Below are 69,502 nucleotides of genomic sequence, written 5' to 3' on the forward strand. Positions count from 1 at the left end.
CATTGCCCGGCCCAGACGAGCTGTCACCCAGAAATGCTGCAGGTGAATCATTCCCAGCCCCTTTCCCCTCCCAGGCCGGCTGAGCGCTCTGCCCTGGACGGAGATGGCCTTGGTGCTGGTCCCTGCCTTTTGCCTCCTGAGCGGTGAGTAATTCACACAGACGGTGAGTAATTCACACAGACGCCACGTGCTGCCAGCCAGGGGACCGGTGGGGACCGTTTCCCCAGCCGCTCTCATCCCCCAGGTTACCGTTTTCCCTGCACCAGGTCCTGTCTCCGGGCTTCAGCTCCAGCTCGGCTGGCCCCTGCCTGCGTCCACACCCGGCTCCTTGTGCATGGGCAGTGCCTGACCCCTCCCCGGTGGGGCTCCTCCTGCAGTCAGAGGCTCCGGCCTGTGGGCCAGACACCCAGCTGGGGCGGGGCGGGGCGGTGAGGGGAGAGCTGAAATGAGAGGGGATTTGGTGGGCTGATTTGTGGGGGATGGGAGGTGAACTGTCAGGGCAATGGGCAGCTGAATTAAGGGGACATATGGGGGGCCTGAACTGAGAGGGGTTAAACTGAGGAGGGCTGAGGGGGCTGAACTGAGGGGGCTGGAGGAATGGGGCTGAATTGAGGGGGGCTGGACTGAAGGGGGTGGCCAGGGGAGCTGAGCTGAGTTTATCTGGAGGGCTGAACTGGGGGGGTGGTGAATTAATAGGATGCTGAGGATGGACTGAACTGAGGGGGCCTAGACAGATGCGTGGGAGGGGTTTGGTCTGGTCTAATGGGAGAACTCGGGAGGACAGGAGTGATTTGGGGGCTGGGGTGATTAATTGCTGGGCAGGGGACGGGCTGATGTTGGATGGGGAGAAGCTCTCCAAAATCCCAACTCACTGGGGCTGGGGGCTGGTCTGATCCCCGATTCCTGTCCCCAGCAGGTGCCTACGCCCAGGAGAAGGGCATTACATTCGCATCAGGGTCCTTTGCTGGAGGGGCCGGCTCCTGCGTGACCATCCCCTACTCCTTCACCTACCCTGCAGGGCGGACGGTCAGTGCCGTGATCTGGACACGGTACGAGGAGCAAACCGTCTATCGCTCGGAGGAGGCTCGTGTCCACGCGGACTTCAAGGGGCGCGCCCGCTATCTGGGGGACCTGCAGCACGACTGCTCCCTGCGGGTGGCGGGGCTGCGGCCCAGCGATCAGGGCACCTACCGCTTCTGGTTCGAAGTAGTGCGCCCTGGCAGCAGTGACAGATGGACGATGAGAGCAGAACAGTGTCTCCAGTAACCAGCCTCCGTCCAGTACCCCCAGTTCAATGGAGGGACCTTGGATGACCCCAGACACCCACCCACCCACCCACACACACACACCCCATTTCTGCCTTACTCTCGAATCCAAGTGGTTAGAGCTCGGATCCAGGACACCTGGGATCTCTCCCCAGCTCTGGGAGGGCAGGGGGCTCGGAGCCAAGAAACCTGGGTTCTCTCCCCAGCTCTAAGAAAGTTGGGGGGAGTGGTTAGAGTGGGGGGAACTTGTGGGTCTGACTCCGAGACTGTGTTGTCAGACCCGCGTCCCTGTCACTCTGTCTAACCCTTGGCCTGTGCGTACGTTGCCTTTAAAGGCAGGGAACACACGATCTCTGTTCCCTTTCCTCCCCTGAGCCACCAGCCACTCACAGCGCCTGGGGCTATTGCCATAGATGTAGATGAAGATGATTCCTCTTTACCTGCCCCCAACCTCCCTGCTCTCCCATTAGTGTCAGCGGTGGGATCAGACCGGAGACCCAGCCACTAACCCAGGTCCAGAGCCCAGGTAGGAGACGCTTTTCCTTGTTTGGGGGCAAAAAGCCAGAGTTGGGGAGAATGATTCTTCGCATCTCTAAATGCCTAAAAGGAGATTAAATGGTGAGAGTTTCTTATGGGAGGGGCCGCAGCTGAGATCGGGGCCTGGTGAGGCAGGTGCTGCCCAGACACAGCCAGAGACAGTCCCTGCCCCAAACAAATTACAATTAAAATAGACAATAGCTGAGAGAGAAAACTGAGGCACAGCGAGGAGCAGTGACTGGCTGGCTATTCTATGGTGGGTCCATGACAGATCTAGGAGAAGAACCCGGGGCTCTGTGTCCCACTGGTGTACTCCAGCCACTGGGCCACACTGTCACTGGGGGTGGCATTGAAAATACACTGGGGGCTTCCCAAGCACAGCGTGAGAGCCAGTTTCCGCCCGACGCGCTCACGGTGTAAGATATGGGGACTGAACACGGCTCGGCAACATTACCCGGCGCTGTTAAACACCTGTCGTGCCCTACCCCAGAGCAGGCTGCATTTCACTGTTCGTGAAGGTGTCACTGAAGGTGTTTGAGATCTTTTGGGGGAGACCATGCTAGACCGATAAACTTTTCAGAGAGGGAGCATCATGTTTGGGACAGAACTGGGGCCTGGAAACCAGGACTCCTGGGTTCTATCTCAGCTCTGGGAGCAGGGTGGGGGCTAGTGGGTTAAAGGAGGGGAAGCTGGGAGCCAGGACTCCTGGGTTCTAGTTCCAGCTCTGAAAAGGGAAATTTATTTTCAGACGCACCCAGGCCCTCAGACCCTTGCTGGCCAGTTGCACCATGACCCAGAGCTAACTTTCTCGGAGAGGTTGAGTAACATCAGATAGTGGCTCTACCCAGGCTGTGGTCACAGATACACACACAGACGGGCCCCGATAAACAATCCAACTATCGGAGACGAAGCAGCAAAGAAAGCGCTAGGGGGTGCGGAGCTGCAGGACAGGCTGGGGGTCTGTGTAGGGGGCTCTCCCCTCGCAGTCAGAACTGATCTCTGTATCTGGGGCTTTGCTGTTCCCCGCTGAAACACTGAACCCCGACCCTGCCCCCTTGTGCCTGTGATACCCTTTCCCAACATGGCTCTATCCCAAGGGGTCAGAATGTCCCCCTGGGGTCCCTGCCACATCCCAAAGTGCTTTGTTCCCTTCCACCTCCCTGACTCTCCCTGCACACGTCAGCTCCACTTAGGAACCGTCCTCCAGTCCTGCCCTAAAAATGCCCTCTGCATTGCTGTGAGCTGCCGAAGAGCCACTCGCCCCTCCCCAGAGGTGGCTGCATTTCACCCCTGAGGCCGTAAGCCCAGCACACATGGCTCGCAAGGCACACAGGGATAGAAATGCAACCAGTCCTTGCTCCTCCAGGCCAATCTCTGGGCTTTACTCCCTTCTGGCTAGGAAGTTCTTTTACAAAGGGCTCTGGGTGTAAAATACCTGGTGAGGCAGCCGATCCCGTGGTTGGATACCATCGCCCGGCGCAGACGAGCTGTCACCCAGAAATGCTGCAGGTGAATCATTCCCAGCCCCTTTCCCCTCCCAGGCCGGCTGAGCGCTCTGCCCTGGACGGAGATGGCCTTGGTGCTGGTCCCTGCCCTTTGCCTCCTGAGCAGTGAGTAATTCACACAGATGCCACGCGCTGCCAGCCAGGCGACCGATGGGGACCGTTTCCCCAGCCCTGGGAGTGCGTCTACACTGCCGGGAGGGTGCTTGGAACCGGGTTCCATCTCAGGGAAGTCCCACCAACTTGCACCAGCGGCTCCAGTTCAAGCCTAGGGGGCGTCTGGCCTTGAACCTGACCCCGAGTGGCTGGGTCCTCGCTGCTTGTTTCGCCCCGGTGGAGAACACGCCGGGCTCTCATGGCAGAGTCAGCCTGGTCTAGCCCCAGCCATGCTGGGCTGAGCAGCCAGGGCCTCAGCCGCTCTCGTGCCCCAGGCTGCCATTTTCATAGAATCATAGAATCTCAGGGTTGGAAGGGACCTCAGGAGGTCATCTAGTCCAACCCCCTGCTCAAAAGCAGGACCCATCCCCAATTAAATCATCCCAGCCAGGGCTTTTTCAAGCCGGACCTTAAAAACTTCTAAGGAAGGAGATTCCACCACCTCCCTAGGCAACGCATTCCAGTGTTTCACCACCCTCGTAGTGAAAAAGTTTTTCCTAATATCCAACCTAAACCTCCCCCACTGCAACTTGAGACCATTACTCCTTGTCCTGTCCTCTTCCACCACTGAGAATAGTCTAGAACCATCCTCTTTGGAACCCCCTTTCAGGTAGTTGAAAGCAGCTATCAAATCCCCCCTCATTCTTCTCTTCCACAGACTAAACAATCCCAGTTCCCTCAGCCTCTCCTCATAAGTCATGTGTTCCAGACCCCTAATCATTTTTGTTGCCCTTTGCTGGACTCTCTCCAATTTATCCACATCCTTCTTGTAGTGTGGGGCCCAAAACTGGACACAGTACTCCAGATGAGGCCTCAGCAATGTCGAATAGAGGGGGACGATCACGTCCCTTGATCTGCTCGCTATGCCCCTACTTATACATCCCAAAATGCCATTGGCCTTCTTGGCAACAAGGGCACACTGCTGACTCATATCCAGCTTCTCGTCCACTGTCACCCCTGGGTCCTTTTCCGCAGAACTGCTGCCTAGCCATTCGGTCCCTAGTCTGTAGCGGTGCATTGGGTTCTTCCGTCCTAAGTGCAGGACCCTGCACTTATCCTTATTGAACCTCATCAGATTTCTTTTGTCCCAATCCTCCAATTTGTCTAGGTCCCTCTGTATCCTATCCCTGCCCTCCAGCGTATCTACCACTCCTCCCAGTTTAGTATCATCCGCAAATTTGCTGAGAGTGCAATCCACACCATCCTCCAGATCATTTATGAAGATATTGAAGAAAACCGGCCTCAGGACCAACCCCTGGGGCACTCCACTTGACACCGGCTGCCAACTAGACATGGAGCCATTGATCACTACCCGTTGAGCCCGACAATCTAGCCAACTTTCTACCCACCTTATAGTGCATTCATCCAGCCCATACTTCTTTAACTTGCGCCACGTCCTGCCTCCGGGCTTCTGGCTGCCGCAGCGAGTCAGGGTGTCTCCTGGGTCGGGCTGGGGAGCTCTGCTCCCTGCCCTGCCCATCCGCCCAGCTCCGGCCCAGCTGCCCCTGCCCGCGTCCACCCCCCGCTCCTTGAACAAGGGAAGTGCCTGATCTAAAGTTGCCAACCCTCCAGGATTTTACTGGAGTGTTGAGGAATTAAAGATTAATCTTCAATTAAAGACTGTCATGTGATGAAACCTGCAGGAATTTCGCCAACAAAGTTGGCAACCCTAACCTGACCCCTCACCAGTGGGGCTCCTCCTGCAGTCAGGGCCTCTGGCCGAAGGGCCAGACACCAGCTATCGGCGGGGGGGCGGGGGGACTGAACTGAGAGGGGATGAGGGGTGCACTGAGGGGCGATATGGGGACCTGAGTTGAGGGGGGATGGGGAGGTGAACTGAGGGTGGCTGGACTGAAGGGGGTGGAAGGTTAACTGAGCAGGGTTTTTGGGGGACTGAACTGAGAGGGGGTGAACTAATGGGATGCAGAGGACGGACTAGACGGAAGGGGGGCTGGGCAAATGCGGGGAGGGGGTCAGCCTGGACTCATGGGAGAACTCGGGGGGGCAGGCGTGATTTGGGGGCCTGGTGTGATTAATTGCTGGGCAGGGGATGGGCTGATGTTGGGCGGGGGAGCACCTCCAAACTCTCCTTCCCCAATTCACAGGGGAGAGCTGGTTGGGCTCTCTTTCCCCCCCCCAAATCCTCCCCAAACCCTACCCCCCCTTTCCTGGGGAAGGCTTGATAAAGATCCTCACCAATTTGCATAGGTGAACACAGACCCAAACCCTTGGATCTTAAGAACAATGAAAAAGCAATCAGGTTCTTAAAAGAAGGATTTTAATTGACGAAAAAGTAAAAGCATCACCTCTGTAAAATCAGGCTGGTTAATACCGTACAGGGCGATCAGATTCAAAACAGAGAGAATCCCTCGCCGCAAAACCTGAAGTTATAAAAAGACACAAAAACAGGAATCTCCATTCCATTCAGCACAGCTTATTTTACCAGCCATTTAAAGAAATCAGAATCGAACGCGTCTCGAGCTAGATTACTGACTAAGTTCTCAGACTCCATTCCTGTTCTGTCCCTGGCAAAAGCATCCCACAGACAGAGAGAGAGGCTTTGTTTCTCCCCCCTCCAGCTTTGAAAGTATCTTGTCTCCTCATTGGTCATTTTGGGCAGGGGCCAGCGAGGTTACCCTAGCTTCTTAACCCTTTACAGGTGAAAGGATTTTTCCTCTGGCCAGGAGGGATTTTAAAGGCGTTTACCCTTCCCTTTGTATTTATGACAGCGGCCCGAGGAGCACGTGCAATGGCAGTGGTGCGAGGTGAATGTGGGGCAGGGGAGAAGTGGGGGGCCCCTCCCCCGGAGCTCACTGCTGCCTGTGGGGAGAGGGCTGGGGGGAGTCCTCCTCTCTGGCCCTTGCCCCGGGGCATCCTGTCCTCATCCCCAGCCCTGTCCCACCCCAAAGTCCTCACCCCCTGCACCCCAACCCCCTGCCCTAGCCCGGAGCCCCCCCAAACCCCTCATCCCCAGCCCCACACCAGAGCCCCCACCCCCTTCACCCCAACCTTCTGCCCTAGCCCTGAGCCCTCCCACACCCCAAACCCCTAATCCCAGCCCCACCCCAGAGCCCTCGCCCCCTGCACCTCAACCCCCTGCCCTAGCCCGGAGCCCCCCCAAACCCCTCATCCCCAGCCCTACCCCAGGGCCCCCACCCCCTTCACCCCAACCTTCTGCCCTAGCCCTGAGCCCACCCACACCCCAAACCCCTCATCCCCAGCCCCATCCCAGAGCCTTCACATTTTTACATTATTTTAAAAAATGTCCAGTAACTCCTCGCTTAACGTGGTCATTCTGTTCCTGAAAAATGCGACTTTAAGTGAAACGATGTTAAGCGAATCCAATTTCCCCATAAGAATTACTGTAAATGGCGGGTTAGATTCCAGGGACGTTTTTTTTTTGCCAGACAAAAGACTCTATCTATCTACACATACACACAGAGTATAAGTTTTAAACGAACACTTTAATACTGCACACAGCGATGATGATTGTGAAGCTCGGTTGAGGCGGTGGAGTCAGAGGGTGGGGTGGTTCCCAGGCAATGCCTTACTGCCGAATGATGAACTCGCACTCGGCTCAGCCCCCAAGGGTCAACACCTCGCTGTTAATGCAGCCTCACTCTACAAGGCAGCAGGAATGGAGGGGGGAGAGGGGAAGACAGCAGGGCAGAGAGAGACACGGAGACACACACCCTGTGTGTGAGGGAGAGACTTTGAGACAGCAGCTGCTGCCAGCAAGCCCCCTCCATTCTGAGCCCTGCTGTGTCCCGTCCCCCTCGTCCTCTGTGGAGATGGGGGGGCAGGAACGGGGGAGGGGGACACCCTGACTCAACTCCCCTCTTCCCCCTCCCCACCTGCACATAGTGTGACCAGACAGGAACTGTGAAAAATCAGGACGGGGGTGGGGTGTTATAGGAGCCTATCTATGGAAAAGACCCAAAGATCAGGACCGTCCCTAGAAAAACGGGACATCTGGTCACCTGCCCTGCAGAGCGAGCAGGAGGCTCCCGGAGCAGCTCCCCGGCAGAGGGCAGGGGCAGCACAGGGCTGTGTGGGCAGGGACGGCTGAACTGCCGGCAGTTGGGAGCCTGATGGGCGGCTGCTGTTCAGGGAACTTAGGGGAGCTGATGGGGGGGCTGTCTGCCCACCCTGGCCCCACCAGCTCGCTCCAAGGGGCTGCTCTTTCTGCAGGCAGTGGACAAAGCAGGCGGCTGCCAAACAACCCGACAAGGGAGCATTGGGCAACTTTAAACAAGCATGTTCTCTAATTCGGAGCTTCTCAAACTGTTGTCTGTGGACCACCAGTGGTCCGCAAGCTCCATTCAGGTGGTCCGCGGCTAGTTCCCTCTCAGGTGCACTCCTGGGTGACTGCACAGGAGAGAACGAGGGGCCACCCCCTAATTAGTGGAACTGCGCAGGCCTGGTTCCTCTAATTAGCTGCGTGGACCCTGGACAAGATGCACATGTAAGGGGAGGTGGTGGCCTTGGGGGTAGGTAGGAGGGGGCAGTGGTGTGAGAAGAGGGGGTGGGTGGGCCCCTCACCCCCTGACCTGGAACCCTTCCCCCCTCTGGGCCAGGTCGCCCCACTCTGTCTCTCTCCGTTCACGCCCCATGTCTCCGTCTCTCCCCCGAGACGCCCCCACAGGTGTACATGTTACGGCAGCGCCGGGCACCAGCCTGCAGGCAGGGGAATCGGTGACGCTAACGTGCAGTTACACCAGCAGCCTCCCTGCCCCCAACTCCTACACCTGGTACCGGGGTGACCGGCAGCTGGAGGGATCCCGGCAGGAAATGGTGTTGAAGAACATCACGGCGGAGCAGGCTGGGGAGTATCGCTGCCAGGCCAACAATGGGATCGGCCAGTCCCCGTCCCCCCCCATCAACATCACTGTCCGGTGTAAGTGCCGGGGACGTGAGAAAAGAGACCTCCGGAGTGGGGGAGGGGCTGGGGTTGTGCCTTTGTGCCGTGGGCCCAGTGGGGGAGGGTCATTGTGGCGATCGCGGATCACGAGCTCACCAGGAGCTCCCAGCGCCACGGTAGCCAGCAGGGCTAGAGCCATCCCGGGGTGCAGGGACAGGGCAATCTGGAATCGAGCAGAGAGGGGATTTTACCTCTGGATCTCGCCCTGGTGCAACCACGTCTGGGATCCTGTGCCCAGTTCTGGGGCCCGCACTCCCAGGAGTTGGTGGTCAGCTGGGGAGGGGTCAGAGAAGAGCCATCAGAAGGAGTCAGGGGTTGGAAAACCTGCCCTAGGGTGAGAGACTCCAGGAGCTCCGTCTGTTTAGCTGAACCAAGGGAAGGGAAAGGGGTGACGTGAGCCCCGTCTGGAAGATCCTACGTGGAGAAGAGAACATTGATAATGGGCCTGGCGGCCGAGCAGACAGAGATCCAGGGGCTGGAAGCTGAAGCTAGACAAATTCAGACTGGCATTAAGGTACAAACGTTGAACAGAGAGGAGAATTTGCCATTAAAAGAATGATCTCCGGACGTGGTGGATTCTCCATCCTGGGGAATGTTTAAAAAACTCTGGGATGTTTTGCTAAAGGATCAGCTCTCGTTCAAACGGGAATGAATTCAGGGGAGTCCTGTCGTTCAAACGGGAATGAATTCAGGGGAGTCCTGAGGCCTGTGTCACCCAACTGGTCCTTCTGCCCTTAGATTCTATGGATCATCCTTCCCTTGGCCCATCGCTACCTTTGCCCGAGGTCTTGGGGAGGCTGGCTGTGATTCCGCCAGCCCTTTAATCAAACAGGCAGGGGCTGGGCTACACCTCCCATGATGCATCACAGCCACGAATTCCAATGAAGCGCCCCTCCCCGCACCAAGAGGGGACCAGGTGGTGCATTGTAGGAGATGTAGTTCAGCCGGACAGCCCAGCCGACAGAGGAGACTGAGAACGTGAGGCACAGGAACTGCAAGTCCCATGATGCACCACACCGAAGGACTCCTATGACACACATGGAATGATGGGATTTTGTGAGATCTTGGTTTTCATTTAAAAAAAACAAAATTTCTAGTAAAGCTGTCCAGGAAATGGGTTTTTTTTTCCCAAGTGGGAAAGCTCCACTTTTCATAGAAATGTCAAAAAACGAAATATTTCAATTGAAAATGGCCTGATGGGAGTTGTAGTTTGAGTGTCTTGTGCTTCCATTCCCTTCTGTGGGCCAGGATCTGTAGCCGGACTATATCTCCCATAATGCACCTTAGTGTAGGATTCCTATGATGCACGCCCTTCCCTCACCAAGAGAGGAGCTGGTGGGGCATCATGAGAGATGTAGTCCAGACAGACACTTTGGCCTATAGTGGAGAATGAGGATACAAGGCTCTGAAACTACATCTCCCAGGATGCACCCTGACTATGGATTCTTATGAGGCACCCTCCCCATCACCAAGAGGGGAGATAGTGGTGCATCATGGGAAATGTCATCCAGCTGGGCAGCACAGCCTACAGAGGAGGCTGAGGGCGCTGGGACAGGAGGGCTTCGCATCTGAGCATCAGGTCTGCTGACTCCAAAGCCACCACGTTTAATGATCCAGCCCCATGCAGCCTCACTGTGGGCTTGTTACCTGGCTGCCGTCCCTCAGCAAATGGGGTTCAAAAATTTGCTGCAGGGTTGATCCAATAACCCTCCTTTCCCCTTTCCAGCCACCCCCCGTGTTTGGGCTCCCGCCTACATCCTGGGACCTGCAGTTGCGCTCATCCTGCTGCTGCTGGTGGGGCTGGTCGGCGTCATAGCATGGAGGTATTTGCGCTTGCTTTGCAAACCGGTGATATCCGCGTCTCGGGTCGTCTAGCCATCCCCAGCTCCTCCCGCCTGGCCTTTGCCGGAGAACCCCGCGCAATCCGGGAGTGGGAATTGCAGAGCCAGTTCGGCTGCACGGAAACCCAGTCGGGGGGAGGTGATTGAACGGTGGTGGTTGGGTCCCACACAGATACCTGACACCCGCAGGGGCCTGGGAAGGGCTGGGTGGCCTCCTGCTTACACGGCTGGGCTGGTGGTCAGGAGAGCAGGGGTCAAGCCCAGGCAGGAGGTTCTATTTTGTGGGAGCCTTTGTCCTGTTCCTTCCCCTCCTGAACTGAAGCAGATGTCGTTTTGCCTCTGAGCTGTTGGTCTCCTTTATTTGTAGGAAGAGGCGGAGCAAACGCCAGGGACTGAGCAGCGATCCGGTAAGTGCATCTATGGGGCTGGGAGCCAGGACGCCTGGGTTCTATCCCCAGCTCTGCTGCTGACTCACTGCATGACTTTAGACGAGCTCTGTCCCTCACTTTCCGCCTCCATAAAACAGGATTATAAAATCCACCCCCGAGCAGGACAGAAGCTCTTTCCAATCTCACTTCTGCCTGCCTTTGCATACAAGCTCCCGAGGTAACAGCAGGGCCTGGCTCTGGTCCAGGGCCGCCCAGAGGCTTCAGGGGGCCTGGGGCAAAGCCATTGCGGGGGCCCTTTAAATATTTAAGCGCCTTTTTAATCTTTACTCCCCCGGCGGTGCCCAGAAAACCCAGAGCGCCGCCCCCGTCCGTAAAAGCGCCGCGGCGGGTGGCCCTCCCTTACCCATGATGGGATCTGTCCAAGTCGGGGTTGGGGCCGGGGCTGGGACTGGGGCCAGAGCTGTGGCTGCCGTGGAGCGGGGCTGGGTGGCGCTCCCTCCCTGCCCGCCATGGGGGCTGGCTCTAGCCCTGCCGTGCCACCCTGAAAGTTCCTCCATGCCCTCCTAGGGTGGTGTGCCCCACAGTTTGGGGACCACTGCTCTAGAAGGGAAAGGCCGTGTGCACCCTTCCTGCCCCCACCACCCTGAGGCAGCTCGTCCTCCGCTGTGGGGCTGGATTGGAGCCAGTGCCCCCTAGAGAGGAAAGGCCCCATTCCCCAAGTCCATGATTCATGTCAGGTCTGGGTGCTTTAGCCCAGGGGTCCATCCCCAGCCACTGACCCACAGGGGTTGTACGCTGTTGACCGATGCAGCCTGACCAATCCCCAGCCACGGCGCTGCAGCCGACCCAATGCTAGCGACCCAAATGCCCTCGCGCCATCCCCAGCCCCCGTAACGTTCTCTCTTTCTGTGGCAGCGTGCCCACCAAGGTGTTCCCAGGGTCTCCGGATGGCACCGGGCAATCCCACATCTACAGCCAGCCCATGAACATGGGGAAAGTACTGCAGGTGAGTGACTCATTCCTCTGTTATACGAGGCCCAGGACTCCTGGGTTCGATCCCTGGCTCCGTGAGGGGAGGGGAGTGGAGTCTAGTGGTTGGGGGGGGGCAGGAGCCAGGATTCCTGGGTTCTCTCCCCAGCTCTGGGACGGAAGTGGGGGTCTCATGGCTAGAGCAGGGACTACAAGTTTTTAGTCTGTTCCTTCAAGGAAGCCCAGAACTTTCCCTCTTACCCATCACGTTCACACTGATAACAGTCATCCACTTCTCCTCCTGCTTCTTCCTGGGGTTCGAGGCGATCAGTCTCAGCCCGTAGGAGCCGTTCTCGCTGGCCTGCAGGTCACACCGCTGCAGGCTGCAATCTCTCTCCAGGTCCCCCAGGAACCTCACGCGCCCTGCAAAGGCCGGGCTGATGGAGGCGTTGTGTTTATAGAGGACGGTGTCACTGAAATCTTTCTTCTCAGGGTCATACCCAGGGTTCAGGTACCAGGCCAGGGAGTTGATGGTTGGGTTGTTTGGCCTTCTGGGGTTCAGGAGGCAGGATTTATAGCAGCACGGGATGGACAGACAGGCCCCTGTCCAAGCGATCAGGGATGCGGGCACCTCGGCGGGTTGGTCTCAGTGACACAGGAAGCCTGGAAGCAGCAGAGTGACTGAGATGGCAGCGAGGCGCACGCTGGCCGGGCGCTTCCGGTACTGAACTGGGACTCGGGAGACTGGGGTTTGATTCCAAGCACTAAACTACCTGTTCAGCTCCTGGTGTGCCTCTGTGCCTCAGTTTCCCCATCTGCACAATGAAGAGAACCCAGGAATCCTGAATCCCGACACAACCTTCCCAACCCCCTATCACTGGATCCCATCACTCTGATGCAAGTGGAGTAAACCTCATAGAGGAAAACCTTCCTCTGAGCTTGTGACCCCCGCAGCCAGGTCTCCCCTCCCTTCTCCCCTGCCCCTAGGGCTCTATGGGTCAGAAGGAGCCAGACCTTCAGGGCGAGGCAAAGGGGCCTTACCCGGGAGGAACAGCAGCCAGAGGAGACACCTCATGGTGACCCTGGGCAGCCATGGCGTTGGGGAGCAGAGGAAAGAGCAAAGGGCTGGTTGGTTCCTGTGATGACCCAGAGCAACATCAACCACCCGCAGTGGAGAGAGACCAGCTAGAGGGGGGACTGCAGGGAACCCCCCACCTGCTCTAACCACTAGACCCCCCTCCCCTCCCAGGGTTGGGAGAGAACCCAGGTGTCCTGGCTGCCGGCCCCCTGCTCTAACTCACTAGCTGCCAGATGGGTTTGTCACGCATGGCGCGATGCAAGGGGCGTCACATTAAATAGGGGAGGCAGCTGAACGCAGGACAACTGTTGCCCACCCCGCTGGGTAGGAGGTTACTACAGGTCTTACTGCTCAGAGCGGGGACATTGAGCTTCCTCTGGGAAAACTCCAGCGGGAACCATCCCCCTCCTGACCATCGATCCACGGGGGACCCAGCAGCCCCTCGCCCTGTGTGGGAGGCTGCGAGTACGTGCGTAGCTCTCACTGGTACATGGATCGCTCTCGGAGTTGGATACGCGGGGACAGTCGTCACTTAGCTGGTGACTTTAATCCAGTTGAGAAGAGACAGGGGACCTTGTTCCCACGACTGTCTGTGTTACTGGCATTCACTTCAAATAAAAATAAAGGCTACAGGGGTGGGGGTCTGGTGGTTTGGGGGGCTCATGAGACACTTGTGGGGATCCAGGAGCTGGTGATTTGGGGTGGCTGGTGGGAGACACTAGGGCGATATTCAGGGGGCTGGTGGTGTGGGGGGCTCGTCGGAGACATTTGGGGGGAGTCAAGGGGTGGGAGGCCGGTGGTTTAGGGGGGCTAAAGTGGGAGACACTTGGGGGATTCAGGAGGCTGGAGATTTTGGGGACCCAGATCTAACAACAGAAACTATTTTCCCTTTCCCAGGAGGTGCTGAGCTTTCCCGCAGGCCAGAGACGGAGTCACCCTATGAGGTGAGCGCAGGGTCTGTTACCCTCCCCCCCAACCTCCTGGGCCCCTCTGCCCCCTGCTGGCTGGAGTGTGTCTGCGCTGCAGCCTCCCCACCCCCCGCACTGCGAATCCCTGCCCCCTGCTGGGTGGAACCGGCGCTGCCTAAGTGTGTGTGTCAGACCCCGTCCTGCTACCGGCTCAGGGGAGATTCCCCCAGCCACAGAGTGTCCGGTCTTGGCAGCACCCACCCCGCTGGCCCTGGGGCCCACTGAGCAGGGATCTCACTGGCTCTCTGTTTGGGCCTACAGGAACTCCAAGGACGGACCCAGGATATTTACAGCGAGTTGGTCTATCCCCAAGCTGGTTCCCACTGAGCTCTGCCAAAATTCTGACCAGCCTGGGACCCCTCTGCACGGCCGGGACCTTAAACACAAAGAGAAGCCATCGCTCAATGGGGGCAGATCCCAGCGGGGTCCACAAGCGCCGGCTTTCCATTGTGCTGGGGGGTGCTCAAGCCCTGGCTCGTCCCCAGGCCCCATCCCCACTCCACCCCTTCCCTCAAGGCCACACCCCTGCCCTGCTCCCACCCCACCTCTTCCCACCCCCCGAGCGTGCTGCGTCCTCGCTCCTCTCCCCTGTGCCCCGGTGGGCAGGAGGAGCGGGGAGGGAGGGGGAAGCACTGATGGGGGGCTGCCGGTGGGTGCTCGACGCCTATGCTGGGGTCATGCGGCCGTAGCTCCATTGGAATGAATGGGGCCAGACCCCCAGCTGGGGTGATGTGGCCATCACTCTACTGGAGAACTCAACTGGGAATAAAAAGCTCCACAATGCAGGGATTGGGTAATTCTTTTTCGAGACCAACTTTAGAAAGAATAGTGGAAATCCCGAGACAAAAAACAGCGGTTAACCTGGGGTTAAAGGTGAGACGTGCTGAGCAATTCCCAGGAGCAAAGGAGAGGGGAACAAGGGAGATTTCAAATCCCAAAAGAAGACAGGCAGGAAATTCCAGGCTCAAGTCAAAGTTAAGAGAACCCGGCAGCAGGGGGACGAGCAGTGGGCGTGAGCTTGGTTCAGAGGGTTTTCCCGGCTCCTCGAGGAGGGTGAACACAGGCCAGGGCGTTGACGGTGGAGTCTCATGGGGTTCAGGGTCCTGGCAGCGCAGAGGGGACCACGGCTCGCAGGGACCTCGGCCCGGCTCAGTTACAATAGTCCCCAGGCTGTTCAAACAGTCTCCAGGATTGTCCGAGGGGCTGGCAGTATCCCCGGAGCGCAGGATTTCCTGCTGGGGACGCAGAAAGACACACAGTGGGAAAGAGGGTCTGAAGACCAGTGATCACACCCCCAGCTTGAGGTGTGTGTGTGTCTGCCCCTATGGGCAGTCGGGCGACGAGCGGTTGGATCAGCGGACTGGCAGCAGGGACTCCTGGCTTCTGTCCCCAGCTCTGGGGTGGGAGAGGGGTCCAGTGGGTTAGAGCATGGGGGTTGGGAGCCAGGACTCCTGGGTTCTGTCCGTGGCTGGGGGAGGGACAAGAGTCAGGCCTCCTGGGTGATGTGAGGGGAGTCTAGGGGTTAGTGCAGGGTACTTTGTTCTGATCCCATTGCTCCGCTCTCCAGTCCCCGGGCTGTAGGCAGGGCTGTCTGGCGTGTCGTGCTAGAAACGCTTCTCATCCAGGTTTCCGGCATTGCTGCTCCCGAGCATGCTCAGGGGATCTGTGGCTGGTCCAGGACATCTGCTGATGGAGGCGGGAAGGGCTGGGCCGGGAGAGGGGCCAAGAGACAGAACTAGAGACGGTGTTTTTCTTTCTGGCCACATTTCAGCCAGCAGTTTCCCAGGGCCGGGAAAGGGGGACAGGCCCGCCAGGGCGAAACCCAAACCCTAGGGGTCAGCACTGTCCTGGAACCAGACCGCAGCCCGGCAGTACTAAGGAACCGACAGCCCAGGCCAGGCAGACCCTCGCTGTAATTCTGTCTGTGCCCACGTCGGGGGGGACGTGGACGTGGGGCCAGAGAAGGACCCCTCTGAATGGAACGGGGCTGAGGTTACAGGTAAGATGGTATATTCCACCCCACCCCTGGTTCCAGGCCACGATCGCCCCCCTATTGTCTGGGCCCCAGGCTGATTGGGGGTCTGGGCTGAGCTATCCTGAGCAATTAGTGACCTTTCTATTCCCCTGAGGCACAGCGCCCCCTAGTGCCATGCTGGGGCATTGGGGCCAGTCCTGACTGCCAGGGCAGAGCCCACCCCCCCGCTCCCTGCCCATCTCCCATTCGTGCCCGGATCGTGCCCGCCCCTGCTTAGCCAGAGAGAGGAAAGTGAAAGGACTCGGATGTTGCTAAACAATCCCCTGCACCTGCAGTGAAAGGGGGACGTTTAGAGCTGCCCTTCAAGGTGTTCTGGGGCCTGCCCCCCAGCTCACCCCCCAAGGGGACCCACAGAAATCTCACCCCTCCTCACCCCATCAGATGCCACTTCCCCATTCGTCCTCCAAAGCCCTGGACTGATTGCTCAGCTCCCCCCAGCCAGATCGGCTGCCAGAGCCAGGACTGCAGGACGCGCTATAAGGTAATTGCACCTTCCCCTGCTGATGGGAGTTGGGGCTAGTGGTTAGAGGGGAGGCTTGAAGCTAGGACTCCTGGGTTCTTCGAGGGTTGAGGCTAGAAGGCAACAATGGTACCCCCAGCCGATTCTCAGATCTACCGTCAATTTCAGAGTCAGCTGGAGCTGTGGGTGCTCTGACCAGATGTGAGGAGCTCTGTGTGTCCCCCATCTTCCCACGTCTGGTTGGTCAATTGCCCCCCACCCCGCCAATCTATAGGTCTCTGCTTCCGGGGGCCGTGAACTTTCCCTGGCACTTTGGGGCGCTGTGCTGCAGGGGAGGGGCTCTCCTCTGGCAGTCAGTGCTTTAGGGGGTGGGGTGGGGGCTCGCCCCTGGCAGTCAGGGCTGGACCCAAAGCCCCAGACAGGCGCTAGGGGGCGCTGTGCTGCAGGGTGGGGGCTCTCCCTGGCAGTCAGGGCTGGGGTTAAGATCTCCAGGCGGGAGACGCGACAGGTGTCAGATCCGGAGTTCAAGGGACTGACTGAACCGTGTCCCAGGAAGAAGCCGTGGGCAGCGGGTTTCCTTGGGATCCCCAGGGGGGCGGGAGGACAATTTCCCCATCTCTGCTCCTGCAGGAACCCGGCCCTTGGAAGCGACACCCTGCAGAGGGGGGCCCGGTCGGCTGATTACCTCCCCCTGGAGATGGAGAGCAAAGGTCTGAGACCGTTACCTGCTGCTCATCTCGGGGGCAAACCCCAGGGCTGGGGCGTGCAGGACGGACCCCTCCCGCAGCCTGAGGGGCAGCTGGAGGGGGGATCTCTGGGGAGCTTTGGAGCACACAGGGTGGTTCTCGGGTTGCTTCAGGGGTGTTTCCCCTGTAACGCTCGCACCGTGAGGCTCACGCTGCTTGCGAAGAAGAGCTGGGGGGCAGCTTACCTGCGGCCGTTCCGCGGGCGGGGGGAGGCCGTCCGGCTGGCTGGGGGTGTCCCAGAGTCGGCAGGCAGCTGCGCAGCCGGGAGTAATCCCGGGGAGGAGGGAGAGAGACACAGATCTTGGCCCAAGATGGCTGGGAAGTGGGTGTCGCACAGGGACCATGGAGGCGGATACAGGGGCAGGGCCCTGCCTTTGTCATCGCGGTCTCCCCTGGCCGTCAGGGCTGGCCCAATGCCCCAGGCAGCGCTCGGGTGTACTGGGCTGCAGGGGTCGGGGTGGAGGCGCTAGGGGGCGCTGTGCTGCAGGGGAGCAGGGTGGGGGCGCTCGGGGGTGCTGTGATGCGGGGAAGCAGGGTGGGGGCACTAGGGAGCGCTATTCTGTGGGGGGCAGGATGGGGGCGTTTGGGGGCGCTGTGCTGCAGGGGGTGGGGTGGAGGCATTAGGGGCGCTGTGGTGTGGGGCAGGGTGGGGGCGTTTGGGGGCACTGTGCTTCAGGGGGCAGGGTGGGGGCGTTAGGGGGTGCTGTGGTGGGGGGGCAGGGTGGGAGTGTTAGGGGGTACGGTGTTGGGGAGCAGGGTGGGGGTACTAGGGGGCGCTGTGCTGCAGGGGACGGTGTGGAGGGTCTAGGGGGTGCTGGGGTGGGGAGGCAGGGTGCAGGCACTAGGGGGCGCTGTGCTGCAGGGGCAGGGTGGAGGCCGTAGGGGGCACTGTGCTGTGGGGGAGCAGGCTGGGGGCCCTAGGGGGGCTGTTCTGCAGGGGTGGGGTGGAGGCGCTAGGGGGCGCTGTGGGGGGGCAGGGTGGGGGTGCGAGGGGGCGCTGTGGTGCAGGGGGCCGGGTGGAGGATCTGGGGGCACTGTGCTGTAGGGGGCAGGGTGGGGGCACGAGGGGGCGCTGTGCGGCAGGGACAGGGCAGGGGTGGTCAATGCCGGTTCTCACACCGCGGCTGCTCCCCCAGGTCCTCCCCCGACCTTGGTCTGCTCAAAGCCCAGAGGAAGGGGCAGCGTCTCTGTGACAAAACTACCCAGTGACCCTTGATGCGGGACAAACAGCTGCTCTGGCGCCCTGCGCTGCTCAGCAGTGGGGGAGGGGCGTTCTCAGGGCTCTTCGTCCCCCGTCCCCCAAGTGGGAAATCAAATGCAAGGAGCAGCCGGGGCCTTTGACTCTGGACTGCGCCATGCCCGGCCTGCGACGATGCACACAGCCTAACAGCAGGCGTGCCTCTGGGTTCCCGCTGTGCAGCTGGGAAACTGAGGCACGGGGGTGAATCAGAGACCCTCATACACAAGTGGGCTCAGAGCTCTGGGCTCTTCTGCTACGCTAACCACTAGACTCCACTCCCCACCCAGAGCCACGGATAGAACCCAGGAGTCCTGGCTCCCAGCCCCTACACCCTCATTGAATAGAGGCATCCGGTCTTAGCTCCCGGATGGGGTTGGGGTTGGGGTTGGGGTGTGAGTCTTCCTCTAGCGACCTTCTGTGTGTGTACGTGAAAGTGTCACCCCCCTTTTCCCTTCGGGGTCTGTGTCCCCTGGAGACTTAAGGCCCCCGGTTTCTACAGGCCGTGTCTAGTTCTCTTTGTTCTCGTTAGCACGGACAAACGACCCGTAGCCGGGGCTGCAGACACACGCTGGAGCCAGATGTGCCGCTGCGGCGTTTCTGCGATTTAACGTTCATCCTCCGGCTGATGGTTTGTAACTTTGCCCCTTGGCGCCTCTTTGCCCAGCATCTCAGGGCCTCGGGGTTTTCCTCGCTCACTTCCTTCTGTCAGCGTCTCTTCGCTCCGAGGCCCAAAATAGCGAAGCTAAAACCTTGCAGGCCTCGGCCCACAGGCCTTGCGTTTCAGCCTTCCTGCCTGAGCTCTCGAACACGGGCTTATTCCTTCGAACTCCTCATTGGCTGGAGACCTCCATAATCCAGCCCCTTAACTCGACTGAACAGACAGTGATTGTACGGGACATGACATGTTAATGAATCACAACCTCACAATCAGCTAAACTCACCAGCTACACCCCGGTATTCCCCTAGGTGTCTCCCACCAGCCCCCCAAATCACCATCCCCCTGCACCATCCCCATCCCTGTTCCCATCCGCCCAGCCCGGCTCTTACCCTCCGCAGCCCGCTCCTGCCGCCAGCCTCTCCCGAGCAGGTAACGAGCCCCCACATTAATGAGGACGATGAGGAGCAGGTTGGCAGCCACGAGGCCGGGGCTCAGACGGCTGCCTTCTCAACATGTAAATCCCGCCCGGCTTCTGGCAACCACATGTCCCCGGTGATGGGCCGCAGGGCAGCAGCCTGGCGGTGGAGGGTAAAACCATCACCTTCCCTTAGTGCTGCCTTCCCTGCCAGCCAAGAAACCTTGATCCTGGGCACGTTGGGGGCGACTGAGGGCGAGAGTGGGGTTAGACAGTGACAGGGACTCAGGTCCGTCAACACAGCCTAGGAGTCCCCCCGCTCTAACCACTCCCAGCCCTTCCCCTAGAGCTGGGGAGAGAACCCAGGTGTCCTGACTCCCAGCTCTAACCACCTGGATTTCAGAGCAAGGCAGAAATGGGGTGTATGCGTGTCTGTGTGTCCCTGCATTTACTCGGGGGGTGCTGGATGGAACCTGGTTACCAGAGACACCGAGATGTTGTACCAGGTCACTCGTCCAGCTGTCCGTCCTGCCATCGCCCGCTGCATGGAACCGGAAGCGGTAGGTGCCCTGATCGCTGGGGCGCAGCCCTGACACCTGCAGGGAGCAGTGGTGCTGCAGGTCCCCCAGATAGCGGGCGCGCCCCTTAAAGGCAGCATGGAAACGATCTTCATCCGAGTGATAGTCGGTTTGATCCCTGTCCTGTGTCCAGGTCACGGCCCTGACCGTCCACCCTGCGGGGTAGGTGAAGGAGCAGGGGATGGTCACACACGAGCCGGCCCATCCAGCAAGCGGCCCTGGTGCGAATGTCACGTTCCACTTCTGGGCGTAGGCTCCTGCCGGGGACAGGAATCAGGGATCAGACCGGCGCCCGGCCCCTGAGAGTTGGGGAACTCGCCCCAGCGAGGACCCAGCTGCTCAGGGTCAGGTTCAAGGCCAGACGCCCCCTAGGCTTGAACTGGAGCCTCTGGCACGAGTGGCTGGGATTTCCCTGCGATGGAACCCGGTTCCGAGCGCCCTCCCGGCAGTGTAGACGCACTCCCAGGGCTGGGGAAACGGTCCCCACCGGTCCCCTGACTGGCAGCACATGGCGTCTGTGTGAATTACTCACCGCTCAGGAGGCAAAAGGCAGGGACCAGCACCAAGGCCATCTCCGTCCAGGGCAGAGCGCTCAGGCGGCCTGGCAGGGAAAGGGGCCGGGAACGATTCACCTGCAGCATTTCTGGGTGACAGCTCGTCTGCGCCAGGCGATGGCGTCCAACCGCGGGATCAGCTGAGTGATCAGATATTTTAGACCTAGGGCCCTTTGTAAAAGAATTTCCTAACCAGAAGGGAGTAAGGCTTGGAGACTGGCCCGATGGAGCCGTTTCATTTCCATTCCTCTCTGCTTTGCGGGCCGTGTATGCAAGGCTCACCCCTTGGAGGTGCAATGCAGCCACCTCTGGGGAGGGGCACATGGCTTTTTGGCAGCTCACAGCAACGCGGAGGATGGTTTCAGGGCAAGACCGGAGGAAGGTTCCTGTGTGGAGCTGACACATGCAGGGAGATTCAGGGAGGGGGAAGGGAACAAACCGCATTGGGGTGCAGCAGGGGGACGTCCTGACCCCTTGGGATAGAGCCATGTCAGGGAAGGGTGCCCAGCTGTTAAGTATTTCAACCAGCAGTGACATGCAGCCTGCTCTGGGGTGGGACACGGCAGCCCTGTAACAATGCAGGATGATGTTGCTCCACCATGTTCGGTCCCTGTATCTTACACCACGAGCTCGTCAGACAGGGACTGGCTCTCATGCCCTGTTTGGGAAGGACCCTGTATATTGACAGGGCTAGCACAAGCTGCTGTGGGCTAGTGGCTAGAACAGACTGGGACCCAGCACTGTGGGTTCTCCTCCGATATGTGCCATGGCCCTGCTGTACGATGATGAGCCACTCACTTCCCTGGTCTATGCTTCAGTTTTTCCTCCCATCTATTGTCTATTTTAATTGCCAGTTCTTTGGGGCAGGGACTGTCTCTGGCTGTGTGTCTGGGCAGCGCCTGGCACAACGGGGCCCTGATCTTAGCTGGGGCAGGGACTGTCTCTGGCTGTGTCTGGGCAGCGCCTGCATCACCAGGCCCCGATCTCAGCTGCGGCCCCTCCCATAAGAAACTTCTCACCTTTTAATCTCCTTTCAGTGATTTAGACATTTGAAGATTCATTCTCCCCAAATCTGGCTTTTTGCCCCAAAAACAAGGAACAGCCGCTCCTACCTGGGCCCTGGGCCTGGGTTAGCCGCTGGGAAACTGGTCTCATCCCACCACTGACACTAATGGGAGAGCAGAGAGCTTGGGGCAGGTAACTCGTAATCATGTTCATCTACATCTGTGGCAATAGCCCCAGGCGCCGTGAGTGGCTGGTGGCTCAGGGGAGGAAAGGGAACCGTGACAGCGTCTTCATGCCTGTGACGGAGATCCTAGTAGGGAGCCAGCTGTGGTCACTCTGTAGGGCTAAATTTTAAAATGGTACTATCAGAATTGCTGTAAACCTTGATTTCATTCTGCCAGGCAACCTTTTGGAATAACAGAAAGGAATGACTGTCTGAGACTGGGATCCTGTTTCCCATATGCATTACAATTAGGACCTGTTATAAAGTTTAGTTAGTAAAAGAGGATTTTGTATTGTGTCTCTGGTAAATAGTATAGAGAAATGTTGAGGGCCTGAAGCCCCAATGTGAATTGTTTTAGTTCTAAGATTTAGCAAGGCTTAATTTACAATGTATTCTGTATACCTTGGAAGGTTTCTGTGAGACTGTTTGTGGGAATGAGGAATGCATGCATCAGGAAAAGAGAAGGTGTGAAAGCCACCGCAAATGTCCAGATGGTCAAGAAAAAGTGAGAGACCTGGAAACAGCAGGAGACAATCAGAAAATATCCATTGTCTCCATGCTAAACACGTCAGCAGCATTGACAACCTCAGAGGGGAGGCAGGCACCCCCGAAGGAGAGACAACAAATAAATGATAACAGCAGAAAACCCCAAGATTAACACCACTTAAGGACTAATGATTACAGGAGGACATTGCAAAATGCATGGACTCAAATGGGACTTTACAACTATAAAGATGGGGTGTTTTGCCGTGGAACTCTGGGTTCATCCTGCAGAGCCTCGGAGCATCGGGACGCGTCCGACAGAGCCCTGCTCCTCACTCGTGCTCAATCTAACTGGCCAGTACATTGACTTGAGCTTCAAACAGACTGTAACTATAAAGATAACTATAAAGACCATCTGCAGGACTTCTGTGTGTGTGTGTGTATGTCGTGTGACTGAAAGTATACACTAAGTGTCGTATTTACAATAAACGTGGCATTTTTCCTTATCCCTCTTGTAAGATCCTATTGGTATTATTTTTTTAGTACTCAATTAGGGTGAACTGCAAAGAATGGGGCAGACAATCCCCATAAAGCTGGTGGATATTCCAACACTTAGATTTACCAAAACAGCATAAAACAGCTTCTTTATTACCTCACGGGTTACTCAGCCGTCCAAACAACACAGTTCCCTTGAAGTGACCCAGCCTCAGACCTCCATCCAGGTACCCACGTCAAATATGACAAACATTTCTGTAAATCGCATTTCATCGTATAAAAGAACAGGTTCTACCAACCTCCAAAGGATCGGACGCATCACCTCCCAGGTTAAGGAATGTTTCAGATCTTACCCAAATACACGCTCCCGCCAATTCTCATGAACTAAACTAAAATTTATTAAAAAACAAGAGAGAGAGTCTGGTTAAAAGATCCATATACAGACAGACCTGAGTTCAATTCCTTTGGGTGCAGATTCAGAGCAGAGATGCTGAGCTTTGTAGCCGCAAAGTGTTTTTTCAGAAATAGTTCATAGTCCAATGTGCAAATCTCACATTCAGGGCGCACCAGCATAACTGGGACCTCAATCTTGCGACTCAAACTTCCCCTGAAGAAGCTTAAGCAGCTCTGACATGACGGAATCAGGACCCAAGGACCTTTTATACAATTTCATGTCCTCTTTGACAAGTTGTCCAGCCCTGGTATGGGGCCATATCCCCAGGGCTTCCTCCCTGGAGACACTATCTTCCTGTAGCCCTCCCCAGACTCAGTCCTTACTCAGCATCACAGTGTGAGAGGGAGCCCAGGTTGGTAAGCGAGAGAGCTCAGCGGTACCCCAGTTCCATGTTGCACCCCAGGGAACCCCTCACAGTGGCTGGGAGTCAGGACTCCTGGGTTCTATTCTTGGTGCCCCTTTGCCCATGGGGGATGGGGACCCTCCTCTCGCGCCAAGGGCTGAGCGGCTCCTCAGATGCTTTGAGATCCCAGCTGGCCAGCGCTAGAACAGGACCGAGCCTCATCCCTTCACCAGGGTCTCTCCGAGCACGGGTGTCGTGGTCCTTCGAACTCTGACCCAGCGGGCCCGTTTGGCCTGTGGCTGGGGAGTCTCTGGGGCTGGACGGGGTTAAAAGGAACAGGCAACACCACACACCCCCCCGTTGTCACCAGCGCTGGGGCTGAGCTTTCGCAATTTCCAGAGAAAGGGGAAGTTTCTCTGCGGCAGCCAGACAAAGTGAAAGGCTCCCACGGGAAAAATGGTGCTTGGAGCCAGAACCCCCGAGTCCCTACTCTCAGCCCCCTGCTCTAACCACTAGACCCCACGCCCCTCCCCCAGCTGGGGATAAAAACCAGAAGTCCTGAGTCTCAGCCACTGTAACCACTGGACCTTATTGCTACCAAACCAGCAAGTACATTGCCTTTAAAGGCAGGGAACACACAATCACAGTTCCCTTTCCTCCCCTGAGCCACCAGCCACTCATGTTGCCTGGGGCTATTGCCACACATGTAGATGAAGATAATTCCTTTTTACCTGCCCCCAACCTCCCTGCTCTCCCGCTAGTGTCAGCGGTGGGATCAGACTGGAGACCCAGCCACTAACCCAGGCCCAGAGCCCAGGTAGGAGACGCTTTTCCTTGTTTTGGGGCAAAAAGCCAGAGTTGGGGAGAATGTTTCTTCGAATCTCTAAATGCCTAAAAGGAGATTAAATAGTGAGAGTTTCTTATGGGAGGGGCCGCAGCTGAGATCGGGGCCTGGTGAGGCAGCAAGAGACAGTCCCTGCCCCAAAGAAATTACAATTAAAATAGACAATAGGTGAGAGAGAAAACTGAGGCACAGGGAGGAGCAGTGACTGGCCCGCTATTGTATGGTGGGTCCATGACAGATCTAGGAGAAGAACCCGGGGCTCTGTGTCCCACTGGTGTGCTCCAGCCACTGGGCCACACTGTCACTGGGGGTGGCATTGAAAAAACACTGGGGGCTTCCCAAGCACAGCGTGAGAGCCAGTCTCCGCCCGACGCGCTCACGGTGTAAGATATGGGGACTGAACACGACTGGGCAACATTACCCGGCGCTGTTAAACACCTGCCGTGCCCTACCCCAGAGCAGGCTGCATTTCACTGTTCGTGAACATGTCACTGAAGGTGTTTGAGATCTTTTGGGGGAGCCCATGCTAGACTGATCAACTGTTCAGAGAGGGAGCATCATGTTTGGGACAGAACTGGGGCCTGGCAACCAGGACTCCTGGGTTCTATCTCAGCTCTGGGAGCAGGGTGGGGGGCTAGTGGGTTAAAGGAGGGGAAGCGGGGAGCCAGGACTCCTGGGTTCTAGTTCCAACTCTGAAAAGGGAAATTTATTTTCAGACACACCCGGGCCCTCAGACCCTTGCTGGCCAGTTGCACCATGACCCAGAGCGAACGTTCTCGGAGCGGTTGGGTAACATCAGACACTGGCTCTGCCCAGGCTGGGGTCACAGATACACACAGACGGGCCCCGATAAACAATCCAGCTATCGGAGGCAAAGCAGCAAAGAAAGCGCTAGGAGTTGTGGAGCTGCAGGACGGGCCGGGGGGCTGTGTAGGGGGCTCTCCCCTCGCAGTCAGGGCTGATCTCGGCATCTGGGGCTTTGCTGTTCCCTACTGAAACACTGAACCCCGACCGTGCCCCTTGTGCCTGTGATACCCTTCCCCACATGGCTCTCTCCAAAGGGTTCAGAATGTCCCCCTGGGGTCCCTGCCACACCCCAAAGTGCTTTGTTCCCTTCCACCTCTCTGACTCTCCCTGCACATGTCGGCTCCATTTAGGAACCGTCCTCCAGTCCTGCCCTAAAAATGCCCTCTGCGTTGCTGTGAGCTGCCAAACAGCCACTCGCCCCTCCCCAGAGGTGGCTGCATTTCACCCCTGAGGCCATAAGCCCAGTACACATGGCCCGCTAGGCACATAGGGAGAGAAATGTAACCAGTCCTTGCTCCGCCGGGCCAATCTCTGGGCTTTATTCCCTTCTGGTTAGGATGTTCTTTTACAAAGGGCTCTAGGTGTAAAATACCTGGTGAGGCAGCCGATCCCGCGGCCGGACGCCATTGCCCGGTGCAGACGAGCTGTCACCCAGAAATGCTGCAGGTGAATCATTCCCGGCCCCTTTCCCTTCCCAGGCCGGCTGAGCGCTCTGCCCTGGACGGAGATGGCCTTGGTGCTGGTCCCTGCCTTTTGCCTCCTGACCGGTGAGTAATTCACACAGACGCCACGCGCTGCCAGCCAGGGGACCGGTGGGGACCGTTTCCCCAGCCCTGGGATTGCGTCTACACTGACGGGAGGGTGCTCAGAACCGGGTTCCATCGCAGGGAAGTCCCAGCCACTCGCACCAGGGGCTCCAGTTCAAGCCTAGGGGGCGTCTGGCCTTGAATCAAAGTTGGCAACCCTAAGCTGACCCCTCACCAGTGGGGCTTGTCCTGCCCTCAGGGCCTCTTGCCCAAGGGCCAGACACCAGGTATGGGCGGTTGGGGGTGGGGGTGGGGGGCCGAACTGAGCGGGGATGAGGGGAGCACTGAGGGGCAATATGGGGACCTGAATTGAGGGGGGAAGGGGAGGTGAACTGAGGGTGGCTGGGGAGGTGAACTGAGGGTGGCTGGACTGAAGGGGGTGGCCAGGGAAAGTGAACTGAGGAGGGTTTTAGGGGGACTGAACTGAGCAGGGGTGAACTAATGGGATGCAGAGGACGGACTAGACAGAAGGGGGGCTGGGCAGATGCGGGGGAGGGGGTCAGCCTGGACTGATGGGAGAACTCGGGGGGACAGGCGTGATTTGGGGGCCTGGTGTGATTAATTGCTGGGCAGGGGATGGGCTGATGTTGGGCAGGGGGGCACCTCCAAACTCTCCTTCCCCAATTCACAGGGGAGCGCAGGCCGGGCTCTCTGTCACCCCCAAGCCAGGAGAGGGCGGGGGGCTCAGGCAGCCCCACAACACAACATCCCCGATTGTGTTTTACAGCCCCTGGTCTGGGGGATGAGCTGATGCTGGGTTCTCCCGGCGGGATCCGTGCGGGCGGGTTCCCCAACTCTCAGGGGCCGGGCGCCGGCCTGATCCCCAATTCCTGTCCCCGGCAGGCGCCTACGCCCAGCAGTGGGGCGTGAGACTCGCACCAGAGCCCCTGGTTAGAGGGACCGGCTCCTGCGTGACCATCCCCTGCTCCTTCACCTACCCCGCGGGGTGGAGGGTCTGGACCGTGATCTGGACACGGGACAAGGATCAAACCGTCTATCGCTCGGACGAGGCCCGTGTCCACACGGACTTCAAGGGGCGCGCCCGCTATCTGGGGGACCTGCAGCGCGACTGCTCCCTGCGGGTGTCGGGGCTGCGCCCCAGCGATCAGGGCACCTACCGCTTCCGCTTCCATGCAGCAGGCGATGGCAGGACGGACACGTGGAGGAGTGAGCCAGGACGGCGGCTCCGTGTCTCCGGTAACCAGGTTCCGTCCAGCACCCCCGGGTCCAGGCAGGGCCCGAGGAGAACCGCAGAGAGGGGGCCCCACACGCCAGCGCGGACACCCCGAGCAGGGCTCGTCCCCTCCAGCAGGGGGCAGCACCGGGACACGGACACACGGACAGGCGCGAGCCCGGGGGCCCGGCTCCAGCAATGTGCGGGGCCGGGTCTCTCCCCCGGCCCCACCTGCCGCCCCCCCGAGTGTCCCCCGGCCTCCCCTGCAGCTCCTGCCTCGGGGTCCTAGCGCCCCCCCCCCGGCTCCCAGCCCCGCTTGCCGGGACAGGCGGACCCTGAGCCTGCCCTTCCCCCGCAGACACTTTCATTTTCCAGCGGGACCCTCCGCTAGCACAGGGGGCCCCGCCCGCAGTCACCGCTCCTGCCCCACGCCGGACAGGGGGCAGCCCCACCCCCCACCCCCAGTGAAGCTGCAGTGAGGGGCAGCAGCAGGGGGGGAGGGGCACATGTGATGGCAGCCCCCCCACGGCCCCCACCGCAGGGGAGGCGAGGGGGCTTCCTGTACCTGAGAGGGGCCCGAGGAGCACGTGCAAGGGCAGTGGTGCGAGGTGAGTGTGGGGCAGGGGAGAAGTGGGGGGCCCCTCCCCCGGAGCTCACTGCTGCCTGTGGGGAGAGGGCTGGGGGGAAGTCCTCCTCTCTGGCCCTTGCCCCGGGCAGCCTGTCCTCATCCCCAGGCCTGTCCCACCCCTGAGCCCTCACCCCCTGCACCCCAACCCTCTGCCCCAGCCCTGAGCCCCCCTCAAACCCCTCATCCCCAGCCCCACCCCCAATCCCTCACCCCCTGCACCCCAACCCTCTGCCCTCGCCCTGAGCCCCCCCCCACCCCAAAACCCTAATCCCAGCCCCACCCCAGAGCCCTCACATTTTTACATTATTTTAAAAAGTGTCCAGTAACTCCTCCCTTAACGTGGTCATTTTCCTCCTGAAAAATGCGACTTTAAGTGAAACGATGTTAAGCGAATCCAATTTCCCCATAAGAATGAGTGTAAACGGCGGGTTAGGTTCCAGGGACTTTTTTTTTTGCTGGACAAAAGACTCTATCTATCTATCTATCTACACACACACACATACACACAGAGTATAAGTTTTAAACGAACACTTTAATACTGCACACAGTGATGATGATTGTGAAGCTCGGTTGAGGCGGTGGAGTCAGAGGGTGGGGTGGTTCCCAGGCAATGCCTTACTGCCGAATGATGAACTCGCACTCGGCTCAGCCCCCAAGGGTCAACACCTCGCTGTTAATGCAGCCTCACTCTACAAGGCAGCAGGAATGGAGGGGGGAGAGGGGAAGACAGCAGGGCAGAGAGAGACACAGAGACACACACACCCTGTGTGTGAGGGAGAGACTTTGAGACAGCAGCTGCTGCCAGCAAACCCCCTCCATTCTGAGCCCTGCTGTGTCCCCCGTCCCCCTCGTCCTCTGTGGAGATGGGGGGGCAGGAACGGGGGAGGGGGACACCCTGACTCAACTCCCCTCTTCCCCCTCCCCACCTGCACATACGGTGCCAGACAGCAAGTGTGAAAAATCAGGATGGGGGTGGGGTGTTATAGGAGCCTATCTATGGAAAAGACCCAAAAATCGGGACCGTCCCTATGAAATCGGGACATCTGGTCACCCGCCCTGCAGAGCGAGCGGGAGGCTCCCGGAGCAGCTCCCCGGCAGAGGGCAGAGGCAGCACAGGGCTGTGTGGGCAGGGACGGCTGAACTGCCGGCAGTTGGGAGCCTGACGGCGGCTGGTGCACAGGGAACTTAGGGGAGCTGATGGGGGGGCTGTCGGCCCACCCTGGCCCCACCAGCTCGCTCCAAGGGGCTGCTCTTTCTGCAGGCAGTGGGCAAAGAAAGCGGCTGCCAAACAACCCGACAAGGGAGCATTGGGCAACTTTAAACGAGCATGTTCTCGAATTCGGAGCTTCTCAAACTGTGGTCCGTGGAGCACCAGTGGTCCGCAAGCTCCATTCAGGTGGTCCGCGGCTAGTTCCCTCTCAGGTGCACTCCTGGGTGACCGCACAGGAGAGAATGAAGGGCCACCCCCTCATTAGTGGAGCTGCGCAGGCCTGGCTCTTCTAATTAGGTGCGTGGACCCCGAACAAGATGCACATGTAAGGGGAGGTGGTGGCCTTGGGGGGAATAGGGGGTTGGTAGGAGGGGGCAGTGGTGTGAGAAGAGGGGGTGGGGGGAATTTGGGACGTGCAGGGCTACGGTGGCCAGAGAAAGAGGCTCCAGGGCTGCGGCTGCTGCAGAGAGACCCCCTTCCTTCCCAGCTTCAGCTCTCTGGCTGCTGTGGCAGGGGAGAGACCCCCCCCCCTTTCGAGCCAGAGCTCAGGGGCTGCTGCAGTGAGTGGGGGAGAGAGGGAGAGACCCCCCTTCTTCCCAGTCTCAGCTTGGGTGCTGCTGCAGTGGGGGAGAGAGGAAGAGACCCCCACTCCACTCCTTCCAGTCCCAGCTTGGGGGCTGCTGCGGTGGGGGAGAGAGGGAGAGCAGCTGCTGCCAGCAAGCCCCCTCCATTCTGAGCCCTGCTGTGTCCCCCCCCCGTGGAGATGGGGGGGCAGGAACGGGGGAGGGGGACACCCTGACTCCACTCCTTCCCAGTCCCAGCTTGGGGGCTGCTGCGGTGGGGGAGAGAGGGAGAGACCCCCCCTCCACTCCGTCCCAGCCCCAGCTTGGGGGCTGCTGCGGTGGGGGAGAGAGGGCACATCCATCCCATTAGAAAGGTTAAGACGACTGATATTAAAATATGAGTTGTGTGCTTTTATGTGTAGAAGAAAAAAAGTTCATTATTATTTAGGGTTTTTTTAATATAGCACTTTTACCCAAAGTGCTTTACAATGGTTCGTTAACGATACAAACAACATTTGAAAAGATCATTAAGTGGTCCACCGAGACCCTCAGGAATTCTCAAGTGGTCCATGGAAAAACAAGTTGGAGACCCCTGCTCTGACTGATCAGCAAGGAAACAACAAAACAAGGTTAACCAGGACGACTTTAAGTGACGACTTACTGTAGATTGGCTTACAAGGGGGGAGGGGCGGTGGGGAGGGCTTGGACCTGTTCTGGGCACCACCCACCCACCCACACACCATTTCTGCCTTGCTCTGAAATGCAAGTGCTTAGAGCTGGGAGCCAGGACTCCTGGGTTCTCTCCAAACCTGGGGAAATGCACCCGCCCAAGTCAGGTCAGACCCGTTCTGGGATAACAGGAGTTGAAGTGTGTTTCTACCTGGTTGAAGCAAGATTTGTTTTCTTCTTTCAGTAGTAAAAATTGTCTCTGAATCCAGATCGTCACCCACCGGTTTCTGTCGGGTGGTTGGTTGGTTTAGCAGCATGGGGGAATCTGTCTCTCTTGTTGGATTTGTGGGATTTAAGGTTTTTGTGGCTGGGAGGGGGATGCAAATGCAAAAACCAAAGCAGGGCACTCGAATAACAGGAACGGGACAGAATTAAAAACAATCCCGCTTGGGGCTCCAGTCTGAGGCCCGACGTGTGGTGCCCCCCGCTGGCGGCTGCGCCCCTCCGGGCAGACCCAGCACTCCCCGTGTCTCAGGTGAACTTTTGCTGCTCTCCCTCCTGGCCATGAGCCCTCATTGCCGGGGCCAGCCGAGCTCCCAGGCTGGGCCATGCCCACACCCTGGGAGCTGCTCCCCGCTCTGCAGCCAGGCCGCGGCCCCTGGGAGCGCTGCCAGGCCCAGGGCCCCAGCAGGGTTCAATGGCTCCTGACCCCTCCTCTCCTCACAGACTATCTGTGCCAGCCCTCCCTGGGGCGCCGAACACAACCGGGACCCTCCCTCACCTGCTCCGTGGGGGCAACCTGCCCCCATCCCCCCTCGTGGTACAACCGAGATGGCACACGGTGGAGCCCAGGACAAACCCCGGGCGGGGCTGGGGCGTCCGAGCTGCGAATATCCCCGTCCCAGCTGGACCCCGGTGCGGCGCTGAGATGCCAGGTGGATGGATACAGGGATGAGTGTGACTCTGACCAAACACAGCCCCTGGGGACAGGTGAGGTCTGCTTCTACAGATGGCATGGTTAGAGCAGGGGGGGCGGGAGCCAGGACACCTGGGTTCTATCCCTGACATGCGGGGAGGAGGGACTACTGGTTGGAGTCGGGAACCAGGATTCCTGGCTTCTATCACCAGTTCGGGGAGGGGGGTGGTCTAGTGTGCTAAAGTGGGGGAGACTCGGTGCCAGGACTCCTGGGTTCTTTCCCCAGCTCAAAAACTCTCACCTGGCTTTACCAAATATTCTTGCCTGTGGCACTGGACAGGGAAGGACATGCCCCTTTCTTCAGTCCCGGGGCCCCGCTGACAAACTCTCTCCCAACTTTCGCCCTCAGTTACCCCCAACGTGCCCAGGGTCGAGGTTTCGTGGCCGGCACAGAAGGCAGCACTAAGGGAAGGTGACGGTTTTATCCTGTGCTGCCAGGCTGCTGCCCTGCGGCCCATCGCCAGGTACGTCTGGTCCCGCGGGGGCGTGTGGCTGCCAGAAACCAGGCAGGATTTACGTGTTGAGAAGGCAGCTGTCTCCGACAGAGGGAGCTACGCGTGCGGGGTCTGGGTGTCCGGCCCCGGCTGGGGGTATCTGAGCCTCTCTGCGAGGGAATCGGTCGAAGTTCAGCGTAAGCAGCGAGGAGGGCTGACGAGAGCCTCCTCCCTTGCACCCCCGATACTCCCCACACGGCCTCCTGGAGCAGCCTCGCGTGACCTCATCTCATCCCCCCTGCTTTGCCCGTGCCTCATATTCCGCCCCGCCTCCTAATAACCGGGTTTGCTCAACCCAGTGCTGCTGGCTCTGGGCTGGGCCTCCTGCTCCTCTGCATCGCTCATGTGGCTGGGCCCAGCAGAGACAAATTCAGTTTGTGTCCCCCCTGCCCACCTGTCCCTGGGCCCCAGCCCCCTTTGGGCCACTGCCCATCCCCCCACCTGTCCCGGAGCCCCATTCCACACTGAGCTCGGCCCTGTCCCCTCCCACCGTCCCGGGTGTCCAGCCGCCTCTGTGCCAGGCCCTGCCCCTCCATCTGCCTTGTGTCCCCGGACCCCTCTGGGACAGTCTCTGCCCCCCTCCGCCCCCAGCTGCCCCTGACCCCCAGCCCCATATGGACCACGCCCTGTACCACCCCTCACCTTCTCCAGGCGCCCAGCTTGCTTTGGGCCAGACCCTCTCCCCCGCAACTGCCCTGTGCTCCCAGACCTTTCTGGGGGACTCCTCCCCCATATCCCCATGCCACCCTGCCTGTTCTCGCCCCCCTGGAGCCACATGGGCCAGGCCCTGCCCCTCACCCCCTGCCCTGGATCCCTTCCCCCCTCTGGGCCAGGTCCCCCCACTCTGTCTTTCTCCGTTCACGCCCCGTGTCTCCGTCTCTCCCCCCAGACTCCCCCACAGGTGTCCATGTTACGGCAGCGCCGGGCACCAGCCCGCAGGCAGGGGAATCGGTGACGCTAACGTGCAATTACACCAGCAGCCTCCCCGCCCCCAACTCCTACACCTGGTACCGGGGCGGTCGGCAGCTGGGGGGATCCCGGCAGGAAATGGTGTTGAAGAACATCACGGCGGAGCAGGCTGGGGAGTATCGCTGCCAGGCCGACAATGGGATCGGCCAGTCCCCATCCCCCCCCATCAACATCACCGTCCTGTGTGAGTGCCGGGGACGTGAGAAAAGAGACCTCCGGGGTGGGGGAGGGGCGGGGATTGTGTCTTTGTGCCGTAGGCCCAGCGGGGGAGGGTCATTGTGGCGATCGCGGTGGATCACGAGCTCACCAGGAGCTCCCAGCGCCACGGTGGCCAGCAGGTCTAGCGCCATCCCGGGGTGCAGGGACAGGGCAATCTGGAATCGAGCAGAGAGGGGATTTTACCTCTGGATCTCGCCCTGGTGCAACCACGTCTGGGATCCTGTGCCCAGTTCTGGGACCCGCACTCCCAGGAGTTGGTGATCAGCTGGGGAGGGGTCAGAGAAGAGCCATCAGAAGGAGTCAGGGGTTGGAAAACCTGCCCTAGGGTGAGAGACTTCAGGAGCTCCGTCTGTTTAGCTGAACCAAGGGAAGGGGAAGGAGTGACGTGAGTCCCGTCTACAAGATCCTACACGGAGAAGAGAACGTGAAAAAAAAAAAGAAAAAAAAAGGCTAATGTAGTGCAAATCTTTAAAAAAGGGAAGAAGGAGGATCCTGGGAACCACAGGCCAGTGAGCCTCACTTCAGTCCCCGGAAAAATCATGGAGCAGGTCCTCAAAGAATCAATCCTGAAGCACTTACATGAGAGGAAAGTGATCAGGAACAGTCAGCATGGATTCACCAAGGGAAGGTCATGCCTGACTAATCTAATCGCCTTCTATGATGAGATAACTGGCTCTGTGGATGAAGGGAAAGCAGTGGATGTATTGTTTCTTGACTTTACCAAAGCTTTTGACACGGTCTCCCACAGTATTCTTGTCAGCAAGTTAAGGAAGTATGGGCTGGATGAATGCACTATAAGGTGGGTAGAAAGTCGGCTAGATTGTCAGGCTCAACGGGTAGTGATCAATGGCTCCATGTCTAGTTGGCAGCCGGTATCAAGTGGAGTGCCCCAGGGGTTGGTCCTGGGGCCGGTTTTGTTCAATATCTTCATAAATGATCTGGAGGATGGTGTGGATTGCACTCTCAGCAAATTTGCGGATGATACTAAACTGGGAGGAGTGGTAGATACGCTGGAGGGGAGGGATAGGATACAGAGGGACCTAGACAAATTGGAGGATTGGGCCAAAAGAAATCTGATGAGGTTCAATAAGGATAAGTGCAGGGTCCTGCACTTAGGACGGAAGAGCCCAATGCACAGCTACAGACTAGGGACCGAATGGCTAGGCAGCAGTTCTGCGGAAAAGGACCTAGGGGTGACAGTGGACGAGAAGCTGGATATGAGTCAGCAGTGTGCCCTTGTTGCCAAGAAGGCCAATGGCATTTTGGGATGTATAAGTAGGGGCATAGCGAGCAGATCGAGGGACGTGATCGTCCCCCTCTATTCGACATTGGTGAGGCCTCATCTGGAGTACTGTGTCCAGTTTTGGGCCCCACATTACAAGAAGGATGTGGATAAATTGGAGAGAGTCCAGCGAAGGGCAACAAAAATGATTAGGGGTCTGGAACACATGAGTTATGAGGAGAGGCTGAGGGAACTGGGATTGTTTAGTCTACGGAAGAGAAGAATGAGGGGGGATTTGATAGCTGCTTTCAACTACCTGAAAGGGGGTTCCAAAGAGGATGGATCTAGACTATTCTCAGTGGTGGCAGATGACAGGACAAGGAGTAATGGTCTCAAGTTGCAGTGGGGGAGGTTTAGGTTGGATATTAGGAAAAACTTTTTCACTAGGAGGGTGGTGAAACACTGGAATGCGTTGCCTAAGGAGGTGGTAGAATCTCCTTCCTTAGAGGTTTTTAAGGTCAGGCTTGACAAAGCCCTGGCTGGGATGATTTAATTGGGGATGGGTCCTGCTTTTGAGCAGGGGGTTGGACTAGATGACCTCCTGAGGTCCCTTCCAACCCTGATATTCTATGATTCTATGAACGTTGATAATGGGCCTGGTGGCCGAGCAGACAGAGATCCAGGGGCTGGTAGCTGAAGCTAGACAAATTCAGACTGGCAATGAGGTGCAAATGTTGAAGAGGGAGGAGAATTTGCCATTGAAAGAATGATCTCCGGACGTGGTGGATTCTCCATCCCGGGGAATGTTTAAATCACTCTGGGATGTTTTGCTAAAGGATCAGCTCTCGTTCAAATGGGAATGAATTCAGGGGAGTCCTGAGGCCTGTGTCACCCAGCTGGTCCTTCTGCCCTCAGATTCTATGGATCATCCTTCCCTTGGCCCATCGCTGCCTTTGCCCAAGGTGTCGGGGAGGCTGGCTGTAATTCCTCCAGCCCTTTAATCAAACAGGCAGGGGCTGGACTACGTCTCCCATGGTGCACCACAGCCATGAATTCCAATGAAGCGCCCCTCCCCGCACCAAGAGGGGACCAGGTGGTGCGTCGTAGGAGATGTAGTTCAGCCGGACAGCCCGGCCGACAGGGGAGACTGAGGCACAGGAACTGCAAGTCTCATGATGCACCACACCGAAGGACTCCTAGGACACACATGGAATGATGGGATTTTGTGAGATCTTGGTTTTCGTTGAAAAAAAACAAAATTTCTAGTAGAGCTGGCCAGGAAATGGATTTTTTTTCCCAAGTGGGAAAGCTCCACTTTTCATAGAAATGTCAAAAACCGAAATATTTCAATTGAAAATGGCCTGATGGGAGTTGTAGTTTGAGTGCCTTGTGCTTCCATTCTCTTCTGTGGGCCAGGATCTATAGCCAGACTATATCTCCCATGATGCACCTTGGCGTAGGATTCCTGTGATGCACGCCCTTCCCTCACCAAGAAAGGAGCTGGTGGTGCGTCATGAGAGATGTAGTCCAGACAGACACCTTAGCCTATAGTGGAGAATGAGGCTACAAGGCTCTGAAACTACATCTCCCATGATGCACCCTGGGTATGGATTCCTATGAGGATCCCTTCCCATCACCAAGAGGGGAGATAGTGGTGCATCATGGGAAATGTCATCCCCCTGGGCAGCACAGCCTAGAGAGGAGGCTGGGGGCGCTGGGACGGGAGGGCTTCGCGTCTGAGCATGAGGTCTGCTGACTCCAAAGCCACCACGTGTAATGATCCAGCCCCATGCAGCCTCACTGTGGGCTTGTTACCCGGCTGCCGTCCCTCAGCAAATGGGGTTCAAAAATTTGCTGCAGGGTTGATCCAAGAACCCTCCTTTCTCCTTTCCAGCCACCCCCCGTGTTTGGGCTCCCGCCTACATCCTGGCACCTGCAGTTGCGCTCGTCCTGCTGCTGCTGCTGGTGGGGCTGGTCGGCGTCATAGCGTGGAGGTATTTGCGCTTGCTTTGCAAACCGGTGATATCCGCGTCTCGGGTCGTCTGGCCATCCCCAGCTCCTCCCGCCTGGCCTTTGCCGGAGAACCCCGCGCAATCCGGGAGTGAGAATTGCAGAGCCAGTTCGGCTGCACGGAAACCCAGTCTGGGGGAGGTGATTGAATGGTGGAGGTTGGGTCCCACACAGATACCTGACACCCGCAGGGGCCTGGGAAGGGCTGGGTGGCCTCCTGCTTACACGGCTGGGCTGGTGGTCAGGAGAGCAGGGGTCAAGCCCAGGCAGGAGGTTCTATTTTGTGGGAGCCTTTGTCCTGTTCCTTCCCCTCCTGAACCGAAGCAGATGTCGTTTTGCCTCTGAGCTGTTGGTCTCCTTTATTTGTAGGAAGAGGCGGAGCAAACGCCCGGGACTGAGCAGCGATCCGGTAAGTGCATCTATAGGGCTGGAAGCCAGGACACCTGGGTTCTTTCCCCAGCTCTGGGAGGGGAGTGGGGTCTAGTGGGCGAGAGCAAGAGGTGCTGGGAGCCAGGACGCCTGGGTTCTATCCCCAGCTCTGTTGCTGTCTCACTGCATGACTTTAGATGAGCTCTGTCCCTCAGTTTACCCCTCCATAAAAGAGTATTATAAAATTCCACTCCTTGTCCCCTTCCCACCCCCGTCCCCGAGCAGGACAGAAGGTCTTTCCAATTCCCTGGGTAGTTTATCGGGGGCGGGGAGGGTCTGTGTGCATTTTCCTTTGTTGTTAGACATCACTGAGCAGTCCCAGAGCAGTGGCTCGTGGCCTCACTTCTCCCTGCCTTGCAGGACCAGCCGGGCCCGGGGCAGACCCCGATGTCTGAACGCATCTATGAGAACACCCAGCACTATGGCATGGGGAAGCCAGACCGCATGGCCCCACCCGCAGCCCCCAGGTAACAGCCGGGCCTGGCTGTGAGCTACTGTGTAGGGGCTGAGTGTGGGGCGGTGCCCACATGTTAGGAGAGCGTGGCCAAGGCTGAGCTTGATACACCTCCCGCTGGGGTGTAGGTCAGTGTGTGTGTGTCCCTGGCGCCCCCTGCTGGAGGGATGAGCCCTGTTTGGGGCAGGGGCTGGATCAGAGCCAGCACTCCCTGGACAGGGGTCCACAACCATTTTCTGTTGCGCCCTCCCTTACCCATAATGGAAACTGTCCGTGCCCCACCCCCGTCCCCTGCCGGGAGTGGGGTCAGAACTGCAGTCGGGAGCTGGGGTTGGGAGCAGGGCTGGAGCTGCGGCAGGGGAAGAGTGGGGCTGGGTGGTGTTCCCTCCCTGCCCCCCCATGGGGGCTGGCCCGGCTGCACTGCCCCGAGAGTTCCTCCATGCCCTCCTAGGGTGGTGTGCCCCACAGTTTGGGGACCGCTGCTCTAGAAGGGAAAGGCCCCTTCTTTGCCCTCCTCCCTCCCGAGGAAGCCAGTCCCCCACTCCGGGGCTGGACTGGAGCCAGTGTCCCCTAGAGGGGAAAGGCCACATTTCCCATTCTCCAAATCCATGACTCATGTCTGGTCTGGGGTGCGTTAGCCCAGGGGTCCACCCCCAGCCACTGACCCACAGGGGTTGTACGCTGTTGACTGACGCAGCCTGTCCAATCCCCAGCCACGGCACTGCAGCCGACCCAATGCTAGCCACCCAAATGCCCTTGGGCCATCCCCAGCCCCCCATAACGTTCTCTCTTTCCGTGGCAGCGCGCCCACCGAGGTGTGCCCGGGCTCTCCGGATGGCACCAGGGAATCCCACATCTACAGCCAGCCCATGAACACTGGCAAAGTACCGCAGGTGAGAGACTCATTCCTCTGTGAATCCAGTGGTTAGAGCAGGGGGGCTGGGAGCGTGGACTCCTGATTTCTATCCCCAGCTCTGGGAGGGGAATGGGATCTAGTGGTTAGAGCGGGGGCAGGGGGCTGGGAGCAAGGACTCCTGGGTTCTATCCCTGGCTCTGGGAGGGCAGTGGGGTCTAGTGGTTAGAGTGGGGGCAGGGGGCTGGGAGCCAGGACTCCTGGGTTCTATCCCTGGCTCCGGGAAGGGAGGGGGGTCCAGTGGTTAGAGCGGGGGCAGGGGGCTGGGAGCCAGGACTCCTGGGTTTTATTCCTGGCTCCAGGAGGGGAGGGGGGGGTCCAGTGGTTAGAGTGGGGGCAGGGGGCTGGGAGCCCAGGACTCCTGGGCTCTATCCCTGGCTCTGGGAGGGCAGTGGGGTCTCGTGGTTAGAGTGGGGGCAGGGGGCTGGGAGCCAGGACTCCTGGGCTCTGTCCCGGCTCTGCCCCCTGTGAGATCAGCTCCCAGCGGCAGCGAAACCAGACTGGGCTGGGCGCTCTGGGTCAGGGTGAGCACAGCTGTGGGGCAGGGCAGGGGGCATCGCCCAGCAGCTGGAGGGCAGAGCAGTGGGCGGGACGCTGAGTGACGGGGCTGGTGGGTGACATGAAGAGGCGAGCGCCTTGCAGGGGGGTCTCTGTGTCGCCGGGGGCAGCGGGACAAGCCCTGGGCAGCTGGCGTGTGTAGCAATATCTCGTCCACCGGCTGGGACAGGGAATGGGGCCTGGGGCCTTTCCCCTGTAGGGGGCGCCAGCTCTGATCCAACTGCTGCTGCCTGAGTAGCAGCATTGCCGTGAGCTGGTGCAGTTGCTCCATTCGATGGCAGAAGGAGCAGAGCTGTTACCCCCAAGGGGAGCTAAAGGAGTTGCTCCATTACCCAGCAGCAGTGGTAGGGCTGTTATCCTCCATGTGTGTCTCCCATTACGGAGGTGACGCCCTCAGCCGACGTGTTTTGTGTCGATATAAGGGGTCTCCAGAAGGCCCAATGTAATGATCATCAAGGCTAAAATTGTGCGGGGGGAGGAGTTGTTTTTTAGGAGACAGCGTTGCCTAGTGGATAGAGCACTGGCCTGAGACACAGGACGCCTGGGTTCTCTTCCTGGCTCTTCCACCTGCCTGTTGGGTGACCTTGGCTAAGTCACTTCCCCATCCGGTGCCTCAGTTTCCCCAGCCGTGCTTTGAGCTCTGCTGATGTAAAGCTCCCCGTCAGAGTCGGGCGTTGTCATTATTATTCTTTACCCTAGAGTGACCCAGACGAGGTCCACTACGCGGCCGTCCAGCTTCAGCCTCCCACCCGGAGAGCGGAGCCTACCTGCGAATACGCTGTTATTAAGCGCTAGGATCCAGCTGCGGCTCACCTGACACTTCCCCCTACGGCCGCCAGCCAGCTGCACATGCTTGCTGCTTGCGCCGGCTTCTCAGCTAGGGATCCCGCAAGGCGGCGGAGGGGCAATGAGGAGGCACAAGACAAAGAGATTTCCAAGGCCAGAAGGGGCCAGTTTCATCGGCTGTGTGACCCCCCACATTCAGAGGCGACCTCCAGTGGAATCCTGCATCCGGCTGCGCGGCCCCCCAGTCCCCGACGCACAGAGATCACTTGGGGAGGGGTCAGAGAAAAGCCAGGAGAATGACTCAAGGATTGGAAGGCAGGCCGGAGTCAGACTCCAGGCGCTCAGTTTATCCAGCGTCACACGGAGAAGGTTGAGGGGTGACTCAGTCCTCTCTAGAAATATCCCCCCCGGGGAACAGAAATCTGGCGAGAGCGGGCCCCTCAATCTAGCAGGCCAAGATCCGGCGGGCGGGAAGTTGAAGCTAGACATATTCAGACTGGAAATAAGGTGGGAATTTATAACAGGGAGGGGAATTAACCCTGGGAACAATCTACCCAGGGCTGAGGCGGGTTCTCCGTCAGGGATGCCACTTATCCGGTTTTCACCCGGACAGTCTGGGTTTCGGCTTGTGTGTCCAGACGCCATGTGACAGCCCTGATGTCCGTTTTCTTTGATCTGGGGGGGAAAGAGGTGAAGCAGGGGCGGGGCCTTGAGGGAAGAGGCGGAGCAGGGGCGTGGCTTTGGGGGAAGAGACAGGGCAGGAGCGGGGCCTTGGGGAGAAGAGGTGGAGCAGGGATGAGGCCTGGGGGCAGAGGCTGAGAAGGGGGCGGGGCCCTCAGGGAAGAGGCGGAGCACAAGGCGGGGCCTCGAGGGAAGAGGCAGTGCAGGGGGTGGGGCTTTGGGGGTCCAGTTACCAGCCATTGGAAAGGTGGAAACCCTGTTCTCCATTGTTGGCAATTCTGCCCTCGAGATGGGATGTTTTGCTTCAAGGGCGGCCCTTGTTCAGCCACTGATGAATTCAGGGCAGCCCCACGGCCTGGGCGACACACGAGGCCAGGCTGGGTGATCTCCCCACCCCCGTCTGAGCTCAGAATCTGGGAATTAGGCTCTAAATTCAGAGGTTTGCTGGATCTGGATTCTTAGAGGTGGCCCCGTAAATGGGGCATTCAAGGGGGTGGCACAGGGATCGGAGGGTGGAGGGAGGCACTAAGGCACAGCTCCTGGAAGGCGTTTTGGTGCCTGACTCCCCTGGGGCTTCAGCCCCACGGAAGGGCTGTTTCTGTCGCTTCCCATTGACTCAATAGACATCCCAGGCTTCAGCGCGACGCAGACACAGCAGGCCTCTGCTGGACTCACCCTATAAAGCTTTAGCACTAAAACACAAAATGTCGACTGTCTTCTTGTAGCCGCGTGGCCCCGGGCCGTAAGCGAGACAAGGTGGGTGACGGAATCTATTTTTTCGGACCAACCAGTGTTGGTGGAAGGGCCCCACTTTGGAGCGTCTCCTTCGGTCTGGAGAAGGAAACCAGGGGAATCCAGGCCTGGGTGGGACAGACTCTCTCGGCTTGTTTCTCGCATTGCTCAGGAAGTCGATGTCGTTGTTCTGTTTGGCTCCTTCCTTTGCCACGTTGAGAAGTTTCCATTTTCAATGCGAAAGTTCTGAGGCCATGGTGAAGCGCGGCACCTCGTCCCTTCCACCCGTGGGGCCAGTAAAAGATCTGACCTCCCCTGGCCTCCTCTCGCTTAAACACAAACCAGCAACATCACGTGCTGAAATCTACAAAGTAAATAGCCTTCAGTCAAACTGTAGCTGTAGTTTTCCATGATTATTGATGGAAATGGTTTGTTCGGGGGATGGGATACGGTGAAATCGATATTTACCACCATTGAGCAATGAAACAAATTGAATTCTTCCAAGCCTACATGTATTTATGCCATGCCAAGCATCAGTGAGAGATCAGCCTTATAACCAATAATCAATATCCACCCTTATTCTAAGCTAATGCACCGATTTCCTTATGGTGGATTCTAGGCCCAGTTGCCTCACCTCTTACTGAACAGCTATAGCTCACGAAAGCTCATGCTCAAATAAATTGGTTAGTCTCTAAGGTGCCACAAGTCCTCCTTTTCTTTTTGTGAACACTTAGTAGTTCACTTCGTACGTTCACTTAGGATGTCCACAGGCTTGGAGGATTTGGTTTTTAGTGGTAAACATCAATTTCACCGTACTCACACCGACCGCCAAAACATATTTCCACTGGTAATAATTGACATCGGCAGATGGGCCAAGTAAGAAACCTGTGGCTTGAGAACTTAGTGTTTGATTTTAGGGTATTTAGTTGGCTATTTTGACCGGGGGTGTTGACAATTCATGTTTTAAGAGTTGTAAAGTGTTCACTCTTTCAACCGCGACACATGCAGTCATGAAATAAGTATTGGCTGATACCCCTCCCCATAGTTTCCTGCAATTAGGACAATTTAAATTGATTAAATTAGTTTAAAGGCCATAATTTTGTACAATTGTAAAAATTTTAAATCAATCAAAATCTGAAACATACTTAAAAATAAATATCAATATTGTCTGTTGAAATTAGGGCTGTCGATTAATGGCAGTTAACTCACACGATTAACTCAAAAATCAATTGCAATTAATTTAATCGCACTGTTAAACGATAGAATGCCTATTGAAATGTATTAAATATTTTGGCTGTTTTTCTACGTTTTCATACATATATTGTGTTCTGTGTTGTAATTGAAATCACAGTGAACATTATTTTTTATTACAGATATTTGCACAGTAAAAATGATAAACAAAAAAAATCGTATTTTTCAGTTCCCCTCATACAAGTACCGTAGTGCGATCTCTTTGTCGTGAAAGTGCAACTTACAAATGTAGGGTTTTTTTTTTTGGTTACATAACTGCACTCAAAAATAAAACAAGTGAAAGTTTTAGAGCCTACAAGTCCACTCAGTCCTACTTCTTGTTCGCCAATCGCTAAGACAAACAAGTTTGTTTACATTTGCATTAGATACTGCTGCCTTCTTCTTCTTTACAATGTCACCTGAAAGCATGAAGGGGCACGTAAATATCTTTAGCGCATCTGGCACGTAAATATCTTTCGACACTGGCTACAACAGTGCCATGCGAACGCCTGTTCTCACTTTCAGGTAACCTTGTAAACAAGAAGCGGGCAGCATTATCTCCCGTAAATGTAAACAAACTTGTGTCTCTTAGCGACTGGCTGAACAAGAAGTAGGACTGAGTGGACTTGCAGGCTCTAAAATTTTACATTGTTTCATTTTTGAGTGCAGTTTTTTATGTACATAATTCTACATTTGTAAGTTCAACGTTCATGACAGAGAGTCTGCACAACAGGACTTGTATTAGGTGAATTGGAATACACTATCTGTTTTTTCACAGTGCAAATACTTGTAATCAAAAATACAGTGAGCACTGTGCACTTTGTGTTCTGTGTTGTCACTGAAATCAATATATTTTGAAAATGTAGAAAACATCCAAAAATATTTAAATAAATGGTATTCTGTTATTAACATTGCGATTAATCACACGATTAATCACGATTAATTTTTTTAAAATCACTTGACAGCCCTAGTTGAAATTAGAAAACAGTAAAAATCTCACACTCTATCATGAGGTCTCTCTATATACTGTGCACTCCTTTTACAACAATCACATCTGCTCCTGATTATTTGATTCTTATAAGCGGTCACTTCTTGCAAGCGGAGTACAGGTATGATTTTGTCCCAGCGGTTTTGCTCCCTGGTTTTGATAGATTCTTATAACAGTGTTTCTTATAACTGGAGCGCACTGTATATCTATCAAATCTGTATAGGCCGCACCTGTATATCCATATAGCCACATATGTGTTGCCCTGCACAGGTGTTAGAGAAGGCAGGGCCCAGAAATGACCCAGCTCTAGGAGCAGGAGGTGGGGAGTAGAAACAAGTGAACGTGTTCACACAAAACTTTTTGTGATCAGGAAACACAGGTTCTGCACCACCAAATCATCACGCGATTTTGGGAGGGTTTTGCCAAATTGTCTCAGTAGAAGATAAAACCCTCAACCCTGGAATTGGTTCAGTCCAAAATGATTTTTTTGGTTTCAAAAATTCCTTTCATGTGTTGTTTTTAAATCAAAACCATTGAAAATCAGTCAGACTTGACAGGAATTTTGTTTCCGATTTTTCGGCGTTGCTGGCAAATCGGTTATTTGCCCAGCTGTGATGGGGGCTGCCCCACCCTGACCATCTGTTCCTGGCAAGGTCATTCCCACCGGTGCAAAGATGCTACAGAAGCCTGAGCCAGCTGCCCTGCTGAAATTGGAAAGGGGCCCACAAGCGTCTCCGCCCTGCACGGATTAAGCCCGCCCTGAGCCGTGACGTTAGACTGAGGCCTGGCTCCTGTGTTAGGTCCAGCCACTGGGCGGTAACAGGGGCCCGATGGCAGGATCGGGGTCAAAGCGTTTCCTCCTGGCTCCGGGTTAAAACGCTGAGCTGTGGATCCTGAAGACGAGTGAGGGATCGCAATGCTAGGAGAGCTCTGGTGTGGGTAATACTGGGCAGTGGGTACTCTCCAGGCCGTGTGTTTTGCAGGGCTAGAGGGTTTGGTTTATCAATCCACACATCTCAAGGGACTGTTCTGCATGGCCAGTTTGCCCTCGTCCCTAGCTCGGGCCGGAGAACCTCCCCCAGGGGTCCCTGCACCCAGCCCAGATCTGGTCTAGATCTCGGTCATGCTAAAGCGCCATTAACTCCGCCCCTTTGTATGTGTGTCCTTAACTCTGCCCCCTTTGCAGATTTCAAGCCCAGATCTGGGGGCTGAGGTACAGTGCGGCTAAGTGAGACACCCGCTCGCAATGGAAGGACTCAAAGGTTTGGAGAACCTGCCCCCTCCCTGGGGTGGTTGTTGCGAGGGTCAAGTCCTCTCCTTGGGAAGAACCTGCCCCTTATGTCCAGTCTGGATTTGTTTGGCTTCATCCCCCAGCCATCGGAGCTCGCTTTGCCTTTGTGGGGTGGGTTAACCAGCCTCTGCTCCCCAAAATCCCCTCCCCAGAGAGGTGCTGCTAGACCTGGACCAAGGCACCCCCCGTCCCTGGTGCTGTGGGAGACCCAGATTCAAGCCCTTGCTCGGTTTGATTCACACTGGGGCATCGGGGCCAGCCCTTACTGCCATGGGAGAGCCCCCACCCTGCCCCTCTGCAGCACAGCGCCCCCTATTGCTGCCCTGAGGCATCGGGGCCAGCCCTGTCAGGAGAGAGCACCTCCACCCCGCTCCCTGCAGCACAGCGCCCCCTAGTGCCGCGCTGGGGCATCGGGGCCAGCTCTGACTGCCAGGGGACAGCGCCCTCACCCTGCCCCCGGCAGCACAGCGCCCCCTAGCGCCATGCTGCGGCATTGGGAAGACCCCCCGAAAGGGAACACAATGCTAGACACCATGTGGATTTGTAAAATACATTTTATTTCCTTCGGAATACAAAGTCTGCTGGGTTAAAGTCATTAAACAATTGGCACCTCACGGAACGACGATACACAACGAAACCGACATAGTCGTGGAATTAATCCAGCTCTCCTGATATGTTCGCTAGCCTAATTCTACCTGGGAGCAGGGCTGCCTAAGCCAGTGGCACAATTGTGTCCTGTAACACACGTACACACGCGCACACACGATACTACAAAGTTACTGCGCTAATCCCGGCTTCAATTATTTTTTATAGTCTTCCCTATTTACATAGAAGCCAAGAACGGGAATTGTCCACACGACTTAGTGTAAATCGACGGAGGCGGTGTTCTGGGTTAGGCCGCGGCTCTTTTCCCAGCGCTGGGAGCAGAAAGCCAAGTGAGAGGGGTAGAAATGAAAGCCGATTAGAATTTACATTTTGGCTTTGGTGGCGGGGGAGCGATTCTGTTTTCAAACAGAAGAAGGGCTCTGAATCAGAAGAAAATGGCAAAATTTCCTGCAAAGTGAAAATTGCGGGGGGGGGGGGGGGGGATTTCTTTTTGGGGTCAATGGAAACTTTTTGTTTCCATTTCAGCTTTTTTATTTCCAAATTGACATCGTTCTGGGCGGTAGAAACAGGAGTGTCGGACGTACAACACGGGCGGGAATTGGCCTGCTCTGGGGAGGCCGAAGCTGGAGAACCATGTTTGGTTTGGGGTGCTGTCCATTCAGAAAGGGGTGGCCCGAATGGAGAGTCCGGGGGAGAGCCAGGAGTTCCAGAACGGGGTGGGCGCCACAGGGCCATGGCCCCATCACTTTCTAGCGGCCGTAAGGGTCAGCAATGAGTGGGGGGAGAGGGGAGCGAGGGCGGGGGTCTTGAGGGGAACAGGTGGGGTGGGAGCAGGGCCCCGGGGGAAGGGGCAGGGTGGTGGCGGGGAGAAGGGGAGGGGCCTCAGGGGGATGGGGCGGGGCCATGGTTCAGGCACTGGTGGCCCCCCACTTTTAGACAGCTTCCGCTGCTCCTGGGGAGAGCAGCAGAAAGGATCAGAGGTTTAGAAAAAACTTGACCATTGAGGAAAGAGTAAAATAACTGGGCCTGTTTAGAGAAGAGGAGGCTGAGGGCAGACCTGAGAACAGTCTTCAGACCATGTTCTGGGCAGGGGAGATTGAGGTCAGGTATTAGGAAAAACTTCCTAACTCTCTAGGGGCGTTCAGCTCTGGACTCTGCTTCCAAGGGAGGTTGTGGGATCCCCATCAGTGGAGGGTTTTAAGACCAGGTTCGAGAAACGCCTGACAGGGATGATCTGGGGCTACTTGGTTCTGCGTCAGTGCGGGCGGCTGGCTGCCTCGCGAGGTCCCTGGATCCTTTCCACCCTGCCCTTATATCAACACCATTTGCATGGTTCCTCTACCTGCCAGAGCTCTGTGAAGTGGCCTTGCTATTATTATACCAGTGCCTCAAGCGCTGTGTTTGATTTGACATCTAATCACGTCACATCCAGCTAATCAATAAATAGAGCCTCGATCCGGGTGCCTGGAAGGGTTAACAAGGTTAGGGGGAGGTTTCTGGGCAGAATTAAGCGCTGGTTAGAGAGTTTCGACGTTGTTAGTCTGGGCTTTTTATTTATTTCGTTGTCTATCATCAGGCAAATATCGGTTAAAAAAATGACACCAAAAATAAATGACGATTTGTTTTAAATTTCCCCCCAGGATGGCTGGTGCCGATGGATCATAGAATTCCAGGGGATCGGACCCAGAACGTGAGCACCTGTTTATCCCAGTGGGAAACAAAGATTACAGCTGCGGGGTTTTTTTGGACTCCTGATTTACATCTGAGCCACCCAGAGATTTCCCCCCGGAATAACTATGTCAATTAGACGTGTGATTTTCTACTGATCTAGGTAGACCACCAGCACAAGCTCTGTCTATACCAGTACAGCTGTGGAGGCAGTTAGCCCTGTAGGACAGGGCTTTATCCCAGTATAGTGTCTTCCCCTTCCTGGCTGGGGATGGCTGTGCTGGTCTCAGCAGATTTATACCACAGACAAATCTTTACGCAGAAGAAAAACCATGTTGTTCCTTCCGCACGTGGAAAGACAGATTGGGGGAATTAGAACAAGGACTGGATGGGTTTAGGGAGGAGCCGGGCCCGTTTTGTACAGGGTCCATCTGGGCTATCTAGGCAGGTACTTGCATGGCTCCTAGAGAGATAGCTCAACGGGGTAATTAATGATTCAACAGGGCTTTGGTTGAGCCTCCCAAACGGTTCCAAATTTAGCCTCACAAAAGCCCTGGGGTGGGAGGGAATTATGAGCCACATTGTGCACAGGGGAAATTAAGAGATTGTGGGGAAACTGAGGCACGCAGAGAGGTTAGGACATACCTCAAGGTAGCACAAAGTCTGTAGCACAGGTGGGATTGAAACCCCAGGTCTCCTGGGTCCCAGTGCAGGGCCAGACCCACATAACCAGCCATAGGGCTGTCAAAGAAGGGGCCCCCATCAGGGTATGAGGTGCTGCCCAGACACACAGCAAGAGATAGTCCCTGCCCCAGCTGAGATTGGAGCCGCATTGTGCCAGGCACTGTGCAGACACACAGCGAGAGACAGTCCCAGTCCCAGCTGCGTTCAGTCCGAGGTCCGGATGGCAGTGGGTGGGGTTTCCATGGCAGGGGGCGTGTCCTGCCATTAGTGGGCGTGGCAGGACCTGCACTCTGCAGGGGGTTGATCCCGGTAGGCGGGGTTTCCGGGGCGGCGGCATGCCTGGTGATTTGGGGGCACAGACAGGTCCTGTTTCCGGCGGGCAAGGTTTCCATGGCAGAAGGCGTGTCACTGGGGGGAGGCGGGGGGCGCTCACTTGACGCGGATCTCCGCATACTCCGCCAGCTCCTCCGTCAGGGTGTAGCTGTCCTTGGTGGCCAGTTTGGTGAAGTCGATGTTGGCATAGTCCACGTTCAGGTCCAGGGAGCCCTCGGGCTTGTTCAGGAGGTGTTTGTCGGAGGCCAGGCGCCGCTCATACTACGGGGAAAGCAGAGCAGCGTCAGACTGGGTACGATTGGCGTGTTCACCTGTGGGACTCCCTGACACTGGAGAGTACAGTGTTAGCCTGCGGGAATCCTTGCCACTGGATATTACAGGGTTAACCTGTGGGATTCCTTGCCAATGTATATTATAGGATAAACCTGTGGGACGCCCTGCTGGTGAAAATTATAGGCTTATCTGTGAGACTCCCAGAGCCTGGATATGATAGGATTAGCTGTGGGACTCCCTGACACTGGATATTAACCCACAGGAGTCCCACCTACTGGGTATTATGGAATTAACAATTGGGGCTCCCGGCCACTGGATATTATAGGATTAACTCACAGGACACCCTGCCACTGGGTTTTAGTGGGGTTAATCATTGGGACTCCCTGCCACTGGATACTAGGGGCTCAACATATTGGATTTGCTTCAGGAGGATACCATTGGGGTTAGCTGGTCCAATAATACCATAGTTTACCTAGAAAACTCACTGCCACTTGATCTTGCTGGGATTAGCCCATGGGACTTTATTGGTATTAACCTGGGGAACTAATAGCTGCAGGATCCTTTCCAAAGGATGCATTCCTAATCAGAGCTCTCCTGGGCAGGGGGTGCCAGGGGTGCGAGGACTGTCCCATGTGGGGGTGGGGGGCTGTCTGTTAAGATTTTACGCCACAAAGAGACGAGACCACGAAACAAGCAGAGGGGGAAAGGAAAACACCACAACGCTGCAAGGGACCTTGCTGCCAGGACAAGGGGCTGCCAGTATTCCAGGAAGACCCCCATGCCCTGCCCCACAGCTGATCTGTGAGAGCTACCCAAGCAACAGGATAGAAACCAGAACCAGTGCCCCCTAGAGGGAAAAGGCCCCGTGCCCTATTCCCCACCACCATAAGCCCAACAGTCCCCGACTCTCTGGCCACATCAGAGCCAGCGCCCCCTAGGGGAAAGGTCCCGTGTCCCATTCCCTGCCCAGCCACTCCGCTGCATGACTGTGGGGTGCAGAAGGGGTCCCCGTGTCCGAGCCGAGGTGTGACGCACACTGGTGGGGGGTGACACAGACTGGGGAATCCAGACTTACCCGGGGGTCAGTGGCTCTCCAGGGAGCAGATCTCCTTAGACTAGCGGAGAAGGAAGAGCAGTCACTGTGTACCTGGGGGGACGACCCCTTGCTGCTGCCCCATATGGAGGATGCCTCTGGGGAGCACCTCCAAAGCTGCAGCTTTACGGACTGGGTCTGGGACGCAAAGGGATGGAAGAATCCCTTCCCCCACCCCCATGCACCAGCCTGGGGCTAGACCATAGGAACATAAGAATGGCCAGGCTGGGTCAGACCAAAGGTCCATCTAGCCCAGTGTCCGGTCGTCCAGACGTGGCCAGTGCCAGGCGCCCCAGAGGGAGTGAACAGAACAGGTCACCATCCGGTGATCCAGCCCATCGCCCATTCCCAGCTTCTGGCAAACAGAGGCCAGGGACACCATCCCTGCCCATCCTGGCTAATAGCCATTGATGGACCCGTCCTCCAGGAACTGATCTAGTTCCCCGAGAGGGGAAAGGCCCCCGTGTCCCATTCCCCACCCCCCTGAGCCAGCCAGTCTGGGCTAGGCTTCCTCTCCGGTTATGGAAACTAAGTAGTGACTGACAACATAGAGGGATCAACTTTATCTAAACTATACATCCCCATCCACCCCACTCCACTTATCCACCCCTATATACACCCCTTCCTCCATCCATCCACCCCATACACACCCCTCCATCCATCCCTCCACCCCATATCCATCCATCCATCCACCCACCCCCATACACACACCCCCTGCATCCACTCCTATATACACCTCTCCCTCCATCCATCCACCCCATACACACCCCTCCCTCCCTCCCTCCATCCATCCCCATCCACACCTCTTCCCTTATCCACATTCCCTCCATCCACCCCCATACACACCCCTCCCTCCATCCATCCACCCCTATACACACCCCTCCCTCCCTCCCTCCCCATACACACCTCTTCCCTTATCCACATTCCCTCCATCCATCCATCCATCCCCATCCACACCCTCCAGCCAGCCAGCCCATACACCCCCCTCCCTCCGTCCATCCACCCCTATACACAACCCTCCCTCCCTCCCTCCATTCCCATCCACACCTCTCCACTTATCCACCCCTATACACACTCCCTCCCTCCATCCACTCATTCATCCCCACCAAAATCTCTCCACACCCCTCCCTCCATCCATCCACCCCTATACACACCCCTCCATCCATCCATCCCTCCATCCACCCATTCATCCGCATACACATCCCTCCACCTATCCACCCCTATAGACACCCCTCCATCCATCCATTAATGCCCCCCAGGCACCCCTCCCTACCCACACACACAGCACTCTGTCCACCTCCATGTTCTCCCTGCCATGCCAATCCCATCGTCCCACCTCAGATTTGTCCAGGGCCCCCGGGGGCCGGTACTCGCCGCTGTACGCCACGGGCGGGTGCTCCAGCTGCACGAAGCTGGAGTTTTCGTTCACGTTTTTCCTGGGGAGAGAGAGACGACACAGACACCTCTGTCACTGGGCGACCCCTACAGTGGGGCGGGGGGGGATTCTCTGTCACTGGGTGACCCCCACAGTGTGTGTGTGTGTGGGGGGAGATTTTCTGTGACTGGGCAACCCCCACAGTGGGGAGGGGAATTCTCTGTCGCTGGGCGACCCCCACAGTGGGAGGGGGGATTCTCTGTCACTGGGCGACCAACACAGCGAGGGGCAATGCCCTGTGACTGGGCGACCCCCCAGAGCTCCCCCGTATCTCATTACTCAATTAACAATCTGCGTGACATAACTGCATCTGCATTAATGACATAATTTAATAATGATCTTAATAATCCAAAGGTAGCAGTTTGCTCCTGAGGTATCAGTGACTGATAGTTGCTAATGAATTATCAATCATTAATTACCCCCCAACCATCTTTGATTAGGATCAATTCGTGGCTAATGCCCCAGACTGATCAATAGGTGACTGCTAATTACCGAACACGGATTAACATTGGTGCTTCGTGAATTATGCCGTTCGCGAGTCATTAGAAATGCCATTTAACCAGCGATTGTCGATTACTGGTCTGGATACAAATGTGTATCCTTCTCCTACAAAAATGCTCCTTAGTTTTTAGCGAAGAGCCGTCATGTGTGTTAATTGTTATTCTGCCTTTATTTGGAGAGACAAAAAATGGTGGCCTTCCCCTGCCAAAATCGCCCTTTCCGTTGAAAATCAACGACGGAGACGCGTTTAAAACGATTGCGGGGAACGACACTTATTTCGGTGCGAGGCCGTTCGCCGCCCGCCCCGGTCAGAGCGCCCCTTGTTTGAAAACCCAACTGGATCGGAAGGTCCGCCTGGTGATGGCAGTTAGGCCGAGGGTTGGTCCAGGAAGGATTTCAATCGACTGACGCTCAGAACAGCTGCTCTCCCTTTAAAAGCAGTTCTGCCTCGTACTGGCAAGAGGACGGTCTGCGATCCCGTCTGGCTCCGGCCTGGATTCGGGCCCCGGCGTCCCCCCGCTCCCATTTGTTAGTGCAGCTGAGCCCCGGGGGGCTCCGGACTTACTTTTTCCGTGTCTGACTCACGTAACACACGGCGGCGATGAGAATCGCAAAGGCCACCACGGCACCCACCGGCCCCACCTTCGCCCACATCAGATTGTCTGAAAGCAGCATGCAGGCTGGGGTTAGTCCCGGCCTTGCCCAGTGGGGGTGCTGTGGGGAGTGGGGGGCAGGGGAGTGCTGGCCATGTAGGGAGCTCGCGGCTACCCCAGCCCCGGCTACTCCTAGCAGGGGGCACTGTGGGGAGTGGGGCAGGAGCACTGGCCGTGGGGGGAGTTCCTGGCTACCCTAGCCCCGGCCTCTCCCAGCAGGGGGCGCTGTGGGGAGCGGGGCAGGAGCACTGGCCGTGGGGGGAGTTCCTGGCTACCCTAGCCCCGGCCTCTCCCAGCAAGGGGCGCTGTGGGGAGCGGGGCAGGAGCACTGGCCGTGGGGGGAGTTCCTGGCTACCCTAGCCCCGGCCTCTCCCAGCAGGGGGCGCTGTGGGGAGCGGGGTAGGAGCACTGGCCGTGGGGGGAGCACCCAGCTACCCCAGCCCCGGCCTCTCCCAGCAGGGGGCGCTGTACAGGCGGACACTCACTGGAGTGGTGGAACTGGAGCTGCTGGTTCTTGGTGCCGTACAGGTTGCGGGCGGAGCAGACAATGAAGAGCTGCGAGTCCGGCTCCCCGCGCAGCGTCAGGATGCTGGTGACCGTATAGCCCGTCTTCTGGGAATAGACGAACTCCTGGTCAGTCTCGTTGACCGTCACGTTCCGGGTGGGCAGCTCGAAGGAGATCACGGGCTCCGGATTGGCCAGCACGGCACAGACACACTGCACCGTGTCCCGGGCTGCCGTGCACTTCGACTCCACGAGGATTATGGGAGCGACTGCGGAGGCGAGACACAGCATCAGCAGCGACGAGATGCAGCCAGCTCTGGGGTGGGGCGGCTGGGGAACAGCCACACATAACGCTGCAGAAGGATGGCCTGGCCCAGAGCTGCCTGAGATTCAGCCTCATCTGGGGTGGGGCAACTGGGGAACAGCCGCACAGCGATGCTACATGGGGACAGCTCGCTCGGCACTGAGATGCAGCCAGCTGTGGGGAGGGGCACCTTGGGAACGGCCACACAACACTGCATGGGGATGGCCTGCACGAGAGCTACCTGAGATGCAGCCTCGTCTGGGGCGGGATATCTGGGGAACAGCAGCACATAATATTGCACGGAAACAGCTAGGCTGGCGCTGAAATGCAGCCAGCTCTGGGGCAGGGCAGCTGGGGAACAGCCACATATAACACTGCGCAAGGATGGCCTGCGCCAGAGCTGGCTGAGATGCAGCCTTATCTGGGGTGGGGCAGCTGGGGAACAGTCACACATAACGCTGCCCAGGGGCAGCTCGTCTGGTGCTCAGGGACAGCCACCTCTGGGGGGGGGTAGGATAGAGGGGGGAAAGCCCTGACACCCTCCGCCACCGGGCATGGGTGACTCACACTCCACGGTGAGGTTGAAGGCGGAGCCGCGCTGGCCGTACTGGTTCTCCGCCACACACCAGTACTCCCCGTCGTCCTCGTGGGTCACGGCGGGGATCTCCAGCAGCAGCTCGCTCTCGTAGACCACCGTGGCCACGATCTGCTTCTCCTTGAAGATAGTGATGATGGGCTCCGGGTTGCTCTCGGTGGTGCACAGGATAGTCACCGGCTCCCCCTCCACTGCCACCACCGAGGAGTTCACCGACGGCTTCCGCGGGGCGTCTGCGAGGGGAGGGCACGCGTTCACTGACCCACAGAGCCAGAACTATAAGCAAAGTGCCCCACTCCCCTTTCAGAGCCAGGACAGAACCCAGGAGTCCTGGCTCCTAGCCCCCCCCATCCCCACACTCTAACCACTAGGCCCACTCCCCTCCCAGAGCTAGGATGGAAAACCAGGAGTCCTGGCTCCCAACCCCCCACCCCCGCTCTAACCACTAGGACCCACTTCTCCCACCACTGGGGAATAGAACCCAGGAGCAGCCCCCGCACCATCCCCACTCTAACCACTAGATCTCAATCCCCCTTCCCCTCCCAGAGCCAGGATAGAACCCAGGAGCCCAGGCTCCCAGCCCTTCCCCCGCTCCGCTCTTACCACTAGACCCCACTTCCCTCCCCTCCAGGCACTCACACATGATGGTGAGGGCCAGGGAGCGGTTCACCCGCCCATACACGTTCTCGGCCACACAGGTGTAGATCCCGTCGTGTGCGTGAGTGACGTTGTCCAGCTCCAGCGTCAGGTTGGTGGACGGCTCCTCCCGCAGCACGGCCTCCTCCTTGAACCACGCCAGCAAGGCCAGGGGGTTGCTGTCCACCACGCACGCCAGCACCACGTGTGAGCCCTCCGTGATCTCCAGGGACGAGTTCACCTGCAGGATCCGGGGCACGTCTGCGGTGGGGGAGGCAGAGTGTCCTTAGCCTGTGGGACTCCCTGCCACTGGAGGTCAGCGGGGATAACTTGCGGGACTCCCTGCCACTGGGTGTTAAGGCCACGCTACCAGGTATTAGGGGGGGTTAACCCATGGGACTCCCTGCCACTGGAGGTCAGCGGGGATAACTTGTGGGACTCCCTGCCACTGGGTGTTAAGGCCACGCTACCAGGTATTAGTGGGGTTAACCCATGGGACTCCCTGTCACTGGGTGGCAGCAGGGTTAACCCGCAGGTTAACTCCTCCTGCTCTAAGCACTAGCCCCCACTCCCCTCCCGGCACCAGGGCCAGAACCCAGCAGGCTGGCCAGGGGGCAGTTCTGGGGACTCACACTTGACGTCCAGGGTGGCGAAGGCCTCGAAGAGGAAGGTGGTGTTGGGGTAGGTGACCTGGCAGCCCAGCTCGTGCCCGTCGTTCTCCCGCGAGGGCCGGAACTTGAGCAGGGACACCTGGCTCCAGGTGCCGCTCTCCTCCTCCAGCTGGCCGAAGACAGCCTGCTCCTCCAGCACCTCGTGGTGTAGCCAGCTCACCACGGGCTTCATGGTGGGGCAGTTATCCGGCACCACGCACCGCAGCTCCGCCTCCGTCCCCACCACCACCGCAGCCGGGGGCACAATGGTGGGTTTGTCTGGCGAGGGAAGAGGCTGGGTAAAGCCAAAGACTCGGGCTCCAACCCACTGGACCCCAGTCCCCTCCCAGAGCCATAGAGAGAACCCAGGAGTCCTGCTCCCAGTCCCCACCTCCCCGGCTCTAACCACTAGACCCCACTCCCCTCCCAGAGCCATAGAGAGAACCCAGGAGTCCTGCTCCCAGTCCCCACCTCCCCGGCTCTAACCACAAGACCGCACTCCCCTCCCAGAGCCATAGAGAGAATCTAGGAGTCCTGCTCCAAGTCCCCACCTCCCCGGCTCTAACCACTAGACCCCACTCCCCTTCCAGAGACGAGAAGAGACCCAAATGTGTCCTGATGCAACAGTAGGGGGGTGCTGAGCTCCATGGCACAGGGTGCAGGATTCACTGCGGGGGGGGGGGCTCTCTCATCACTATTAATTGAGCCCCTAGAGGGTCAAGGGCCCCGTGCCCCATTTCCACCCCCCACACCCCGCCCGAGCCAACCAGTCCCGTGCCCTGAAGCTGGATGGCAGCCGGCGCCCCCTAGAGGGGAAAGGCCCTGTGTCTCATTCCCCGATTTAGCCGTCCAAGGGGCCTGGCCCCAGCGCCCCCCACTCACTGATGATCTCCAGGTTGCTGTGCTCCGAGTAGGTGTACTGGTTGTAGCCGCCCAGGTCCCCGCGGAAGAAGTACTTCCCCGCCAGCTCGGGGCTGAGGCGGCCGAGCTGCAGGGTGCAGTTGCGGGCCTGGAGGTCACCCAGCAGGCGGGTGCGGCCCTGGAAGCTCTCGTGAACGATGCTGGTGCGCGACTTGTACACCACGGGCGGGTAGTTCCGGGGGTAGGGGCTGTTGAAGTACCAGATGCCGTGCACGGCCGAGGGGCGCAGCTCGTCCGGGTAGTCGAAGCGGCACGGGATGGCCACACACGTGCCCTCGAAGGCCACAATGGTCTGGGGCATCCACGCGCTCCACGGCCCACCCAGGGTGCCTGGCGGGCAGATGGGAGCAACAGGCACTGGGCAGTGGGGCCAGGAACCCACACGCCCGTCCCCTTGGCCCCCAACCTCTCCTGCCATGGTCCAGTCTCCTTCCTGTCGATTTTCCCACTGCCCTCTTCTCTGCCCAGCTGCCAAACCCCGCTGGGCCCTGGTTTGTTACCCGTCTGTCCATTCCACTCTACCCATCCATCCCTCCATCTGTTTCCATCCATCCCTCTCTCCACCTATCCATCCATCCATTTCCATCCATCCATCTCTCCATCCCTCTCTATCCATCCATCTCTCCATCCCTCTCTATCCATCCATCCCTCCATCCATTTCCATCCATCCCTCTCTCCACCTATCCATCCATCCATTTCCATCCATCCATCTCTCCATCCCTCTCTATCCATCCATCCCTCTCTCCAGCTATCCATCCATCCATCCATCCATAGCAGACTTCGACTCCCTCAGGGAACGGATGGCCAGGATCCCCTGGGGGACTAACTTGAAGGGGAAAGGAGTCCAGGAGAGCTGGCTGTATTTCAAGGAATCCCTGTTGAGGTTACAGGGACAAACCATCCCAATGAGTCGAAAGAATAGTAAATATGGCAGGCGACCAGCTTGGCTTAATGGTGAAATCCTAGCGGCTCTTAAACATAAAAAAGAAGCTTACAAGAAGTGGAAGGTTGGACATATGACCAGGGAAGAGTATAAAAATATTGCTCGGGCATGTAGGAATGAAATCAGGAGGGCCAAATCGCACCTGGAGCTGTAGCTAGCGAGAGATGTCAAGAGTAACAAGAAGGGTTTTTTCAGGTATGTTGGCAACAAGAAGAAAGCCAAGGAAAGTGTGGGCCCCTTACTGAATGAGGGAGGCAACCTAGTGACAGAGGATGTGGAAAAAGCTAATGTACTCAATGCTTTTTTTGCCTCTGTTTTCACTAACAAGGTCAGCTCCCAGACTGCTGCGCTGGGCATCACAAAATGGGGAAGAGATGGCCAGCCCTCTGTGGAGATAGAGGTGGTTAGGGACTATTTAGAAAAGCTGGACGTGCACAAGTCCATGGGGCCGGACGAGTTGCATCCGAGAGTGCTGAAGGAATTGGCGGCTGTGATTGCAGAGCCATTGGCCATTATCTTTGAAAACTCGTGGCGAACGGGGGAAGTCCCGGATGACTGGAAAAAGGCTAATGTAGTGCCAATCTTTAAAAAAGGGAAGAAGGAGGATCCTGGGAACTACAGGCCAGTCAGCCTCACCTCAGTCCCTGGAAAAATCATGGAGCAGGTCCTCAAAGAATCAATCCTGATGCACTTGCATGAGAGGAAAGTGATCAGGAACAGCCAGCATGGATTCACCAAGGGAAGGTCATGCCTGACTAATCTAATCGCCTTTTATGATGAGATTACTGGTTCTGTGGATGAAGGGAAAGCAGTGGATGTATTGTTTCTTGACTTTAGCAAAGCTTTTGACACGGTCTCCCACAGTATTCTTGTCAGCAAGTTAAGGAAGTATGGGCTGGATGAATGCACTATAAGGTGGGTAGAAAGCTGGCTAGATTGTCGGGCTCAACGGGTAGTGATCAATGGCTCCATGTCTAGTTGGCAGCCGGTATCAAGTGGAGTGCCCCAAGGGTCGGTCCTGGGGCCGGTTTTGTTCAATATCTTCATAAATGATCTCGAGGATGGTGTGGATTGCACTCTCAGCAAATTTGCGGATGATACTAAACTGGGAGGAGTGGTAGATACGCTGGAGGGGAGGGATAGGATACAGAAGGACCTAGACAAATTGGAGGATTGGGCCAAAAGAAATCTGATGAGGTTCAATAAGGATAAGTGCAGGGTCCTGCACTTAGGATGGAAGAATCCAATGCACCGCTACAGACTAGGGACCGAATGGCTAGGCAGCAGTTCTGCGGAAAAGGACCTAGGGGTGACAGTGGACGAGAAGCTGGATATGAGTCAGCAGTGTGCCCTTGTTGCCAAGAAGGCCAATGGCATTTTGGGATGTATAAGTAGGGGCATAGCGAGCAGATCGAGGGACGTGATCGTCCCCCTCTATTCGACATTGGTGAGGCCTCATCTGGAGTACTGTGTCCAGTTTTGGGCCCCACACTACAAGAAGGATGTGGATAAATTGGAGAGAGTCCAGCGAAGGGCAACAAAAATGATTAGGGGTCTAGAACACATGACTTATGAGGAGAGGCTGAGGGAGCTGGGATTGTTTAGCCTGCAGAAGAGAAGAATGAGGGGGGATTTGATAGCTGCTTTCAACTACCTGAAAGGGGGTTCCAAAGAGGATGGCTCTAGACTGTTCTCAATGGTAGCAGATGACAGAACGAGGAGTAATGGCCTCAAGTTGCAGTGGGGGAGGTTTAGATTGGATATTAGGAAAAACTTTTTCACTAAGAGGGTGGTGAAACACTGGAATGCGTTACCTAGGGAGGTGGTGGAATCTCCTTCCTTAGAGGTTTTTAAGGTCAGGCTTGACAAAGCCCTGGCTGGGATGATTTAACTGGGAATTGGTCCTGCTTCAAGCAGGGGGTTGGACTAGATGACCTTCAGGGGTCCCTTCCAACCCTGATATTCTATGATTCTATGATTCTATGATCCCTCTCTATCCATCCATCCATCTCTCCACCTATCCATCCATCCATTCATCCCACTCTAACCATCCCTCCCTCCCTCCCTCCCACAAAACATTTATCCACACATCCATCCAATGAACCATTTATCCATCTACCCACCCAGCCAGCCAACGGTCCATCCATCCAACCATTTAACCATCTATCCATCCGTCCTTCTGTCCATCCATCCAAACAATCCACCATTTATCCATCCACCTACCCACCCAACCATCTGAACCAACCATTTGTTCATTTAATCATCCACTCAACCAACCTACCTTCTATCCATCCATCCCCCTACCCACCCATCCAATCATCCATTCATCCAACCCACCATCCAGCCATCCCTGCTTTCATCTCTCTCTAGTTATTTCTCAGACACCTGGGTGGCACCGTATCTAAACGCCACCCCAGCAACAGGTACAATTCAACTGACATAAAATTACAGTTCTGACCCTCACGGCCTCCTCTTTGAGTCGCCCCAACGGATCCTGCTCCAGCGAGGACACCAAGCAGGGCTGCCTGTATGTTCCCCCCAGCAGGGTCCCCGATCATAGAATAATAGAATAGCAGGATTGGAAGGGACCTCAGGAGGTCATCTAGTCCAACCCCCTGCTCAAAGCAGGACCAATCCCCAATTTTTGCCCCAGATCCCTAAATGGCCCCCTCAAGGATTGAGCTCACAATCCTGAGTTTAGCAGGCCAACGCTAAAACCACTGAGCTATCCCCCCCGAGCTATCCTGTGAGCACAGCCCGAACCCGAGGCCTTTGGGAACTCTCTTCCGTCAGAGCTAGTTCCGGTGGAGCTAGTTCAGGGCTTTTCCCATGCTGCGAATGTTAGACCTGAATGAACACGCACCTGACCTTGGAACTCCTCCCATGCCTCAGTTTCCCTGCTGACTCAACCACCCGCTTTCAGTGTCCAGTTCGAACCTGGATCCTACTCCCCAAGCTCTCATTGTGGGAGCCTGGCTGCTGGGGTAGGGGAGGGAATATCTCATGGAGAGCATCCCTCTTTTTCCCCACAATGTGGAGAGCTCCCCAAAACACACACCCGCAGCCCCCCACCTTGGAGGACACCCCCCCAGCAGGGACTGGGTAGCTTGTTCTCCTGGGACCACCCAGCCCTCAGTCCAGGGGTACAACAGAGCTAGACCAAGGTCCAACAAAGTCAGCTCACGCGCCAGGAAAATTTGAACCGCCGACGGTGAGCTGATTGGCGGGGCTGGAAAACCAATCAGATGCACCATCCCGCTGCTTGGCTAAGTCTGTGTGATGACACAGGGCGAGTGGACAGTTCATGCACTGAGGTGTACACGCCACCTACTCCCCTTTGGCTCAGTGAGCAACAGCTCTGGCTGTTCGCTCCCGAGAGCCCCAGGTTCAAACCCACTCTCTGGAGACAGGGCTGTAAAAGACAGGAAATGGGGCTGTGGATTGCTCCCTTGGGGTCCCCTCGGTACCTCCAAATAGGATCCCGAAGGTGAGCAGAGTGCCAGCAGCCTTCATCTTCTCAGGGGGCAGCGACGTTGTGTCAACTGGGGAGAGAGAAGAGGGGTTTAGATGAGGTGTGGTTGGTGTTTCCCCATCTCACCCCCAGGGCAAATGGGACCCGACCCAGGAGAGCCCACTATGTGCACACGGTAGGTCTGATCCCATCCAGCAGGGGGCAGCATGCACCCCAACAGAGCAGATTCATCCCTCCCAGCAGGAGGCGCTGGGGACTTCAAACAAACAGCCGGCGAGTTTCTTGGGGAGAGACCAGGGCACACGGGCACCAAAACTAGAGGTCATTCATTGCAAGCAGCAACTGCTGTGATGCCCCCTAAGGGTCATGCTGGGGACAGAACCCAGGAGTCCTGGCTTCCACTCCCGTGCCCCACCCTCTGCAATCAGACCCTTCCCCTACAGAAGTAAGGATTAGATTAACTGGAGAGACACTTTCAGGGTGGATCTCAGGGGACAGTTCCCCCAATGCAGGAGGGGGGGAGGGAGTCTCTGAGGTTGGGGAATCACTTCCCAACAAGGGGAAGGAAGTGGGGTCTAGTGGTTAGAGTGGGGGGGGCTGTTGGGAGCCAGGACTCCTGGGATCATTCCCTGACACTCAGGAGATTTAACACTAGGCCCAGGGAGATGTTGCCCCACAGGCTCTCAGCTGTGACTCCAGCAGGGCAGGGAGATCCCTGGCCCAGGGCGTGGAGGGGGTGGTGGGGGGGAGTGGGGGGGGAGAGAAACGCAACCTCAACCCCACCCAAGGAAACATGGGAACCGAGCAGTCGCTGCTGTTCTCACAATGGCCACAAGATGGCAGTGGGGCCTCGCCACATTCACACACAGCACACTAGTAGCAGAGCCAGAGAGAGAACCCAGGAGTCCTGGCTCCCAGCCCCTCCCACCTTGGCCCCCACTCCCCTCTCAGAGCTGGGGGGAGAGCCCAGGAGTCCTGGCTCCCAGCCCGTCCCGCCTTAGCCCCCACTCCCTTCTCAGACCTGGAGGGAGAACCCAGGAGTCCTGGCTCCCAGCCATCCCACCTTAACCTCAAAGACAGTCCCCCCCGAGGACACAGACGCTCCCTTATGAGCCAGCACAATTCCCAGGCTGGCCGGTTCCAAGGAGGTGACTCCGATGGGCCAGCAGAGCTGCGGGGCGGGGGGCACCGTGGGGAGCTAGCGATGGAGCAGCCCTGATAGACACAACGGCCATGGGTTGGGCCCCCCGACCCTGGTGGGCCTTGAGGGCCCAGGCCTTGAACGGTCACCATGACACGGGGCCCAGAAGGGGTGGCTAGGGCCGACTCTACCCAGGGCTCCCTAGGCTTAGACCTTGAGTAGCCCCATGGCATGGGGGGGAAGGAGGAAAGGGGTCTATGGAGCCAACCCTAGTCTCTGAGTAGCAACCAGATCCTAGGGGAGGGGGTAGAGAGGTCTGTGGGGCCAACCCAACTCAGGCCTAGGCCTTGAGTAGCCCCACGACATGGGGAGAAGGGGATGAGAGACCTGTGCGGAGAGGCCAACCCCACTCAGGCCTGGAGCCTGCCTTAGCCCCGCACCCCTGCCCCAGCCCTGAGCTCCCAGAGCCTGCACTCTGCACCCCCCTCCACACCCCAACCCCCTGCCCCAGCCTGAAGCTCCCTCCTGCACCCTGAACCCCTCATTTCTGGCCCCACCCCGGAGCCCGCACCCCAAGCCTGAGCCCTCACCCCCTCCCACATCCCAACCCCCTGCCCCAGCCCAGAGAGGGTGGGGGAGAGCTAGCGACAGCAGGAGGGGGGATGGAGTGAGTGGGGGGGTGGGGCCTCTTAGAAGGGGTGGAGCAGGGGGCGGGGCCTCAGAGAAGGGGCGGGGCAGGGGTGTTTGGTTTTATGTGATTAGAAAGTTGGCAACCTTAATGAGAGGCCTATGGGGCAAACTCTACCCAGGCCTTTGCAGGTCAGAGGCAAGATGGCTGCCGGGAAAGATGGCTCCAGCCCCTTGCCCGCATCAGGCCCCATTTCCATGCTTCCGCCGCTCTCCAACCCCCAGCTCCCTGGCACAGGCTGGTTGCCACGGCCCAGCCCTGGTGTGAGCCCCACGGGCCGTGGAGCCAGCCCCGTCCTGATGTAGGGCGGCCCCGTAACCCTTCGGGGGAGGCCTCCGCCCTTCTGATCCTTCCCCCACGGCTCTGCCCCACCCCATTCATTCCTGATCCTCCCCAGAACAGCTCTCCTGATCTGGCCCCCAACACCTCTAGCTGCTCACCCCCCAAAAAATCCTGACCCCCATTTCCCCTGAAACCATGAGCTACCCCCCTTTTTTCCCCCTGAATCGCCTCAACCCCTCATGCCCCCTGTGGCCCCATCTCCAAATCCTGCCCTCTGCCCCCCCAAATCCACTGGCCCTCCATCTGCCCCCCTAAATTCCCTGAACCCCTCCAGTCCTCAACCTCTGACCCCCCCAAGCCCCAGACCAGCCCCAGCTCTAGCTCCCCACAAGCCCTCGCCGGGCTCTGTGCCCTCCCAACACTCCTCCCACCAGTCCCGTCCCCTAGGGGGCAAGGGTCTCCCATCCAAGCCGTGACACACACACCCCTGCTGCCCACACTCAGCTGGGGAGAAAAGCCAGGGGCAGCAGGCCTAGGCCAGGGGGTAGCCAGGCAACGTGGGGCTCGGCCTCCCGGTCGTGGGCACGGCTGCCATCCATGGCTGGTGATTGGCACCAGCTTGGGTTACACATACTGAGAGAGATTATCAGAAGACCGTGCGGGGGGAGGGGGGTCAGGACGCCTGGGTTCCGGCTCCAGGAGGGGAGCGGAGTCTAGTGGTTAGAGCAGGGATGGGGGTAGGCACCAGGACTCCTGGTTCTTTTGATCAGTAGTGACTAGGACAACCCCACCCCGCTTGCCCACACAGGTCCCAGGGAGATAAACAGGCGACTTCTCCCCACATGAGAGACAAAGGCCTTTGTGCCTCCTGAGGGAAAATGTCAGCAGAGCTACGAGGCTCATTAATCACCCAGAATCTGGACTCCCAGCCGCCCTGCTCTAATCACCAGACACCACTCCCCTCCCAAAGCCAGGGACAGAACCCAGGAGTCCTGGTTCCCAGCCCCCCTGCTTTAACCACTAGACCCCACTCCCTTGCCAAAGCTGGGGATAGAACCCAGGCATCCTGGCTCCCAGCCCTGCCTGCTCTAAGCCACCCGAGCCCACTCTGGCACACGGCGACGCTCCGCATTCTCATACCTTTCAGTGTCCTCCAGGCTGTCTAACCCCTCGGCGACTCCAACATGAAGTTGGCAAAATCCCGGCACCTGTAACCGAAGGGACCGGTGGGGTCAGAGCCACAGATGGACCCCGGAGTGATCAGAGAGTCCCAGGTCCGAGGCAGCGGCCGGAACAACGCCCCCCTCTGCACAGCTGGGACTGGCCTTTCCAGAGAAACGCTCTAATCTGAGTCAGCAGGAAGTGGGGGATACCAGGTTAGGGGGACCTCAGATCTGATTCCTGGCAGTGGGGAAGGGGGACACTGGGCTACCAGGCCCGGGGAGGATACCAACTTAGGGAGGCTCCAAATCTGATCCCTGGCAATGGGGAAGGAGGACACTGGGCTAGCAGGCCCAGGGATTGATCCGGGGTGGCAGGGAAAAGGGGAACCCCAGGCTAGCTGGTGACTGAGCTGGGGCAGCAGGGGATACCAGTGCAGAGAGCTCCCACGATGTGGCGCCAGCCTCCCCCTCATGGATCCCACCGCTGGCTCTCAGCGGGGCAGTGTCCCATCCTGGGCCAGACGCTGGCCTGGCGTCCCCTCCTGCAGCCGGCGAGCCGGGGTGCCGGTCGCTCTGCGTTTCTGCGAGTGAGCGGAGCCCACACACAAATTCCTCCGGCTCAGCGTGTGCGTGGGGGGGACCTGCCACCGGGAGGGGGGGGAGGGGGAGCTGGCTTCACGTGCTGGCTGCTACTCCCGGCACAGCTCTCTGCCTCCCGGGGCTGTGGGGAGGTGGCCCCACAGGGCCCAAGCGGGTCTAGCCCTCGGGTCACACTGGGCCGGAGGAAGGATAGTTCGGCTCTGAGTTTATTCATGCATCTTCCCCTGAGAGGAGATCAGAGACCTCAGGACTTCTGGGTTCTCTCCCAGCTCTGGGAGAAGAGGAGTCTCATGCGTGAATGGAGGGTGGCGCTGGGAGCCAGGACTTCTGGGTTCTATCCCTGCCCCTGGGAGGGGAGTGGGCTCTAGTGGTTAGAGCAGAGTAGGGTGACCAGACATCCCGATAAAATCGGGACTGTCCCGATTTTTAGTTCTTTGTCCCACATCCCGACCGATGCACAGTTGAGATGCCATTTGTCCCGATAGTGCTGCTTTGGCCGCTCCGGTGGTTTTTTTGTTTTTTGTTTTTGCCTCCCCCATGTGTCCTGACATTTTGTCCATTTCATCTGGTCACCCTAGAGCAGGGGGGCTGGGAGCCAGGACTCCTGGGTTCGATCCCCGGCAGATACAAGCCCATGGCAGTTTGTACTGAGGACCCGAATTTCCCTGGCCAGGGTCACGTGACACCCTCACCCCGTGGATTCATTCCAGGGGCAGGAATTCCTGGCATGCCTGTCGTGTGCTGCCAACACATTTCCCCCCCTACGCTTCCCCAGCTCCCTCCCTCCCCGCCCAGGGGAGACACAGCTGGGCACAAAGGAGCCCTGTGTAATGCCCCCACACTGGGCACACGCTGGGCACACCCAGAATCTCTCCAGCTGATGGGACCCGCGCCAGTCCTGGGCTCTAATTCACAGCATTTCTCTTCGCAAAAAGCGCAAACACTTGGAAATGTAAGGACAGGGAGGGTTTGCCCGGTGCTGAGATGCAGCCACTTCTGGGGAGGGGTAAATCTGGGAAACAGCCGCACAGCAATGCCGCACGGGTTCAGCTTGCCTGGCAGTGAGAACCCCATGTGGCGTCACTGTGCGGCTGTTCCCCAGCTGCCCCAGCCCAGAGGTGGCTGCATCCCAGCTGTGCGGGAGGCCTGTCCATGCAGTGTTATGTGTGGCTGTTCCCCAGCTGCCCCACCCCAGAGGTGGCTGCAAACCAGCAGTGGGAGAGGCCTGCCCCATGCAGTGTTATGTGTGGCTGTTCCCCAGCTGTCCTGCATCTCAGCGCCGGGCAAGCCATCCCCGCACAGTGTTGCTGTGCAGATGTTCCCCTGCTGCCCCAGCCCCACCCCAGAAATGGCTGCATCTCCGCACTGGGCGAGTCATCCCCCTGCCTATGCGGCTGCTCCCCAGCTGCCCAGCCCCAGAGGCTGCTGCATCTCCCGCGTGGGTGGATTGAATTTTCAAGGCTCTTTGCAAAAATCGCTCCTGATCTCTGAGTCATCGAGGCTGATTCTGCTCCCAGTTACACCCCCTGGGCTCTGCCTGACTGAACTGGTGCCACAGGGAGCCAGGGCCCGCAGGATACAGCCCCTAATAATTATAAGGATGATGACGCTTCGCTCCACAGAGCAGATGGCAGCCAGCGCAGCTGACTTCAGCTAAGGAACAAACTCTGTCTGCCTGTGCCCATGTGACGGGCATTGCCAGGGCCAGTTCCCAGCTCCGGCTCAGAGCCAGCCTGATGGACCCAGCCCTGGGCCAGCTTCCACAGGAAACCTGACAGCCCCTAGGGCCAGGGGAATAGCCGGGGGTGTGTGTGTGTGGAGTAATCCCACTCCAGGCCCAAGTGGGAGGAGATTAGACAGATAGAGAGATAGGATGGATGGATGGGAAAATAAAAGGAGGTAGGGAGGGATGGGGAAGCAAAGGAGGGGATGGAGGGAGGGCGTGTATATGGATGGATGGATGGATGGATGGATGGATGGGGAAGCAAAGGAGGCGATGGAGGGAGGGATGGATGGATGAAGGGATGGCATGTGTGGATGGATGAATGGATGGATGGATGGATGAATGAATGGGGAAGCAAAGGAGGAGATGGAGGGAGGGAGGGCATGTAGCTGGATGGATAGAGGGATGGATGGATGGATAGGGAAGCAAAGGAGGGGATGAATGGAGGGAGGGAGGGATGAATGGAGGGTATGTATGTGCATATGGAGGGAGGGAGGGCATGTATATGGAGGGAGGGAGGGATGACCCTGGTATCTGTGGCAGCTGGGCTATGACCCCGGATGGTGACACCGACAGGCATCGGCTGATCCGTCAAACTGCCGACCTCCCCCAGGCCGAGGGAGCTGCTGATGGACTGAGTGCCTGGGTCCCCCTCGGGGTGGGGGATGTACTGACACGAGACAGGGCAGGGCCGTTAAAATGCAACACATCAGCTAAGTGCAAGTCCAAGCCCCCTCTGGTGACCTGGCCCACACTGAGGATAAAAGCCTACTGCTGCTGCCAGCTAATGGAGCGACTCCTTTATGCCACCTAGAGGATAACAACCCTGCTACTGCTGCCAGCTGATGGAGCGAGTCCCTTTAGCACCATCTCTAGTGGATCACAGCCTGGCTGCTGCTTCGTTAGTAGGTGTTCGTGCGTTCCACAGGCAGGTTCCTGGTTCAAAGCCAGCTCGGCCTCACAAGCGCATGGGGCAACTTCACCCCCAGCCCGGGGTGCTGCATCAAGGCCAGGGGTGAATCTGGGGGAGCCGTTGTGGGCACTCGCCCTGGGATGCTGCTTTCAATCAACAGCCTGTCTGCGCAGTGAGTGTACGTGTGTCTCAGATCCCTGCCTCCAGCGTGTGTCTGTCTCCAGGGTTCCCCAGCCCCTCACGTGTTCTCCCAGCTGCTCTGCATCGGGGGGTGTGTGTGTGTGTGTGAACGATCCCCCCTCCCAGCAGCAGCTGTGCTCCTGCCCCACAGCTTCGGGGCTGCTCGCTCAGGGGTGGGGGAAAGGATTCGGGGGCCTGGCTCTCAAGGCCTTGGCAGTGCCCCCTGCTGGCAGGGGCCGATACAGCCAGGACGGTGAGTGTGAGGAGACCCCCCTGCTCAGGGGAGACAATGATACATGTGAATCATTCCTCTGTCTACCCCTCCACTGCAGCATCTGTCTCTCTAGCCCTCCACTCCCCTCCTGGAGCCTGGGACTGGACCCAGGAGTCCTGGCTCCCACTGGTAGGTAAAGGCCCAGACTGCATGGCAGGTAACTTTGGAAAAATCACAGCCGTAGCACTGGGACTGAGACCACTGGGAGGGGAGCGGGGTCTAGTGGTTAGAGCGGGGGGGCTGGGCTCCAGGACTCCTGGGTCCTATCCCCGTCTCTGGGAGAGGAGCGGGGTCTAGTGGTTACAGCAGGGGGGGGCTCGGACCCAGGACTCCTGGGTTCTATCCCCATCTCTGGGAGAGGAGCGGGGTCTCGTGGTTAGAGCAGGAGGGGCTGGGCGCCAGGACTCCTGGGTTCTGTCCCCGGCTCTGGAAGGCAAGTGGGGTCTAGTGGTTAGAGTGGGGGGGAAGGAGACTGGGAGCCAGGACTCCTGGGTTCTGTCCCTGGCTCAGGGAGGGGAGCAGGGTCTCATGTTAGGAGCAGCGGGCAGAGCCCATTTCTCTCTGGGGCCCCAATTCCCTTTGCCCCTCGAGGGTTGGTTCTCGAGCACCCGGCTCCATGCGGCTCATCACAGCAGGTGGTGGCAGCCCCCGAATGGCACAGCCTGGCAGCGCCACGCAGCGCCCCTCCAATAACAAAGCTGTTTGTCTGGGGCTGGGCTGTGCAATCTGCTGGTGTCACATGGCCGGGGCAAGGGGGCTGCGGGTCGGGAGCGAGGGGCACCGGCAGAGCTGGGGGGCAGAGTGGAGCCCAGGGTTGGGCTAGCAGGGCTGCGAGTCAGGAGTGAGGAGCACCAGCAGAGCTGGGTGTGTCTGAGCACTGCCCCCTGCTGGATGAGATCTGTCCCCTCCAGGTCAGGCAGGTACCCAGCCTGGTGTCGTGTTGTGATTCTCTGTGATGTGTTAAGGGGACGCGCTCTCACGCGTCCCGTTGTCCTGTCCTCACAGGGGTCTCAGACATACCTGTGCCAGGAGCCCTGGCTCTCCCTGTTACTAAAGCACCAGGGAACCATTCGACAATAACAAACCAGGTTCTGCTCTCAGGAGAGACCCTACAATAACAAACCAAACTGCACCAACCCTGTGCATGGAGACCCTACAATAACAAACCGGATTGCACAGCCCCAGTGCTCAGGAGAGACCCTACAACAACAAACCAAACTGCATCAACCCCGCGCATGGAGACCCTACAATAACAAACTGGATTGCACAGCCCCAGCGCTCAGGAGAGACCCTACAATAACAAACCAACCACACCAACCCCGTGCATGGAGACCCTACAATAACAAACCGGATTGCACAGCCCCAGCGCTCAGGAGAGACCCTACAACAACAAACCAAACTGCATCAACCCCGTGCATGGAGACCTACAATAACAAACCGGATTGCACAGCCCCAGCGCTCAGGAGAGACCCTACAATAACAAACCAACCACACCAACCCCGTGCATGGAGACCCTACAATAACAAACCCGATTGCACAGCCCCAGTGCTCAGGAGAGACCCTACAACAACAAACCAAACTGCATCAACCCCGTGCATGGAGACCTACAATAACAAACCGGATTGCACAGCCCCAGCGCTCAGGAGAGACCCTACAATAACAAACCAACCACACCAACCCCGTGCATGGAGACCCTACAATAACAAACCCGATTGCACAGCCCCAGTGCTCAGGAGAGACCCTACAATAACAAACCAACCACACAGCCCTCAAACTCACAAGTCTTTGCAGCCCCAGAGCTAACGCACAGCCCACACTGTTTAAAATGCAGATTCTGGTGCAACCTTAACTAAGGCAGAGTCAGCACCCAACAGAGTTGTTAGAATCAAAGTGACCCCTTGCCTGGCTCTGAGATACAGCCACCTCTGGGTTGGGGCAGCTGGGGAACAGCCGCACATAACACTGCAAAGGGATGGCTCACCCAGCACTAAGATGCAGTCACCTTTGGGCCACGGCACCTGGGGAATTGAGGCACAGCGCAACCAGGTGCCTAACTTCCAGTGGGGAGTCTGGGGGCAGCACTAGGAACTGAACAGGGGGTCACCGAAGTACTAGGCTGGAGCCCTGACCACTGGCCCATCCTTCCTCCCTGTTCCTGAGTCTGTCGCCTAAGATCTGCGAGTCTGATTTGCTCGGGAGAGAAGCCAGGGCTTTGGGGTAAAATGGGGCCAGAACTTGGCATCTCTTGGTTAAAGGCAGGTGGGGTGAAACTCCAGAGTTCCTGGCTGAGAAGTCACTGCTGTTACACTGAAAGGGAAACTGAGGCTAACAGAACCCAGGACTCCTGGCTCCCAGCCCTCCCCCAGCTCTAACCACTAGACCCAACTCCCCTCCCAGAGCAGGGGATAGAACCCAGTGCAGCGACTATCCATCAGCCTCATAAAAGAGAAGCATTAGCCCCTCCCTTTAAGATCCTTAATTGTGCTACATTGGTTCCTGACCCTGCCAGCCGAGCTCCCACCCATGCCCAGAAGCATAAGTGTGGCCACCCCCCGGTTCTCCTGTCACCAGCCTCTAATGCTGCCCCGAAGCCCCCTTGTCTCCTGGAGACACCTACCCGGAATCCACAGGGTGTCTCCAAGCATCCGATCTCCGGGGTCCAGCCGAGACCTGGGAAGGGTTTATGTCCCTGGGATGGGTACCAGCGTCTGCCAGCCTCGATGGCCGGCTCTCCAGAGCCAGATGGGCACGATGAGGAAGTGACAGAGCAGGCACCCAGCACAATGGCTCCCTTTGTAGGGGAGTTCGGGGCCAGATGTGGGGCAGGGCTTCTGTACTGATGGGAGGAGCAGCGGGGACGGGGGGGAGGAAGGAAAAGGGAGTTGGGGTGGGATCTGGGAGTCAAGGGGGCTGGGGCCAGAATCTGGGGTGGGGGGAGGAAGATAGGCAGGAGGAGCTCCCCCCTCCACACACATAGAGCATCCCCACACCCTCCAGAGCCCCAATAGATACACACACACTAAAATACAGCCCCCAGCCCCCCCCAAAACAGCCCCCAAGCCAATGTTCCTCAGCTCCCATCCAGCTCCAGGGCATGGCTTGGGGGGAATGGGGCACAGGGGCTTTTCCCTCTAGGGGGCACCAGCTCCAATTTGGCCCCAGGGCGGGGACTGGCTGGCTCGGGGGGGCAGGAAATGGGGCACGGGGCCTGTCCTGTCTGGGACGGGGCTGGGAATAGGGAGCTCTGCGTCTACAACCATCAGCCCTTTCCCCGGGGCAGATGTGTCTGGCTGGGATCT

General features: G+C 57.7%; 2 protein-coding genes across 3 annotated transcripts; one reads left to right on the forward strand and one right to left on the reverse strand.

Moving 5' to 3' along the window:
* Positions 1–1,643: 1,643 nt before the first annotated feature.
* On the forward strand, positions 1,644–39,610 carry LOC144279969 (uncharacterized). Its single transcript, XM_077841673.1, has 20 exons — positions 1,644–1,791; positions 6,120–6,225; positions 8,094–8,357; positions 10,108–10,204; positions 10,590–10,629; positions 11,527–11,617; positions 13,556–13,602; positions 13,888–13,938; positions 18,637–18,735; positions 19,195–19,279; positions 25,665–25,733; positions 26,616–26,969; positions 30,572–31,006; positions 31,342–31,623; positions 32,376–32,639; positions 35,791–35,890; positions 36,276–36,315; positions 36,696–36,802; positions 37,592–37,682; positions 38,960–39,610. The coding sequence occupies exons 2-20, from the start codon at positions 6,183–6,185 to the stop codon at positions 39,053–39,055; spliced, it is 2,655 nt and encodes an 884-aa protein (XP_077697799.1). The 5' UTR covers positions 1,644–1,791; positions 6,120–6,182; the 3' UTR covers positions 39,056–39,610.
* A 7,745-nt stretch (positions 39,611–47,355) lies between these two features.
* Positions 47,356–59,280, reverse strand: LOC144279642 (myelin-associated glycoprotein-like). Of its 2 annotated transcripts, XM_077841222.1 has the most exons (9): positions 59,235–59,280; positions 54,786–55,154; positions 53,886–54,182; positions 53,257–53,514; positions 52,590–52,850; positions 51,700–51,987; positions 51,127–51,223; positions 49,962–50,061; positions 47,356–47,520 (listed from the first exon to the last, which is right to left on the reverse strand). In XM_077841222.1, the coding sequence occupies exons 1-9, from the start codon at positions 59,278–59,280 to the stop codon at positions 47,356–47,358; spliced, it is 1,881 nt and encodes a 626-aa protein (XP_077697348.1). The 2 variants fall into 2 exon arrangements, with proteins under 2 accessions (XP_077697348.1, XP_077697349.1); XM_077841223.1 differs by lacking the exons at positions 47,356–47,520; positions 59,235–59,280 and adding an exon at positions 48,615–48,647 and having other exon boundaries at positions 54,786–55,140.
* Positions 59,281–69,502: the final 10,222 nt, after the last annotated feature.

Source organism: Eretmochelys imbricata, chromosome 24 (assembly GCF_965152235.1).
Source record: "Eretmochelys imbricata isolate rEreImb1 chromosome 24, rEreImb1.hap1, whole genome shotgun sequence".
NCBI lineage: Eukaryota > Metazoa > Chordata > Testudines > Cheloniidae > Eretmochelys > Eretmochelys imbricata.

Coding starts and splice junctions, on each gene's coding strand:
- LOC144279642 (XM_077841222.1), bottom strand. CDS start 59,280: ATGAAGGCTGCTGGCACTCTGCTCACCTTCGGGATCCTATTTGGAG. Junction 53,515..53,885: donor CGCCACCCTGGACGTCAAGT/GTGAGTCCCCAG, acceptor CCCCCACCGCAG/ACGTGCCCCGGATCCTGCAG. Junction 47,521..49,961: donor GGGCCCTGGACAAATCTGAG/GTGGGACGATGG, acceptor CTTTCCCCGTAG/TATGAGCGGCGCCTGGCCTC.
- LOC144279969 (XM_077841673.1), top strand. CDS start 6,183: ATGACAGCGGCCCGAGGAGCACGTGCAATGGCAGTGGTGCGAG. Junction 19,280..25,664: donor GACGGCTGCCTTCTCAACAT/GTAAATCCCGCC, acceptor TTCCCTTCCCAG/GCCGGCTGAGCGCTCTGCCC. Junction 31,007..31,341: donor AACACAGCCCCTGGGGACAG/GTGAGGTCTGCT, acceptor TTTCGCCCTCAG/TTACCCCCAACGTGCCCAGG.